Below are 72,089 nucleotides of genomic sequence, written 5' to 3' on the forward strand. Positions count from 1 at the left end.
AACTGAAATACTTTGGCCACATAATGAGAAGACAGGACACCCTGGAGAAGATGCTGATGCTAGGGAGAGTGGAGGGCAAAAGGAAGAGGGGCCGACCAAGGGCAAGGTGGATGGATGATATTCTAGAGGTGACGGACCCGTCCCTGGGGGAGCTAGGGGTGTTGACGACCGACAGGAAGCTCTGGCGTGGGCTGATCCATGAAGTCACGAAGAGTCAGAAGCGACTGAACGAATAAACAACAAACTAACTGAATTACTATGAACATGTTAGAAGATCATTTCTCAAGTATGAGAGAAGAGGTGCACACCTCTCTAAAAAATGATACACCCTTCCAAGTGTTCTGTGTTCTTGCCTTGTTTTTTCAGAATCTTCTCAATAGTTGTATCTGTTTAGCTGATGAAAGAGTTTGTTATCAATTAGTTTATTTCACACACACACACACAAACACACACACTTTGGTACACTCCCTTCATATATAGCTAGTCCTCACTTAACGACCACAGTGGGGACTGGAAAATTGGTTAAGTGGTTTGGTCATTAAGTGAGTCACCATATGACCAGACCTGATTTTACAACCATTTTAAGGACAGTTGTTAAGTGAATCATGGGTTGTTAAGCGAATCCAACTTCCCCAATGGACTTTTTTGCCAGAAACCAGCAAAAAAATGGTTGCAAATTGCGATCACGTGACTGCAGGACACTGCAACTGGTTGTAAATGTGAGCTGGCTGCCAAGTGCCCAGATTGCGATCTCATGACCACAGGGGTAGTGTGACAGTTTGCAATGGTCTTAAGGAGAGAAGCAAGAGATAACAAAGATGGACTATGAATACAAATATATTTTCTATCCTTACTTCACTACTCTGTTAAAATGCTGAGTCCCTTCTCACAGCAGCCTGTACATAAATACCCCTTTCCTTAACTATGGGATGCTGCTTCTCACCAGTCTGGCAGAATGTTGGGAGTGTCTGTGAGCTCTGGGCTTATATTTTTTTAGCTTCACTTCCATATTTAATTAGCACAGTTTTTAGGGGGGAAAAAGAATGGCTGCTTTAGAAATATGCAGCTAGACTGTCTGTAACTTTTTTTGTGGGGTGTGTGTGGGGGGTAGCATAGAAGATGCTAAAATACATACTGTAAGGCCAACACTGTTAATAGGTGGGATAGAATTATATATTCTGTAATGGTAGGGAAAAACAAGAAAGATAACTACACTGTTTTTTAGGGTTTTCGAAGATATACTGTATATGGCTCTCCAGTTCAAGCCAGGGGTTCATTTGGAGGTGGCAGTTTTGCAAAGGCAGCAGCTATAATATCTGTCATCCGGTGGCCGGATATGGGAGCAGGCCTAGTCCAATTAGCGGACAGCAAGCCCATCCGGTTGGCTTGGTTCACTGTCTTGTGTCCTACACATTCCTGAAAAGGAGTCTGAAAAACAGAAAACTCCTCGGGGCACCAAAAACGCCAGCAGCCAGCTTCCTTCAGTTACTTTGCTTAATTATACTTGGGTAGGTTGGGGTGTTCTTGAGCTTTTCCTTTTTTTTCCCTCTCTTTTCCTGTATGGCTTAGTTTGAACACACACTGTTGACAGTGGTTATGAGCTGCAGCCTTTGCCCTGAGAATATGAAACCTCCTTTAGGGACTCTATTGGCTCATGACTGTGGTTGGCCTCTCTTTCGCCAGAAAGTGTGATTGTAGTATGATGGAGAAAATGGCAGAGAGGATTACAGCCGTCTTTGTGTCTTCACCCTTGAGACATCTCCCCGTAAGCACTTACTGATCCAGGCCGTTGCCTTGCTCCATTCATTTCTGTTCTCGGCTGCGTTCAGGTTAAACAACATACCCTTCTGAGTTTTGACATTCCTTATTTACCCTGTCGGCCTCAAACTGTAGTTTCTTTCAACATGTCCTAAATCATGAGGCTGAATGGTTTGGATTCTTTAAAAAGAAATGGAAAAGATTAAATTTCAGCACAGGGAACTGGGAAGCACTCCTCTCCGCTCCAAGGTCTGTAGTAGGGTTTTTAAGCTGCCTTTTGAGATTCTAGAATACATGGACTAATAACAGCGAGAAGATGAGCAATGGTGGGCCAACTTCCCTTGCCCAATGGCATAAGTAATGCTCTAAAATATACTTTCTGAACTCCAGGTGTCCAGTGTGGACTACAGCTTCCATCCTGCCCAGATGACATAGCTAATGGTGAGGGAGGATAGGGATTGTAATCCCACTGAAAATAGGGTGCTTTTGAAAGTTGCACTCTCACAAATCTCTCTGGGATTCTAACAACTCTAAATGCTTCCTAGAATCCTCTGCTGCAATATAATTGTCAGCCCAGAAAGATAGACCAGACTAAGAAACCAATGCCATATAAGTCAGGACTACTTTTACTGTTAACAGCTGTAGGAACAGAATCTGGCAAATCTGAATGTGCTTCTCTCATCCCTCACTTTATCTTAGTGTGAACTAGAGAGAGGCTTGTCCGAGACATTTTCTCATGTTATTTCCTTGGCCCAGACTCAGGCCCCTCTTATCTAACGTTGTCTTGGTAGCAGCTCTTCCTCCTGTTCTTCCAGGCCATTCCCTCTTTCCTCTATAAAAATTCCTTTATAGTATGATCATGGAGTAAGAAATTATGACAGATGTGCAAAATATTCTTGTAGAACAGGGTTTCTTGACATTAGATAGTCTGAAACCACTAGTCTATAAAGTAAAGCTTGTAGTGTTTCCAGTGTTTACTAATAGATTTTGCATGAGATTAGAATGGTGAAGTGCACAACCATTTGGTGATCAACAAAAATATTTCATTAGTTTGGAAACAGACATTTGAGGATTGGAGGATATTGAAAGCATTTGGAAAACAACACAGTCATAATCAAAGTGATGAGCAGCAAAATGCTTTTTTAAATAAAAAAATAAAATTTTGCTTTAATATTCTGTGTATAGCAATAAATCCAAAATGTAATTGCTTATGGCTGGGGGAATGATCATTGGATAATGCAATAAAATGTACTTCCTTATCCAAATTAACTGGAAGACTAGTGCTTACATATGATCAGAGATACAGCTCAAGAAACATAATGCCCTATAAATATAAATAGAATATAGGAAACTGATAATAAGGAAACAGAGCAGCTCATTCAGTACTATGCTTATCTGCAACTAGTCTTTATCTATAAGGATAGATAATGAGCCAGTCTGGTCTAGTGGTTAAGGTGCTGGGCTAGAAACCAGGAGACTGAGAGTTCTAGTCCCCCCTTAGGCATGAAAGCTGGCTGGGTGACCTTGGGCTAGTCACTCTCTCTCAGCCCAACTCACTTCACAGGGTTGTTATTGTGAGGAAAATAGGAGGAGGAAAGGAGTGCTAGGTATGTTCACCACCTTGGGTTATTTATAAAAATAATAAAGGCGGGATAGTAAGTAGGAAAGTAAGTAAGTAAATAAATAAATAATGCCCATGCTATCAGCATAGTTGCAATGCTAAATTCCACTCAAGACAATGTTTGCTTAAAGTATAGATAAAAGATTTACTCTAAAAACTCATAACCAACAGGCAATGTTACCTGTGTTCCCACCACATAAAGCCATGCTTTGTTGAATAGGCTCTAGTGACATGGTTCACCTATTAGCCTAAATCCTAAAATACAGATTACAAACCACAGTGGCAAGATTCAAACAGCACGCTAAACCAAAATCTAACCATATCTAAGCTTAGTGTGAGATGTTTGAAAAATTGGTTTTTGAATTAACTACTTAAAAACATAACACAGAGTTGTATTATTTTACTGTTAGAAAAGAACAACAAAAGCATTTGTCTTCTGATTTGGAGTTTTCCTTATTTTCCTTTGGATTATAATGTTATTTTAATGGATAATTTTATTAATACATTATTATAGTTTATATTGTTTCTGGCCAATCCATTTTTCTCCCCTTAAGGGACAAACATATGCTAAAGTTACTGCCCGTGTACTAAAAGAAATGTGCATTTAGTTGTTTCTTATCCATATCCAACTCAACGTGTCTTCACCAGTGCCAAATCCATAATAATTTATTAGCCTTTGATGAACAAAGTAAAATGTCATACTTTCATTCATAGCGCCATCTCATGAAACTATTTTTTCCGGATTCTTGGGGAAGTTGAAATATTTCTGAAGAACATCAGGAACTGTTGTTTTAGCTTACTTGGTGAATAGATAATTGCTTTCCAACACTATTTTTTATTTCAGGAAATGATGTGAGTGTTGGATTGTTCCTAGATGGGGTCAGCAAAGTTTTTAAACAAGCACATGTATGTGATTTCAAAAGAAACAAGGACCATGAGGACATTTAGTCTAAGTCCCAGAAGCTAAATCAGACTTTATGTAGATAAGACTTTGGCTCAGACAAGTTGTTCACGTGACTAAAAGCATTCTTTAACGGGATGTAAGCAACACTGTTTTCAGGAAAAGAAAAAGGGAAGAAAAGGACTCCAAAACAAAACCTATTATGATATCCAATTGAAAAGTTATTTATATAAGGCAAGATTTTCTACAATCAGAAAATGCTGCTGGGACATAATAGATTATTTCTATGCAATCCCCACCAAACAATTCTGAAATTTAAGAACAACAATTTAGATAATTAAGAATAATTGAATGACAATTCAATACAAATTTAGAGTATTTTTGTTAACATTGGTAGTTCAAAGGAAACTATTTAGTAGCAATAGTAACACTGGAGTTGTTACAGTTCAACTACCCAGTTTTTGTTAGGTAACTTTGCTTAGCATGCCAGCCATTTATACTAAATAAATGGAACTAACCAACAGTTCTTTTTATTGTGGTTCTGTGTTGTATATCAAAAGTAGTACAAACTGCATTTCCAAACCTGTTTCTCTGTTGGTGAATAGTAGTGTTTTCCTCACTTCTGCAACAGCAGTGTTCTATATGGGTGACCCATGGCATATTGTTATGCTAAAAATGCAATTCACAAACACACTTTTCCAGCATAACCCAATTCTCCTACAATGAGGAGAATATGAATTACTGTGTGGCAATACAGCATGACAGATAATACACCTGTTAACGTGTGCCCCAAAGAACAGCCAGAGTATTTGGGGGGAAAAAAACCACCCATAGGTATCTCAGAAACATAAAAGGTCCTAGAATAGATTCTACCCAGCACTTTTACCCATGTAAAAACATTATTTTTTGAGAGATATCTGGTTCTTGGGCTGCTCAGTTAAAACAAAAATATTATTCAGTTCAGTATATATGTAATATATGTAATATGGGCAAGCGGTAAAAAAAAATGGAGAATTCTGGAAGAGTTCTGCCTAGTGATAGAAAATGATGCGCACTACCAGGCTAGAATTTTACTGTGCTTCTGCTGCCCTTCCTTCCTTCCTTCCTTCCTTCCTTCCTTCCTTCCTTCCTTCCTTCCTTCCTTCCTTCCTTCCTTCCTTCCTTCCTTCCTTCCTTCCTTCCTTCCTTCCTTCCTTCCTTCCTTCCTTCCTTCCTCTTGTAGGCTGTTTTAATCTTAGCCAATTTTAAGTGGTGAAAACTCCACTTTTGTAATACAGTTTAAAATAGTAGAAAAAGTCAAAATTATCAATCTGGATATTGATGTACCTGCAAAACACTGCAGGGTGGGGGCATCTGCATTTCACTCCCCAAAGTTCCCTTCCTGGATCAGCCAGGTTTTGATAGCTTTCCTGAATTCCATAATGGTAAGGGCCACTCTGATGGAGGCGGGGAAGGGAGAGCAACCAGAAAGGCCTGAGTTTGGGGACCCTGACAATGACATTCTCCTAGAATAGGGACCTCCTTCCCCAATCTCTGTGAAGGCAGATACCACTGGAGCAGGCAATCCCGCAGTTAACCAGGCAGGGCTTTAAAAATGATAACCAACACTTTGAATTGTACTTATTAAGTAGTACAGCTCTGAAAGTAGTGGCATTATGTGGTCAGAGTAACTACTTGATCTGCTGCGTTCTGCACCAGCATAGCTTCCAAATGATCTTCCAGGGCAGACACATGGAGAGCGTGTTGCATTTTTTCAGTCTAGAAGTTACCAAAGCGTATGTGATTATGCGAAGGTTGTAACTGGTGCATAAAATGGATGGGACACATTGTGGGGAGGCTGGGAAAGGAGTGGAAGAGAGAACAGACATAAGCAAGAGGCAGCAGGAAAGTCAGTTGACAACACCTTCATAAAAAAAAAAGTCCAGATGGCAAGAAACCCATGTTTCAGATCAAAGAGATTCCTCATTAATTAATTATAAATGAGAGACAGAAGTGTCTCATAGTTTCCAAGATTCTGCAATAACTATGACTAGCAATAAAGATACCTTATTGAAATCTGTAGTTTTTTCTTCCTTGAAAGATCCTTCCCAGTTGTGAGGGTCTTGACAAAGGAGTTGTACAAAGGCTATTTTCAGCCATAGCTGCTGTCTGTCCATTGAGTGGGAACTTTGAGTCCAGAAGGACCTTGAGATTGCAAATCTGTTTTAAATGATGGAGCACAAACCTGTCCAGAACCAATGATGGAATATCCCTGGACATAGTGATCATGCATCAGAAGCTGTAGCCTCTGAACCCACAGCTACTCCATCTTTGGGGGATTTAGTATATTTCTCTCTATCCAGATCCTAACAGTCTCCAGGTATCCTGTTCAACCCAGGGCTGAGATGTTCAACATCTGAACCTACTGTTGATATCTGAAGCCATAGCAAAGGATGAGTTCTCCCAGTGGCTATATGTAGATATTAAATAGTAGAGGAAAGAGAGTTGGACCCTTAGGGACCTCACAGTGAAAGGCTTTCTGACTTGACCTTTCCCCTCCCACCACCACTGACTCCCACAACCAGCCCCAAAGGAAGGTGTAGAACTACTGTAACAACATATCTTCCACTCCCAATCCCTGGAGATAGTCCAGAAGGATATGGTATTGAAGGCTTCTGATAGATCAGGGAGGACTAGGAGGTCACACTTCCCCCATTCTGGTCTCACTGCAGGTAATCAACAAGAGTGATCAGTGTGGTCATGGTATAACAGCTTAACTGAGAAAGTTGCAGACAATTCATTTCTTCTGGGGTCCTCCATAACCACTTTCTCAACAAGCTTAATTAAAAAGGAAAGCTTAGAGACTGGCTGATAGTTCTCCAAACTAGCTCGGTCAAGTGATGACTTCTTGAGCAGGGGTACATCGCCACCTCTTTCAAGGCTAGTGGTCTCCTCCCAGGATACATTTACCATTGCTCTCACCCAGCCTCTGTCACCTCCAAAAGAGGGCAGTGATGTAACCCACAAGAAGTAAAGCTGATATCACGAAGGCCTCTTTCCATTCCTCAGGAGCAAGAGACTTAAACTCGCCCTAAATAATCATGCCAGATAAAGTCTGGCTCATCTCAATTGGTTCTGCCCAGGTAGCAGATTTGATATCAGAGCAATTTTATCCTCCAGATGCACTGCAAACTCCTCACAGTAGCCCAACAAATGTTATTCTGGCCTGCTCTTCCCCAAAATGGACAGAAACCTGACATACAATTCCTTGGAAAGTGGATAATGGACTGCTATGCATATGGAATGTTTCCCTGGGTGAAGAAAATTAGCACATCAGGGAGAAGGATTGAATGTATCTCTCCCCTCGCTTACTATATAGAAAGTGGGTTCTATTTGGGAAATACTATTCTACTACCATAATCACAGCTATATCTTAAAAAGATGAAAATTAGAAGTCTTAGCACTTCAGTATGCCCATTCACTTTTGTATCATGAGTGGAACTGATCTCAGTGACTCTTCACTGCAGTCCATGCATTAAAAGAAAATTAATCTTATTACTGGTTTTATTGCTCAGAATCAATAGACAAATCTATTTGCCCTCTTATGATTTCTTTTTCTGGGCCTCTGCCATTCTCTTCAGTTTCTTGAGCATTATAAACAAACTTGGTTCTGCATTGGATTGTTGCAATAAAAAATGCATTGGTGCAAGAACATTTTTGAAAACATGGTGCAGGCAATCAGGTGTGTGTGTGTGTGTGTATAGTATTTGAATAGGGATGTTAAAAGCTGATGGCAATGAAATTCACTCTTATTTTGAAAGTATGTTAAATTCTTCTGCTGCTGCCTGCTGGTGAGAAACAAACTGCAGCAGTTCCATCAATGGTTTGCTTCCTCATAAAAGTCTTGAATCAAACACAATTCCTGGAGATTTCTTGGATGTGCCTTTGTAGGGTTTTTTGGCTTACAATATGGAAGTGTCTTTTCCATTGCCTTACTGCAGGATCTTTTTTTTTTTTAATTTTCCAGTCTACCCTACAGCCCTGGTATTTCCTGGTAGTTTTCCAAGAATTAATCAGGGCTGACCCAGCTTAGCTTCCTGAGATCAGCCAAGTCATCTCATACTTCTTTATTGTAAAGTGTCAAACAAACAATAATTGGCTAGGAATTTATTTTACATAACCAGTGAATACCATTTTGAAATCTCTGTACAAGCATTCATTTCCCTCTAATAATTGACTCAGCTGGTGAGTACCAGTGAGTTGGTAATCCGATCCGTTTTTGGAGAAACAAGAGAAAAGAACTGGAATGCTCAGAGAAACCCAAAGGTTTTAAGATGATAAAAAAGCTTTATTTGTTTATGTATTTATGATCTGTAGAGCTGCCCATCTCACAGCAGTGACTCTGGGCAGCATAGAAAGATTAAAACCACCACCACAACCCATGATGCTCTAGTTAAAACAGCAACCACCCAAACAAAAAAAACTATGCCACCAGCAGAGCGTGCCTGCCTCCTGGCTCAGATGAGGGTAAAATAAAACACCAAATCAATCAAATGGGGTTGAAATGTGCTCAATGGGCAGGCAACAAGCAACTAAAAGCTGCTGGTTCTCCCTTCCCCGCATATGCATTGTGGGAGCTGTTTGTTAACATTTCTTACAATAACAATGTTCCTTACAAACTAGAGTAACTCTCAAATATCAAACTGCCATCTAAATATTTACCCCCCCTTTTCCTCAGTAATCTGAGTAAGTCAAATAGTAACTACCATAGTTTTTATTCTGCCACTGACTACAACTTACGTTTTTGTGTCTTAATATAGTTTTTAATAATGGTTTTAGTGTGGTTTGTACGTTTGGTTTTTATTTGCATTTGTTTATTGTTGGTTTTTTAATTGTTATGAGCCACCCAGAGTCATATACAGTATATGAGATGGGTGGCTATACAAATTGAATGAACGAATAAGTAAGTAAGTAATGGGGGTGGTGGAGGAAAGAGTGAACAAATGTATTTGTTAAATACAGTTTTAAAACTAATGGTTGGGCATTTATTGGTGTTCAAATGGACTATATTAAAAGCCCAAGTGATTCTTCGAAGATTCTAGGAACCAATGAAGAACATCTAGAGCAGCCTTTCTCAACCTTTTGACCCTGGAGGAACCCTTGAAATATTTTTCAGGCCTCAGGGAACCTATGCGCATTCAGGCTCAAATACAGGCCAGAAGTTACAAAATTATTATATTCGTTTCATGTGTAGGCCTGTATATACGCATTAACAGTGTTCTTAAACTAAAAATAAAGAATGAAGCTTATCTCCTTAGTATGAAGTTGCCCAAATTTGAAATAATTTTTTTAAATAAACCGTGATCTCCCAGGGAACCCTTAGTGACCTCTTGCGGAACCCTAGGCTTCCACAGAACCTTGGTTGAGAAATCCTGATCTAGTGGATGATCCCAAACTCTAGGAGGAAAAACTCCAGAAATTGTCTCAGCAGTAAGGAACTATTTTGAAATTTTTAAAAAAGTAGTAGTTGTTAACTCAAGTACTCAAGTTGTTAGGAAGGATTTTGTCACAATCTCAAATTCTATGCTTGGGTAGCTCATGCCCATCAAAGTTTACAGGGCCACTGGTCTTTGGCAGAGATTAAAAAGATTTCTATGATAAATCCTGATGGGAGTGTGGTTATTCCACTGCAATGTAGACCCTGCTAATTATAAACCCATTAACCTACTTAGTATGATTAGAATGGCACACATAATGGAAACAGAGGGATGGGACTGAACAAGAAATTCTGGTAATTTTTCCTACAGATTAGTAATGAAAAAAATGGAACTAAAATTTACTAGATCACTGGAAGTAGGCAGTTGAAACTATCTGCTCTGGTCCATTCATTCCTAATCTTTTAAATATTCCCTTGGAGTTTTTGTTTGCTCTGTGTGAACAACTATTCAAACCTGGGATCTTGATAAATGTAAATGCTGTTTGATAATTAGGTTATATGTGTGGATTTTGAAGTTCCCCATAAAAAGCAGGGTTTTTCCCCCTATTGTCTGAAAATTTGGCAGATCTGTACCTTCAGGGGGGAGCAGAATGTCTGAAAAATGCTATGCCAACTGGATGGAGAACATAGAAATTACAACAGCAACAAGGAAGCTTTGTCTCTTGTTAAGAGCAATGGGAAACAAGAGATGGATGAAAAGAAAAGAGTAAATTAAGAACAAACAGAACCATAAATAAATCCAAATAGGCTATTAGATCATAGTGATGAATGGAATAATGTTTATTTTTTTATGTCCCTATTACTGAAAACCAAAATGATAGGTAGGTAAAAGAAAATGAAACTCCACAACGAGGCAGAGAGAAATAAGGAAAAGAGAAGAAGATGAAGATGGGGAAGAAGGTGAGTAAAAAATCTTTACAGAAACAAGATATAGAAAAGTATGTTCCTAGCTAGCAGGGAAGTCAGAATATGAAATGGGCCACGGAACTGAGTAAGTGGGTGAGAGATGAAGCTAAAGACTGAAGGGGTCAACAAGAAAATGCAACCAGGGAAACTCACAGGACAGGTACAGGTGAAACTGTGAGCTACTATTAAACAGAGAATGGATGGGGGGAAAAGTGACAACTCATAAAGTGGAAAGGCAAGAAGGCTTAACTCTGTCATGCCAAGCAAGTGAAAACTGGCTTTCTTGTCTTCCGACAAATGAAGATGTCATTGCTAGGTCTGAGAGGCACAATACAACCAAGCATTTGTCCACATCCTTTTTTCAGGGCTATAAACTTATGGAAGAGCTGCCCTAGGGGCCTCAGGTTTTTAATTTATTCTGTTGCAATATAAAAATCAAATTCAATATACAAGGCAAAATGCTATTGTAGCAAGAACATTGATATGTCCTTTGAGGATTAATGCACACTGAACTCTTAAAACCAAGAAAAAGGTCTTAAAGACATTTTTGTAATAAGCCATGTACTCTGTTAATTTACTCTTCTACTGAGCAATACAGAGCCACACAGATAAGAAAAACTGTTTTCCCCTGAACAGGGATTTCATTAGAAGTTCTTCTTTCCTTAGTGGAGAAATATTTTAAAGTCATCTATTGCCCCCTTCCCCCACCATTCACAAGAGAGTTAACAACATTCCAGCATACCTCAATGTTGGCAAGTGGAGTTTTAGTCTAGCTACCTGATGATGATTGATGAAGCTGTCAGCCATACAGGAGTGGACAGAGCAGCTTGGCAGAAGTTCAGTGTTATTGAAAGAAATCACAAATACTTATTCCATCTCCTCTGCTCACTTTAATCACATTATCAACAGACTGTCAAGATGGAGCCTTGACACTAAGCCATACCTTCACACAGGCAACCTATTGTTGGCTTATTGCAATTGCAACACAGATAATGGGTAATTTTGTATTACATATTTCTATTCTACATGCTGCCTGTTAAAATAACACTTGATTTTCCAGCCCATTGCCTAGACTGCCTCAACTTTTATCCTGTTATTGTTTTTTTTACAAGTTAAATGACAAAGAACTAAATCATGAACTTTGCCTATAGTGTGCAAATATTTAATACAGATTAAATCATGGAGTTCACTCATAAGAGTTAATTACGCTTCAGAATACCATTTACTTGTAAAACACAATTTAATCCGTAAGACTTGTTCATTTGCAGTGTTCACAAAAGGATCTCATCCCCCTAGAACATTAAACATTTTCAGAGCAGGGCTATGCAGGATTGAAAGCCAACATGGGCTTCAGAGTGCATATGGCCCCACAAGTAGCATCTGTGAGGAACATCTTAAAGCAGCAGTGACTTTTCTTAGGCTTATGTGACTGTCCTTTGCAGCTGCAGCGTGATCCTGGGAAAGATGTATCTAGTTTGAGATGATCCTGAAGGTATTTCGGGCGCATCCGTGCATACTATAAATTGCATTTTGCCTTTCAAATCCACACTGCTGCATGGCCCTATTCCAGAGATTTTGGCCACTAAGCATATGAGAGTATTTTTTGTATGACACACAGAAACACTACTAGGGCGAATACATACTACAAAGACAGCCAACCTAATACCCTCCCATTCTCTCTAGTCAGAACAAATTCAGTACAATAAGCACTTCTTTCTCAAGGTTTTTTAAAGTTATCCTGATAACCTCACAAACATAAAGAATTCATTCATAAACTTCAGACTATTATACTCCCAAGTTATGTGGCCTTTTGCAGTTAATATTGCTCTACATGTCAGGTCACTGCAGTATGTCTGCACATAATTACGACCCCTCCCTGCCTTCAGCAGAAGCTGGTTCTTTGGGAAAGTAACAGGAGAGCTCATTGAAAGGACCAAACAAATGTACAGTATGTAATCATTCATTTTGTAAATAGATTTTAACTGGGCACTGATCTGGTCTGTTGAAGTATAATACTGTTACTGCTGCTGCACAAACCTTTTGTGTGTGTGTGTGTGTGCTTAAATGAAAATGAAACAATTATTCAGTGCAAAGAACCAATTTCAGTTTTTGTTTAGATCCCTGCTATTTTTAACTAAATTCTAATACTGTGTGGGAAACCCTGAAACTTGAAAACTGCAGGAAAATGGCAGAAGAGCATTTCCTAGAGAGCCTGTGTTGTGAGGTCCTTCTCCATTACAGCATATTGCTCTTTAAGACGCTCCATAGCTTTTGTGTGCTCTTCATTCACTGTTGCTTTTAGGTGCTGCTGCTCCTCCATGAATGCCTCCCAGAGAGCCACACGTTGGGCTTCACCAGCCCTTAGTTTCTCCGTCTGAAGCTGAGAAGAAAAAGCAAGTTATAAATGTTGAATCTAGGCAATGAAGAGAAGATGGTTTACTGTGTTTTGCAGCAAGGGTGTCTATGGGAGGGGAGTTTAAAAAAAGTTATTTTTTCCTTATTCTTTGGAAATATGTAGCTCGTAAAAATAAATAAATAAATAAACTCGAAAAAAGAGGAGAAATCAATTAATCAATCAATCAAATCTTATTATGGCCTTTGGGCCAGAAAGCACAACAATAAAATACATAGATGTGTAATTATTATAAAAGTTGTAAAAATGCAATAAAATTGCATAAAGTACATTATTATAGTAACTGTAGTACAAATAGCAGTAGCAATCACCAAATTTGTGCTAAGCCTCAACTGATACAGCAAATGATAGCCGAAAATCAGGCAACCTGGAAAGATATGTTAGAGTCCTGGTCAAACAGAAGCAGTGGCAGATAGACATGGTTTTCTCTACCAGGGTTTAAAATGGGATAAATATAGATCTTCCAAGATTTGCCAGAGAGAGAGCAACAAAGGAGCATATGGCTTAGGGATTCCACAGAGCCATCTCCACGTGGACCTAAACACTGCTGAAAAGGGATGTTTTTATACTGACCCACAGAACTGCAGAGGGTGATGCATCCAACCTGGCCATGGTGAGAGCCCAATGACATTTCAGAATTAGAATTGAAGAAAAGAAACAAAACAGTGGTCTCTGAAATGTTTCCTTAAGACCTATGTTCACTTCCTATATTTGTTTGGATAGATCGCTGACCTATCTTTTACTGTTTGAAATTATATTTTGATCTACCTATTCATGAGATATTTTATTATTTTTAGATTTATATCCCACCTTTTCTTCAGGTGCTCAAGGCTGTGTACACTGTGCTCTCTCCATCCATTTTTTACCCTAAAACAATAACCTTGTGAAGTTGTTAACTCCACAAGGTTATTGTTTTAGGGAGAAAAATGGATGGAGGGAGCACAGTGTATACAGAATGTGATAGGGTCTGGACCATCTGATGAACTTTCATGACTGAGGGTGGACTTGATCGTGGGTCTTCCTGCCAGTCCATCACCTTCACTACTAGCCAGTTTTGTCTAGTGGTTAAGGCTCCAGGCTAGAAATCAGGAGACTGTGAGCTGTAGTTCCGCGTTAGGCGTGAAAACTGGCTGGGTGACTTTGGGCCAGTAACTCTTTCTCAGCCCAGCTCACCTCACAGGGTTGTTGTTGTGGGAAAATAGGAAGAGGAAGGAGTGTTAGGTATGTTTCCTGCCTTGAGTTAATTTGTAAAAATAAGAAAGGTGGGATAGAAAATAAAATAAATAAAATAAAAATAAACCCATGCTGGCTCTCAACATGATGTCTGAAAATGTTGCTGGGTGAGCCATTCAATGACATGGGGTGCAATATTATCAGTATCCTGTTGATACCCAGTTATACATCACCCTGGCCAGACAGGTGATGCTGTTTTGGTGGTGACTCAGTATCTGGAGGCTGTGAGGGTCTGTCTGGATGGGGAGGAACTGGCTCCAACTCAACCTTAGCAAGACAGAATGGCTTTGGGTTTTTGCCCTCCCCTGAATCTGGTGATGTGTTATCTCTGACTCTTGATGGGGTGCACAGTTTGGAGGTCCTCCTAGACTCACAGCTCCAAGGAGCAGGTGGCAGCCATGGCTAGAGGATCGTTTGCACAGCTACATCTTGTGTGCCAGTTGCACCCATTCCTAGACCAGGGGGCCTTGTTCACGGTTACTCTTGCCCTGGTCACTTCCTGGTTCGACTACTGCAATGCACACTACATAAGGCTGCCCTTGAAGACCACCCAGAAGTTACAACTGGTCCAGATTGCAGCAACAGGGCAATGGCAGCGCCTCTCCTCTCCCACCAACACTGACTGGAACCAGCCGGAGGAAGGAGAACCACTGCAAAACAAGGGTGGTATTCCAGAGGGCAGGTGCTGCCACAGAAAAGGCACATTTACCGTGCAAGATGGCATTGTGTGATTGACGGGATCCATAGCATGCCCCTTCAGCCTGACCTCACCAGATGGGTGGAAACATGTGGAGACAAGCAATCCCTAAAGTAGCCAGGCCTTATGTCATGAAGGGCTTTATAGGTGATAACCAGCACCTTGAATTGCACCTGAAAGCCAACTGGTAACCAGTGCAGCTCAGGAAGCAGTGGAGACATGTGAATATACTATCATACACCCATCACTACCCAGGTTGCCACATTCTGAGCCAGCTGCAGCTTTCAATGGGTCTTCAAAGGCAGCCCCACATAGAACACATTACAGAAATCTAATTGGGAGGTGACCAAGGCATGAGTTACTGTCTGATAGTCTAACAGTAGGCTAAAAGGAGATAAAATCATCTCAGCTGAGAGCAATCAATAATGGACTGGTTGTATGGAATACTATTTTTCCCCAAGATAGTTCTCAAAGCATTAGGAAACCTACTCTGGATGGATACTTGCCATAGGACTGACTGGCACTCTTTTAATCTGCGGCATGTGTCCTGCAGCAAAGAAGGCTGGGGACTATGCCTTATTGCTTTCTGAGTGAGTATCATAGGGAAGACCAAGGGTCTCCCAAGGCATCCTAATTTTCAGCATTGGTTAAAAAAGGCAACCAGCCTTTCCCAGGACATCTGTTTTCTCAAATATATGGAGGTAATTTATTTTAATGTTCACCTGTTGATGTACAACACAGCTGGTAGGTACCAGGCTGAACAAGGCTGTGTCATGTTTAGTTTCAAAATCAGAAGAGAGGGAAAATATATAGACTAGAGGGAGGAGGGAACCTGCAGTATGCCCTCTCTCTCTCAGCAAGTTTAGGAAATTAGGAATGTTATATTCACACTGCATCTGACAGCATTTTGCCCTTACCAATTACAGCCTTATAGAAATAAAAAATTTGAAATGTTGCTTCAGTCTGCTTACAGTGCTCCTCTATTAGGGCTGAAAAAGTTGAATGGGCTGCCTGCTCCTAATAAGTGAAGTACAGAAGAAAAATATAGAATTAACTTCTTGCACAGTTTTTCCAAATGCTGAGGTTTTAGCATACATGTATTACAAAACAGCAGTGTGCAGCCATGTGAGAGATTCCAACAAGTAGCATGTTCTTATAATATGGCCTTTCACGAAATAAGATCCACAGGTATGAAATGCTTCCATTTCAGAAAGCTGTACTCATAATATGTTCAGTGTTTTTGACTGACCAGGAAAGATTTACATTTCCATTCTGTTGGGTATTTTTTTGTTCCATGCAAAACAGGGATTTCCCTTTTTTCTGGCTGTGAACAAAATTCTTGGAAAAACCTTCCACCCATACAGAAGCTGAGAAGATCTAGTAACTTTGTTATTTTTATAGCAACTCTGAAAGACTAATTAAAACAGCATGTTTTCCTAAGTCTTTATTTATTTGATGTACTTATTCCAGAAGAAGGTATGCTTTTCACCTTCCTGAAGACTTGTTAATAACATATAGATTTGTTTCAGAGCAGTTTGTGAATCTCAAGATTATTTAATTCACATTCTTACATGCAATTTTAATCTGATGGTAATTAAATCTCCATTTTGCCAGTGAAACTTGTAAATCTTTTGACTGATATATTCCTAAGTAGCTCTGTCAAAAGCCAAACCAGGTTAAGAAGTGACCAGATCACAGATTGCTTCAGTGTAAAGCTTAACAATGTGCATCTGGACAGAAACTGGACATCAGCTGAAAGGCACACAGCCTTCGCACATTGAGCATAGCCTGAAGCATCTTTGACTAGTTTAGCGTTTACAATGACATGGTGGGCACACTACACTAAAGATTTAACAGCAGGGATTTAAGAAACAAAAACACTCAGTCCCATTTACAACAATATAACAACAAAGTAGAAAGCAAGTGGCACAAGACATATCCAGAGTGTCCTTGGTGTGAAGTAAAAATACCATATTAATACGGTAATCTGGATGGGGCAACTAGTTGTGACCATAAAACAATCCAATGCTCATTCAAGTAGCACTGCTGAAATTTCAAAATAAAATGGACAATTTTCATTTGCACAATTATTAGTTGAATATTATAGGTGGTACTCACTTAATGACCACTTATTCAGTGACTGTTCAAACTTACAGTGATGCTGAACAAGCGGTAGTTATGGCTGGTCCTTGTACTTATGGCCGCCCCAGCATCTCTGTGATCATGTGTAATCGTTATGTGATCGTGACCTCCCCTGCCAGCTTCTGACAAGCAAAGTCAATGGGGAAGCCAGCAGGAAGTCGCAAGTTACCATCACGTGAAGTCCTTGCTTAATAATGACAACCGGGACTGTTGGAACTGCCATCGCTAAACGGCGCAGTCATGTGGTTTTTCAACTTATGACTGCGTTGCTTAATGACAAAGTTCTGGTCCCAATTAGCATTGTTAAGCTAGGACTACCTGTACTCACAATGGACGTGGTAAGCTTAATATAATCATGTATAAATGCTGAACTAGTGTAATGGGAAGAAGGAATAACCTTGAGGAATGGGAAGAAGAGCCACAACCAAGACAATGGTGAGATAAAAGAAATCTGAGTCACAAAGTGCTTGCAAGATTCTGTTATTGTAACCTTATAATAAAAAAAAGTAGCATTAGCTTTCATGACTTGTCTGGCTTCCTAGCCTGGTCTATCTTGAAGGGCTGCCAACACTGGACACCCCCTTGTGGCTGAAATAATCCATTTAAAGCCCCTAGCACCCCCCACCATTACCTGCCCCTGCCTTTTAGGCTAGACTTTGCTAGTTTATGAATGTAGTAAAGGTAAAGGTAAAGGTTTCCCTTGACGTAAAGTCCAGTCGTGTCCGACTCTAGGGGGCGGTGCTCATCTCCGTTTCTAAGCCTTAGAGCCGGCGTTGTCCGTAGACACTTCCGGGTCATGTGGCCAGCATGACGACACGGAACACCGTTACCTTCCCGCCAAAGCGGTACCTATTGATCTACTCACATTTGCATGTTTTCGAACTGCTAGGTGAGCAGGAGCTGGGACTAGCAACGGGAGCTCACCCCGCCGCGCGGTTTCGAACCGCCGACCTTCCGATCGGCAGCTCAGCGGTTTAACCCGCAGCGCCACCGCATCCCCTCTTTATGAATGTAAAATATTAGTATTTACCTGCCTTTCTTCCTGCTCTCTCTGCTGGAATGTGTTGAACATCTGGTTGGCTACCTGCACTGAAATAAAGTTTACAGTTGTACAACTCTTCATTCTCAGTACTCATTCAGTATTCTTTAAATGCAAAAGGCACTGAAGAAAAATAACTCCAGCTTACATCTCCCTAATACTTCGTTCAGATTTCCACGCATTACTTCTTCACACTTGGGCAAAATCTTGTCATTTGCCTCAAACATCGTGTTCTTTAAGTTTTCAAGAACCCGCATTTCTCGGAGACCTCTTTTTTCCTGTTGGAAAAAATAAAAAGGGGTAATTCTAAATATTTTACAAAAAAGCTGACATTTAATAAATATCCAATCCAATTTCACTTAAAAAAGAACTAGACAGAAATTCTATATCCCCTTACCAGGAAGTAAAGTTCATTGAACTCAGTGAGACTTACAACTAATCAGACATGTATACATTTTGTTTGTTGAACAGACTATAATATCTAGATCTTTAATCAGATTCCAGGTGACTGCACAACTACTTTGAAATAACTCAGTTCTACTCAGTGGGACTTTTTAACTGATTAAATATGCTTATACAGTAACTGCACAATTAACGTTTCCAAACATCGTATGTTGACACATCCCCACCATTCTTCATTTAAACATCCTATGTTTAAACAAGTGTTTTTACAATTATTGATTTTGTTCATTTTATCACCCAGTCTTGAAAGAAAACCTGAGAGATTGAAAGCTATTAGAATTACATACATGTCTTATTCTTATTAAAGTTTTGCTGCCATCTTGTGGCAATTATATTCAATATTATGCTTGCATAAAAGGGCAGTTATTTAACATTTAAAAGTAATTTTCTGCATATTTATATCGCATACTTTTAAAAAAAAAAAATGAAAAGTCTGCCTCACCTATAATATCATTTCTATAAAATACTTTTGCAACCATGCTTTTTAATTCAAAACCACCTTCTTCCACATCTCCATCATACTTCATTTCAAAATAACTAATATCTAACGTACTTCAAATTCTTTGATGAAATAACGAATTTCTCCTTGAATAACTGGTCTGTGATCCAAAAGTCGGGAATATATTTCGCCAACATCTACAAGAAAAATAATGAATTATAATCTATTTATATATTACTAGAATAAAAATTTTGTAATCCACTTCCACCTTTGTAATCCACTTCCACTTTTCTCTTTTACTGCATTCTCCCTTCTGGTTTCCCAGCAGCTACAGGGAGGGAAATTCCTTCAAAATAGCAGAAAATTTTCTATGTTGCTTTATAGAAGAATCAGTATCCAAGTTTGTGCTGCCATTACAAAAGCCATTTTAATTTCATAAAGTTTAGGAGATGTCAAGTTAAACTCTCTTTTACCTACCAACAGGCACTCAAACGTTTTATTGACTACAAAAAGACTTGCCTGCAACCCAAATGCTTTATACCTTAAAGGAAGTATACAGAATTAGATCTATAGACAGAACATTTTACAGGATAATTTTGTCAAAGAGACTTCCTTGCTAGTATACTGAGAGCAGATACTTGTTTTATGTATGAAACCCATATATTTCACTGTCTTACTTGGGTTGAAGGATAAAACAGGTAAATAGAACATTTTAAAAATAAAAGAAATAATGCTAATTTTACTATTATTTGTCAGTTGTTTCGATGCCTCCAAAATGGGGGGGGGGTACGTCTGTGAGGTCCTCAGTGCTACTTAGCTTAACCAGCTCATTGAGATGCCATCTTTTGCTGTCTGAACCATCCACTGGAACTACGTCCATGAGCCCAAGTGGGAAAGATTAAGCAGGGACAGAACTTTTCAGTCCTCAGAGATACAGTTTTTAGACTGATCTTAATGGTCTTCTGGAAGGTTCCCATTTTAGATAATAATATGTCTTAGGGCTGTGCAATGCTTTAGATTTAAAGGCAAAAATATGCTTTGGAGTGCACAACAGTTGTTGACTCTTGGAAGATCTGATTCATTGATTGGTTATGTGCCACCAAGTCATTTTTTACTCCCAGCGACCACATAGATTTTCTCCATGATGATCTATCCCTAACCTGTTCTTTCAAGTCTCCCAACGGTGTACTCATTGCCACTGTAACTGAGCTTGATAGGATACAATCAGTAATTTGTAATAAAACATCCACAGGATAATCAATCAAGCAAAATCGTCCAAATCACAAATAACATCAAAAATAAAAATTCTAACAAGAACAGACAAAAACAGAGAGAAGGATGCTTTCAGACAATAAAAGCCCTCTTGAACTAGTCTTCCATAAATCTGCCCAAGCCAACTCTAACCAAGCTCAACCAAGTCAGCCTAACACTGCCGACTTCCATTTGCTTGACAGATCTGCAGAGCTGATTTTATGTCTCCCATGTCAGATTCCAGTGGCCATTCCAGTCTCTTAGCTAGGACGTAGGCATCATCATCACAATCATCATCATCACAATCATCATCATCATCATCAATTCTATTTCCTTTCAGAATCCATTGGTGCTTTATTCAGAAAGGGTTAGAAATAGCTTGCACTAATTTCGTCCAAATGCCATTGCTGCCTATGGACCTTCGCTACTTCTCCTTCCTTCCAAAATGACTCACTTATTGGGCAATAAGTCGTAAGGAAGGCGATGGACACCACACAGCATTACCTTGCACGCTCTGCTTCCAACTACTCCATCGCTACTCTCTGGACACTATGTAACGTGTTTGAAATTACCATATCAGCAAGCAAGAGAATGAAAACTTAACGGAGGAAAGCAAAAAGAACGACCAGCGCTTCCTACCTTTAAAAATAGGGCAGGAGGACGCGGACGCCAGTGAATCGCTCCGTTTATTACCGCTTCCAGAAACTGGTGACTCCGCAGTTTTACTGAACCTTAAGGTCCCGGGAGCCCCACTACTCATTTCACTCAGACTCCCCAGGAGGACCGCAGCGGGGTGACTTTGGAGTGCCTCCTTGCGAATGCGCATGCGCAACTGTCATAACGCTTTCTGGACGGGGCAAGATGTGAGTACTGCGCATGAGCAGGGAAGCTTTCACTTTGTGAAGCCGTTCCCAAAACAAACGCAGGGAGAGGTCGTTCTCTATGACGTCAGCAACTGAAATCTCATTGAAGGATTCCTTAATGCCTCGTTCAAAATACTCAGGGTCAACGTCAAAGTACAGAGATGGGCAGCTAAGAGGAAAGGCTTTTGCTCAGCATGCATTTTGAGTATGAATTGACCAGCAAGCTACATCTCCTTCTTTTTGAACAATTCTAAGAGGTCTAGATCTACAGGTATATGGTGGAGACTATTTCCATTTATTTCAAAATCTGCTTTCTAACTGCAATTTCAACATGGTGCGCAACAAATATTACACCAGGAACAACACACTTTAAACGAAGCAAATCAGCTCCATTCCAGCAAGATAGTATTTCATGCTTTTAACGACACGCTGTGGATGTCTTGCTCAGTCCTGTGGGATTTAGAACAGAGAAGTTCGACTGTTACGTTGTTTAACTTACAAGCAAATTTGAGTATTTGTGAAATCTTACTGATGTTTCTGAGAAACCTTCCTGAAGCTTTCTAACTCTTTCCTGGTTGTGAGATCCCAGAAGATATTCACAGAATCATAGCACGTAAGGGTCAAAGGATCTTAGAGATCATCTAGTCCAACCCCCTGCCCAGTGCAGAAATGCATTATAGTAACATCCCCGACAGATGGCCATTAGGCCTTTGCTTAAACACTTGGAGTGAAGGAGAGATCACCATGTCTTGAGGCAATCTGTTCTATTGTTAAACATCTCTTGCTGTTAGGAAGTTTTTCCTGATGTCAACCCAAATCTGCTTCTTTGTAATTTAAATCCATTGTTTCTTTGACCAGTCTTCAGGACAACTGTGAACAGTTCTGTCTACCTGGCGGCACTTCAGGTACTTTAGGTAGCTACCATGTCTCCCTGCAACGTTCTCCAGGCTAAATATACCCAACACCTCCAACCATTCCTCATATGATTTTCCTTCCCGGCCCCTTATTATCTTGATTGTTAACATCTGGAGACTTCCTAAAACGCAGTGTCAAAACCTGGATGCAATATTCTAGGTGTGGTCTGACTAACACAATGCAGAACAGAGAAGAACAATAATTGTGAACTATACTTCTTTTGAGCCAGATGATGATGATGATGATGATGATTATGGTTGATTGCACAGTCAGTCAGATGTTTAGACTGGATTTGGCAGTTTTGTCTACCTATTAAGTCCCTCCCAAGGATCTGGGATAGGCAGATGTTGTTTGGTAACATTAAAGATATTGTTGCAGGATGTAAGCTGTTCCAAGTAAAGCTGCCTTTTGCAATGGACTGGTAGTGATTTTGTCAGTGCCAATGGTGTTCAAATGGTCCTCCAGATGTTTTGGAATTGCACCCAAGGAACCTATTACTGTTGGTGCTATCTTTGCTTTCTTCTGCCACAGTTGTTCTACTTCTATTTGCAGGTCTTTATATTTTGTGATTTTCTTTGGTTCTTTCTCTTCTCTTCTGCTGTCTCCAGGTATTGCAATGTCCACTATCCAGACTTTTTGTCTTTCTTATCAACAATTGTTGGGGTGTTGTGTGGCAGATACTTGTCTGTTTGAATTCTAAAGTCCCAGAGCACTTTAGCTTCTTCATTTTCTATTGCTTTGTCTATTTTGTGTTCCCACCAGTTCTTATTTGCAGGCAAGTGGTATTTCTTGCAGACATGCAAATGCACCATTGTGGCTACTTTGTCATGCCATTGTTTGTAATCAGTCTGTGCAATCTTCTTGCAGCAGTTAACTAGACAGTCCACTGTTTCTTCAGCTTCTTTGCAGAGATGGCATTTGTTGTCTGTTGCAGTCTTCTCAATTCTGGCTTTATATGCATTATTATTATTATTATTATTATTATTATTATTATTATTATTATTATTAAACCTGCATCAAACCTTTGGCTTATATTCAGGTTGTAACCCACCAAGAGATGCAGATGTTTTCACAAGTACTGCTGTCCATCTTTTACTCAGGCTTTTGATTTTTGCTATCTTACTTGCCTTTATTGCTGAAATTCATCTATCTAGCTGGTTTCTGCTTACTGTTCTACTTTATCAAGATCCTTGTGAAGCTTGATACTGTCCTTCAAGGTGTTTGCTGCTACTCCTGTCTTTCTGTTGCCTGCAAATTTGATAATCATATTTTCCAACTCTGTACTGAAGTCATGTAGAAGTATGTTGAACAGCAGGGCCTAGAATGGAGGCTGGGTTGTGCCAGTTGACACTTCCTTTCAGCTTGACACTAGCTTGACGTGCATTCATTGGGTATTATTCTTCAATCAGCTCTGAATCCATCTAATGGTCCAGTCCATATTTTTCCATATTCTTTACTCGGATCTCATGGAGACCTTATCAGATGTGCTGCTGAAGTCAATGTACACCATGTCCACTGCATCCCTATGTGTCAAGGTACTGTACAGCCTCACTTTCTTCCTCTGCTTCTAATGCAGTGATATTTATTTATTTATTTATTTGCTTGCTTGCTTGTCGATTCATTCGTTCATTCATTCATATAGCTGCCCATCTCACATATTTTTTCACAATATCAGATGTTCCTTTGGGGTTTTCCAACTCTTCCAGAGAATTCTGATTCCCCCATTCCATTCCATCCCATAACATTTATGTTGTTATAGATATTCCGTAAATGGGTACATACATATGTTTTTATGTAGAAACAGTAAAATCAAAAGCAATGGTGTGCTCCACTTTAAAGGGCCATACAAGGCTAGAGCCTGTTGGATTTCCAAGGAAGTGTACCCTTATCCATGGAAGTCCATTGAGTGAGTCTTCTGGGTCAGCCACTATTTCTGAAAACAGCCTACCTCACAACTGCTGGTGGGGACTTGGTGGACTGCAGGCAGAACCGACAACACAGCAGTTTTTTCAGGCTCAGGCAGCTTTTTCCTGAAGCTCAGGAGCATTTTTCTGGAAAAAGGAAAACACCTGGAATCACCCCATCTGTCCCGACGGTTGCTTCCAGCCAGATGATCGCAAACAGTGCTCGCATTCGACTGGTAAGAGCTAGCCGGGAGGCTGGGATGTCACCGTTTTCCAAGCTGTGCTGTAGCCTTAAAGGGACACTAAGAGCGGCCACCCCATTTCTAACTCATCCAATTATATTTCTTTTAAGTATGCGTACCTCAAGAAAGGCTTTCTACAGCAAGGAGAAGCGGGGTCTTTTGGTGCTTATCGTTATTTTGGGGATTAATTTTTTAAAAAATTCTTTTAAGTTTTGGACTTTATTTTCCCTCCAAATATTAAGGAGGATTGAGAGTAAGTAATTGTCTCCCTGTTATTATTTTTGTACTAAATTTGAAGATATTAGCATTTTCCTACACGATGAATCGGCTGTTTTGAATTTTCAGTTTTCTGCTTCTACTTTCCCTGGGGAACTGTCTGCATATTTCACTTTCGTTTGTGTAAACACATTCTGGAATTCTTTCATATCTTTGACTTTTGCTGGTTAAGCCCCTAGGGGGCGCCATAATCTATTGCGTGAGACATGGAGGATTTTTACAGACTTTCTCTGACTCCCACCAAGATTTTAAACAGATTCTTTCTGATTCCTACCAAGTTTTATGTAAGGTATTCAGGACATTGTGGAAAATATAAGTTCTAAAATGTGTCATCTGGTTGGGGATGTCGTGGATGAAACTGAGGAATTTAACAGTGAGAGAAATGTCTCTTCTAAGAGTGAGATCGGGATTTCTATTGAAATGCTGGATGAAGATTGGATAGTTGAGTTGGAAAAATTTAAGGGAGACATTGAGTTGCAAGCCACAAGTGAAATTGATTTTCTGGTGGATTGCCAGGAAAAAGAAGGGGTTATTATGTATGGAAGGTTTTCTGAAGAGAAGTCAAGAGTTTTTGAGGGGGGCAGTTGGGCTGTTTGATCTTTTTAAGAAAAAAGCTCTGTGTTCATTGTGGGGATATGTAAAACCTCTGGTTTATTTTGAATTGGGATAAGAGTTAAAGAATATTTATCTGGATTGTTTTTAAGGCTTGTCTGATTTCATTTATCTTTAATGATCTGAATTAAGATTAATAAGGTATAAAAATGTCTACTTGGAGGGTTTTGGGTTTATTAAGATCAAGATAATTAAAATTGTTGTATTACTAAGTATAATTGCAGACAATTTATGTGCTTTTTAGTTTGACTTTTATCATAGTAGACAGAAATGTATAGAATAGTAGTAGGAAGGAAATAAATAAATGTTATCTTTGGGGGGGGAAGTTGAATAGGAGGTTTATATAGTTTTTTCTTTCTTTTAATATAAGGGGAGGGAATAACTGTATTTAGTGATTTTTACAATGTGCCAATGGAATGATTTATAGAAATAATGTGATTTTGGTTTAATATAGAGTAAGGGATTATGGAAATTTTTGTATATCCTTGCTGTTAAAAGTCAGAAGTCACCTCTTTTTGTAACTTCGAAAAATTTTTCTCTTGTGTTTCTACACTTCCTTAGTTTTTTCTCTTTCTTTCTTTGTAGTTTTTTGTTTTTCTCTAGCTTTTATCTTTGTTTGAAACTTAATAAAATTCTTATAAAAAAGAGAACCTCACAGGGTTGTTGTGGGGAAAAGTACGCTGTCTTGATTTTCTCAGATTAGATTAGTTTTACATGTTGAATTGTGCCATAGCTGAAATTTGGGCTTTCGGGTTTATATTTAAATTTAACATTTGGTCTATATGTTACTTAATTTTCTTAATGTATTGTTCACCATTTATAACTTCTTTTTCTTCCTCTTACTAATTCTAATGAAGTTAACCAAATATTTTAAAAGTTTAATAGACATGTTGTAACTACAAATTGGCCATGAAATGTTTCATAGTATTCTAAGTTTGTAATGGTTATCTGAGAATTATTGGCTGTCCACCCTTATTTTACTGTTTTTACTGGCTTTTTCAACTACTATGATCAATATTATCTTTGTCTGTTTTTCTATCTTCTTTAAACTTGTATTTGTATTAATATTACACGCCTTTACTTTCTTGAAAATTGTAATACCTAGTTTGTAAGAGTAAGTAAATGCCCCCTCAGACTAAAACAAATTAAAATGGGCTAGGGAAATGTTAAAAGTAAAAATGATTTTGTTTTGTAAGATAAAATAGCCAAGTCATAAAACTTGGGAATGGATTAGTTCTGAGTCTGAAAAATCAACGTATGTAGTCATCACGTAGAGTCTTGGGGAAGATTTACTAAATAAATTGTCACTTTTGCCTTGCGATAGAAGCTATGTTCTGTTTTAGGGATTATCTTGCCACTTGCCATTAGCGTTAGGGGCATTTTGCATTGCAGAAGCTTCAGATTAACATGCCGAGTCCTGCCGTTTCTCCCATGGGCTGTCTAGTGATGATACCCCACTAAAGGATTGTTTCATCCAAATGGCGGTGCGTGAGTTGAATGCTGACAACAGGCAGGGAAACCCAAACCTTTTGAGGCAGACCTTTCAGGAATCAGACACAATCAGAATGACATTCTTTAAGAGGGGAGTTGTGGGGGAGAGGAGATACTTTGCATGAGCATAATGCATCTGTGGGCAGCATCTGTGGAGGACTAAGACCATGGTCATGATTGTTAGAAGTTTGCAGGCTGTGATGCTGATCCTGGTTAAAACAAGCCTGGGGCTGAGTGGTTTCAGAGTAGTTGCCTTATCAGATTAATCATATGGGTATGGTATTTGATGTTCAACCTGGACAGACAGGCCTGCCAGGCAGGAACTGCTCAGACAGATGATGTTAAGCGAGGACAGAAATTACCCACTGCAAGACTAAGAAGACAAATGACACCCAGCAGGAACAGCAAGCCAAATCTGGGGAATCTGCAATCCAGCTCTGGCCCTAGGCTACCTGCCTCTTTGAAGTAGAATAGATGTAGCCCATGAGCTGTCACATTAGATCACGAGGCTGGAAAAAGCCGAGAGTGATTTAGTTCTTCCAATAAAAGGAAAAGTTTAATGATTCCAAATCTTTTTAAAGGGGGCCAAGGTAACATCAGAAGGGAAAAGGGGGAATCCTTAAGATGTAATGCTTATTAAAATATCATCTTCCCTCTTCTCTCAGCAGTGAAGCTTATGATCCAAATAGCAGCTGAAATTATTGCAGTTATTACCGTTACAGGAAACAGAAGTGTGTATCTGCAGGAATGTAACAAGTAATCACTACTGCAAAATCAAGCTTACCCTCCAAGTTTGATAGCCTTCTACATTACTCTAAATCCATGGGCTATATAGCATTATAAATTCATCACAATGAATGCAGAAATGGAAAACCAAAGCTTTGTAATGGCAGGAGAGGAGAACCAACATACTTGCATTTCACACAATCATATAACACAGTGAGTGGGTTTTCAGCATTGCATGATTTATTATTTTTTATTTAATGCTCTAAGGCCAAACAGTGCTGGTGTGAAATTCTGGAGGAGAGAGAGAGAGAGACCTAGAAATAAGGATCAGGATGCTTCCTAAGCTCATGCTAGTCCAAAATGTGGGACTTGGTTGTAGTGTTGAGCTCACAAAGAAGTTGATTCTAGTCCTTTTGTGTCCGTTATCCCTATGCAAAAGACATAATAATAAAGCTCTCAGTTCTCTTTACTACAATTACCTGCTCTAATAAAGGGAAAGAAAAAGCCCTTTGGATCTTGGGAATCAAAAATCCTTGCAGATGTACTGCAAATTGTCCAAAGCTCTGACAGTGGACCAGGATCTATATTCTGCTCAAAATGTAGAAAATATTGTTCTCCAGGAGGCAGAACAAATGTTTAAATGTGGTGAACATTTATCAAATAATTCAGACGTTTGTTGATCCCCAGGCCTCCTGCTTCTTTGCCGAGGAGTTATACTACTTGGAGGTAAGATACCTGTGCAAATTGCAAAATTTAAAGTCATTTATTTATTTAAATAATTTATTTGGACACCGACAGTATCTCACAACAATAACTCTGGGCGGTGTACAAAGATTAAAACCTAACAAAACAATAACCCATGGCACCCAGGTAAATGACATCTTCCAATCATAAAAACTGGAAAGTGTCAGTTGATGACAGATTAAAAAACTCTCTCTCCTTATGCACCTGGAAAGAAAGCAATTAAGAACTGAAATATTTCCCTCACCAGATATTAAAAAATGAATCAGGAATTTAAAAAATTCCTTTATTCTACCCAATACCCATGGGAAATGGAAAAGCAATCTCAAATGAGGATATACAGACACGGCCAAAAGTACCCCTCCGCTTTCTCCCAAAGGATCCCAATTTGCTGAGAAGTTGAAACTGACACAAGTAAACGGCATCCACCTTTTTTACGTCGTAGTTCAGAGAGCAGACACCTTGTTCCTAATGTATGACGTAACATATTCTTGTAAATAAAAAAGCAAATGAAAATGGCACGGAGATAATTATTTTCGTATATATCTTGGCACCACAATAATGGTGGTGTATGCACTCATATCATGCTGGAAAATTGTTTCTTTGCTGTATGGTCTGTCTCAAGTATGAAACTAGTCTATTTATGGGCCATATTGTATTCAAACTGAAGTACGGTTATGCATGTTAAAAATAAACACGAAGCCAAGGGAACAAATTTCAGCTGAGTTGTGCATCTTTTGCAGCATCATCTTGCTGTCCTGATAATGGTCAGGAAGGCTCGGTTAAAGCACTAAAAAAGCTAAGATCAGCAGGAATGACAACTGGCTGTTTCTCTGCACATGGATATATTTTATCCTACTCTGGAATACTTTTTTGTGTGCAGTCTAATCACACCATATGGCAGAGTGTCACTTCCCAGAGGCACATACTTGAGAAAATAACAGCAGGCTCTTCAGTGCATTTGAATGCAGCAGTTATGCAGAATATTAAATAAGCACCATTGTTCATTTCCAGGGCTAGGACAATATAGTTTCAGAGTTCATAGCAATGTCTATGTATTTGTGAAGAAACAAAGCACAATTAAAAGAACAAATTATACCTCCGAGGTATGCATCCTTAAAAGTGTACCATGAAAGCAAGATATCCAAAATATTTATTGAAATGTAAATCTTAAGCAGTAAGGAAAGGGCACAGAGCATTAACAGATAACAGAGATTTTTTTTTCAACTAACAGAAAAATCAATTTTGAAGATATTAAACAGTCTGTTGCAGTTCTTCACTTGTATTGCCAGTTCTCAAACAAGTGAATGTCTTTTTTACACTGGGAGGCATCCTGAAAGAAACACTTAAAATGGATGGTATATAAATTAAAATACTTAATTATGGATGCATGTATATTTGTTTTTAACAACTTAAACAGTAGTAGGACTGTGCATGCTTCAGAACTGATTAAAAATCAGGGTTGTGGACCCCACATGAACTCAGCATCTCTGTTATTCATTGAGCAGCCCATCCTTCCCCCCCCCCCCCGACTTCTGAGAGAGCCTGGAAAAACCTATGGAAGAATCAGCTGTTGGATCATAAAGCAGTAAATAAACAAAGCGCTAAATAGATAAATAAATATCAACTGCTTTTAAGGGTCATGCTAACTTCAATAAGTTGACTCCTGAAAGATTTCGTTTAATTTTATAACCAATTTAAAATATCTTGCTAAAGGATATCCAGTAAGTTGTTTGCATTTCAGTATTTTGTATTAAAAGTCAGGATTAAAATGGGATAGAATGTATGAGTCAACACTGAGAAGCAATGATGCAGGGGTTACAAGTTTGGACTAAGGAAGAATCAAGTCCCTGCTGGGATCAGGGAGCTCACTGGGTGACTTTGGGCCAGTTGTTCTCTCTCATCCCCCAAAGGGTTGTTGCTGTGAGGTTAAACTGGTGGTGGTGGTAGTGGTGGGGGTACAATGGACATTATCTTCAGATGCTGATCAAATGTTGGGATATTAGTATAATGAATAACTAAATTAGAAAATGAAGCTTAGGAGTGAATTTTGTCATTTGGCAACTGCAAAAATTATTTAATGCAGTACCTTAGTGATAGCTTTAAAAATCCCCACTACCCAGACTAAGTTTGAAATAGAACTATGTACAAATGAACATATTATTACTAAAATGTATAAACTGCTGTTGAAATATGGGACAGAAGAACAAGTGAAAGAATGTATGATAAAATGGCTATAATATACAAATGGACCAATGAGAAAATATGTGGTTTTTTGGCTATAATATACAAATGGACCAATGGGAAATTATGTGGTTGAAAGGACTTAAATTTACATTATGTTCTAGCCTTAAAAGAGAATTTTTATAAAATGATGAATCGTTGGTATTTGTCATCAGATAAATTATGTAGAATGTATAAAAGTACTTTGAATCATTGCTGGAAATGTGAAGCAACATGAAGGAACATTTATCATGTTTGGTGGACATGTAAAAAAGCCAAATTTTTTTTGACACAAATATACTAATTCAGAAGATTTTAAAGACTAATTTACAATTGAAACCAGAGGCTTTTCTTTTGGGATTAATGGACAGATAGCTAGAAAAAAGCCATGGAACTTTGTTTTTATACATGACAACTGCAGTGAGATTATTATACGCTTCAAAAGTGGAAAAGTTCAACCCACAATGGAAGAACTGTTGGGGAAGATGATGGAACTTGCAGAGATGGCTAAATTGACTTATTTGATTAAAGAAAAAAAAGTATCTACATTTGTGGCTGACGAAATGCCTTTGGACTTTTTTCATGAAATGGAAATAAACACACATTTATGACTTGTGGTTTTGATTAGAAAAAAAAATGGATAGTAGAAAAAAGTGAGCTTTTTTGTAATCATAGAGTTAGAGATAACTTTGTAATTTACTTATATTTGCTACAGAGAAAATTGGATGCTTCTTCCTATTTTTATCTTTTCTTTCTGTGCTTTTGTCTTTTTTCCCCTTTCTTTTCTTCATTCTCATTAGTTTGTGTTAGTTTTTATTTTGTCTTTAAAACTTTTAATAAAAAATTATATATGTAAAAAAAATCCCCACGACCACGCTACTGGAGAAGTAATTTTATTCATGTAAAATAATAAAACTGATATCCCCTAACCAAGCATTAAGAGTACATTTTTAGAAAAGTTTGTAAGTTGGACTTCCTCAGGAAGCTGCCTGACCTGGACAGAAGGTACCCAGAAACTCCACACAAGTGTTAGTTGATACATAGACTAATGAAATGTACAAAAATGAATGCAAGTAATTAAGCACATCATCCAGGAATTTTCCTAAATTGCCAATGGCTCTCATTTACATATCTGCATGGCTTGCAAATGATACCAGGCATAAAGTAAAAGAAAAAAAAAGCACCATAAAAAAAAAGAATAGAAGGACACTGAGAGCAGTAAAAAAGACAGATCATTTGGTCATTTGAGAGGCTGAGCATTTTATTTTTTAAACAAAACAACCATCTTTTTCATCCCATTTCAATAAATACTTTTTTTTTGCTATTCTGTAACAATTTGTACTTCCTACAAAGTAAGCCATAATCAAAGTATGAGATTTAACATAATTTATACACTAAATAGGATTTGCTTCTCATATATTTGACTGTTCTCTTTCAAAATACTTGGCACAATAAAATTTTCATAGTAACATTTACAAAACTAGTGTGAACACCCATAAGAGAAAAATACAACAACATACTATGCATGATACAATTCAGGCAAAGCACATCAGTGACATCATGGCAGTTAAGGTCTATGTCTTTCATACCATATAGGTAAAGCTATCTACTGTATGATTTAATGTTCTAATTGAAGCAGCTTGATTCACATGTTGTTCGGCTGAAATAGACCACACAATTGTTTTGATTACGTCTATATTTCTAAATAGCTACTTAATGCAACTTTATTACTTTAGGCACCAACTGTTCAGCTTCACATAAGGAAATGACAAAACTCCATGCTTGCAGATTAAAGGTTCCAAAAATGATTCTCATTTCTCAGGAGTTCCTAACATAGTGTTGAATGTGTATTGTAGAGCCTGTTTTTGATGAAGACTATGCTAGACAGATGCTGCCGGATACTCGGATAGTGCTGAATATGATTAAACCAACGAGACACATTAAGGTATTTCTCCTTCTCCTGCACTGTAAGGTTAGCCTAAAGAATGGAAGAAAAAGCTGTCTGTAAACATTTTAATCTAATAAACTAGTTCTCAAATCTGAAAATAATAATTTCTTCCTAAATAAGAAACTTATATGCCATTTTATCCCATGATCCTTTTACCTCCTCATACAATATTCATAAAATCAGGATTCATTGCTTTGCTCGCCCTCTTTTTTTGCAATTTAGAGTAACCCAAGATTTCTCTCCTACATTAAATGCATGCAGTAGATTCAAACACAGTGATCTATGCCATGTTCCTTGCATATTCTGATGTGATCACTGCAGACTATGAAAGCAGTAGCATTTTCAAAGCTTAATAAAACCTTTATTAGATAGATAACAATTACCTGCCTCCAATTCTTTGTTTCTATGCTTTTCCTTTCTGTCCTAAACTAAATACAAAATTTCATTCTTATTATGAAAAATTAGTTAGGAATATGACAATTTTCCTACTCTGTACTAGGTGTAACAAATTATTTATAAGTAGTCCTCACTGAATGACCACTCATTCAGCAACTGTTCAAAATTACTACAGTGCTGAATGAGGGGGACTTACAACTACTGTTTCTTATAGTTGTAGCCACTGCAGCAACCCCAAGGTCACATGATTGCAATCTGGGCTCTTGGCAACCAGCTTGCAGCGTCCTGCAGTCACGTGATCACCATTTGCAATCTTCGCTGCCGGCTTCTGACAAGCAAAGTCAATGGGGAAGCCAGCAGGAGGTTGCAAATGGTGATCATGTGACTGAGGGAGACTGCGACTGCAACTGCTGTTGTATTTCGGCATGGTCACATGACATTGTGCTTTACAACCGTGTCACTTAGCGACAGAGTTGCTAATTCCAAATACCATAGTTAAGCAACGACTACCTGTATTATGACCTTTCTTTTTTCAGATTACAGTTGCCATATACATGGAAAGGAGACCTTAAAAGGTATATATCTTACAGCTGTAGTAAGTTTTTACTCACTATGATGTGGTGCAGCCCGTAGTATAATAAAATATCAGCTAAAGTAAAATTGTTTCCTGTAATGTAAACTTTATCTTCGAGGTATGAATTGAGGTCCTAGAAGAAGCAGAAGAAATCAAACACACTTTCAATTTATAGTCTTCCTGTCAAATCAAAATACTTGCAGGCAACCCACCAGAGGAGTTCAGTATATCTCCCAAGCCTGTTTATTCAAGATATGCAAGCATCAGAGTTTACACAAGAGAAAGTGACTTGCAGATGAGTATTTGAGAGGCAGAAATGGGCTTTTTGTTTCCCACAATAGCTTCCTGGACAGCCTATGCAGTAACAAGTCTTCAATGCTGCCTATACCAGCAGCAGCTCTTTTAAGTAGCCATTCTTTGTCAAGGGGGAAATTACATTTTACTATAAGGCACATTAATCATCTATAACTTTTTAAAACACTTAATAATTCTTGTAACAATTATTAAAATAAAAATTTCAATTTGTGTACCAAATTTTTCATGATTCATTTCTGACATAAATGTACATGCTTTAAATGATTTAAAGAGTGTATGTTTATTCATCAAATTACATTCTAGAAACAGGTCTTTCGAAGCAACATTAAAGAAAAAACTATGAAATTTAATTAAGAAGAGTGGCATTCTTTATCTGAATTTATAAAGAGGCAACCTCAAAAAGACATTGCTATTACTTTTTTCTTAAAACTCTGAACCATTCTGAACCCATTTGGGGATGTGAATTCAGAAACTATCAGAGATAAAATGGATGCCTTAAACATCTGCAAGGTTGAAGGCATTCTATTGCTCCCTGAAAAATGCAACTTTGGTCACATACAACTCCGGCCCCCAAAATGGATACTGACATGCCAGATATTTCCCCTGGCTGGATTTCTACCCTCTGATTTAGACCATGTATATCTTCTTTAAAATAAAACGGTACTGAAATTGTTGTGTTACACATCTCATGTAAATTAGTCTATAGAAGGTATAATTGTACCAAACTACAGAAGACAGAAAGACTGAGATGTGCAACCCAAAACTTGTCTGCTCATACACAATCACTGAACTCAGTTTTATTTAATTACATGTAAAACAAGTATTTCATTTTCATATTGATATAAAACCTTCAATATGTTAGAGGCTTCCAAATATTAAGATTACACTGAAAGTTTTATGAAGTATTCAGGACATGAGACATTCAGAATTAAGCACAACTAAATTTAAATGCTTACAATGACACAAAGTGTCCATTGTTCTCTCTCTCAGTTCAGTAGACTCTTGTCTAAACAAAAACCTGATAATAATTCCAAAGCTCACACTGCCCAATGTCAGGACACTGAAGTAAACTAGCATATAAAATAATTTGGGCCTGGTTGTGAATAGGCCAAAGTTGTTCCTACCTCATCTTCCCTACTGGCAAGTGTACTGTTTGCTTGGCATTATGCATCCTAGCAGTTGAAAGTTAAAACTTCCTTAAGTAGGGCTCAGCCCATGGACATGCCTATGTAGTTTTCTTGGTAATAATACAGAAATGATTTGCCACTGCTTTCTTCAGGTTTTCTTTTTTAAACTTCCTGATCTGGTCCATGGCCTCAGGGTTTCCTGATGGCTTCCCATCTGAATAGTAACCAGATATGACACTGCTTAGCTTTTTTGAGATCAGCCCTAACTGGGCTCTCTAACAGGCCAGAATCAAAAGTCATTATATTTTTTTCCTGGTAGAAGCAGCCAAGCAGAAGCAACTCTGCTACTTTACAAATAAGCAAATTAATTCTGGTTTATTTTGATGCCCAAACGCAACGAATGTGGGCCCAAAATGGCATTAGTCCTGTAGAAAGTCATTTGTTAAACTCATTCCAGAATATATGCACATGGAAAGTTCATTTCTTTTTCAAACAAGACATTTTTTTCATCCATTAATGTCAGCAGGTTAAAGGTAAAACAGATCTTAAAAATAGAAAATGAATTTTTCCCCTTAAAATAGAAAACAGACACAAACTTTTCTAAGCAAGACAACCCATTAAGAACAGAGTAACTGATTTGTTTGATCAGGCCAGAAATCTGTTTACTTCCTATAAATCCTAATAGTGGCAATAAACAGATTTCATACAAACTATCAGGGGAAAAAGCCGAAATCATATCACTGAGCCAGCAATGACTGACAATTATAGTGTGATAATATCCCAAAATAAATTGTGTTAATTACTCTTACCTTCAGAATTGTTCTGGTATCTTCTTTAGTGGACTGTTTATCTACTTGCGTCACTCTGTACTCTAACCACTGCTGTACTACTGCTTTCTCTTCAGCTGTGCTCCCAAGCAGCTGTTCCTTCTTGGCTTGTTTGACTAGATGGATGGCTATACTGGTGAGGCCTGTCAGACTAGGGCCATTATTTGCCTGAAGTACAGGAGTCTAGAGAGAATTCAAAGTGATTTAATGAAACAAGATTTAAAGTTCTACTATACAACAATTTAGCAAGTTTCATTTTATTAAAAATGTTATTTTTTAAAAAATCTAATACTACTTAAAAAACAAATGACAGAATTCAAATTGCTCACAAACCTAGTATGACAACCTTGCTTCTCAATATATTAAATCCAAGTTGCCCCACCAAGGAATTTCAACTTTCAGTTTCGTTTCCTACTAAGTAAATCACAATTCTTTGATAGGTCTCAACAAAAACAGGTTCAATTTACTGTATATACATCCATTTAGCAGAACTAAGTTATGCTCCTAGAGTTGTTGTTCTTAGCATCTGTCCCACTTAGTTGCAGGGTCTGCTTGTTCCGCACTGTGCTTGCCTAGTTCTTATAGCAAATACATGATGTGACAAAGAGTTTTTTTCAGTCAGCTTGTTACAAACCCTGGTGTTGATTAGGGCTAAGAGGGAGTAACTATCCCAGATTACCCAGCTGGCTTTTGTGCCTAAGGAAGGACTAGAACCTGAATTTTCCAGCTCTTAGTCCAGCACCTTAACCAGTATACCGTGCTAGTTCTCACAAGTTAAGCTTCTCTGACTACAGTTCTGTATTTAAGTACTAGCCTAGCTTTCCATAGGTGACCAGAAATTACACAAAAGTAATTGAGCAGTCAGGTAGAAGAGGGATGGCACCCTCTACTCTGCATGCAAGGTAAGAAATGGAGCAGGTGGCTACGACAAGAAATCTTCTCTTCCCAGGAAGACAGTTTTTTCCCTTCAAGTTACTTTTTGTGTATATTTCTTTAGCAGGTTGCCCTATTGATATCACCTCACACTATCTGCAAGTTTGAAATGTCCCACTAGAAAAACATAAATTGACACACCTGAGAGAAGACAGATATTTTTCTTAAGATGCCAACAAAATATTGGGGCCATAGAAAGCATTGGAAGAGGGCAGTATTTCTGCTGGGGCTGTCATCGCTGTCAGGGACAGCTCTCAAAGCATGCTGAGCCTTGCAAAGGACAAGGCTACTTTAAAGCAGGGTCCTTCAACACACTTGAAGCGCCTCTTTGAAATACATTGCACAGCTGTACCCCCCCTGCTGCAACGGAAATATCTGAATTATTCTGAACCAGCAATATGCATATTGCAGGTGGGACCAGAGATTTATTCATCAAAACTTCTTAAAAGTTATCAATTGTTAAGTTACCATAAAAAGTTACCATAAAACATATAAACCTATTTCTAAAGGAAAAAAAAGAGGCTTTTTATCAGCAAAACCCTGATTCTTTGGCAAGAGTGTCTGGCAGAACTTAAAACGCCGATCCCTCTGGCTTGAGAGAAACGTTCCCCTATGAGTCTGTAGGATATATATCGAAAGTGTAAGCGCCACTCTTTGTATTACGTTGTGGAAAAGCTTGAAGATGTTATGAATGAATAGTATGCGTCACTGCGGCTGCTGGCGGGAAGAGGAGTACGGATGGCCAGTCAGGTTCATCAAAGAAAGGAAGCGCGCCCCAGAGGTCGTAAGACTTCCACCAAAATCCCTCAAAACCGTCAGCAACGAGGTCTAGGCGCAAGCCAACCCTTGCCTGCACCGCATCGGCTCCGCTGCCCGCCTCCCGCTGCCCGTCTCCAATGCCTTCACCTTCCGCTCGCCTTGACTGCTGTACTTGTTCCCCTTCTTCAAGCCCAGAGACTTCTCCAGCAGACTCAGCTCCTCCACGCCCAGCCCCGGGCCTACTGCACCCTCCATTTTCGGCGGCAAGGAAAGAGTCCCGGAAAACGGTTTTAAAACTCTCAACAAATCCCGCGGTGATTGGAGGATGACGACACACCGAAAGTCCCTCCCTCCGAAATTCTCTCCTCCCGAAGTTGGTAGGCGGGGCTGTCTTGGAAGAAGGGGCGGGACGAGTGAGACCGCCAATCGGAGGCGTTTTTCCCACGTTCGCCTTGGTGCGCGTTGTGGGTCGAGTGCGGGCCTTTGGGAATGAGTTTCTTCGTAGAGTTACCCGATTTATGTTTGCTTCGTTTGAACTGCGTGCAGACGTTAAGGGCTGTCGGCTGCAATACTGTACACGCTTCCCTCTTGGGCTGCATGCCCAGGAGGAAAATGCACAGGTGCACAAACATCAGCTTTCTCCAACCTGGGATCGTCCCGATGGGGTCGCTAGTGGGCTATGTTGGCCCGCCTGGCTGGGAACCATCGGAGTTGAAATTAGCGTGATTAATCTTGTAAAAATTATATCTTAATAAGGAAATTGACCAGGTGGCTTACTAGGTTGAGATCCTCAATAAATGTGCCTCGGAGGCTCCTGCGAAAAGGAATTGGCAAGAAGCACAACCAGGAGTACTAGCTCTATCTTTATTGTAGATAAAGATAGATACATTATGACAGTATTTCTCCCCTCCTTTCCTTTTACTCTCCGGAAAACGGGGTGGAGGGGTACCTCCTGAAACGTTTCCCATGCCCTCCCGCCTTCTGTGGTCTGAGACATCTGCTGTCCAGTCTGCGGCTCTCCCTCCTGTTTCCCAAGGTCATTCCTACACACCATTACAATCTGTATCAAATGTCCTTTCAAACTCCCCAAAGAACAGGCAATCTGGCCAATTTTCTTAAGCACCATTTGCAGCTTTTCCAATTCTATTTGTTTAATAAGGATGGAAGGAGAAGTATGCCCACCAGTCCTTTGAACAGTGCAAGCATGTATGTTTGTATCCAGAACTAAGCTGTTTCTCCCAATTAAATAGCTAAGAGATCTGACAGTGCAAAATATGTTATATTTAAGAAATGCTTTTATCCAGGTGAAATTGCCTTATATAAGTATTCTAATCTGTCCATGGTATATTTCCATCCCAACTGTTTAGTATATTATAAACAGGGATGTGTTGTGAAAATATATTTGTTCTGTACACACTCACACATGCTTCCATTCAAAAAGCCACGCGTCAGTGGCTGATCTTTGTTATTCCACAAAGAGAGATTGGTGTTGTGGTGAATGTGGTGTTGAGCCTCAATCCATTCGCAGCACCCTGTTTCTAAGGGAGGGCAGGCAGCCTTGTGCCACTCAAAAGCTGATAAATGGGCATCAATACAGTTACTTTCTTTTATTGTTGGTGCTGACCTTTGGCACTCAGCGTCAAGTCCTGTGAAGTTGGCAAGCTCAGGAAACCAGGAGCTCAGGAAATCCACTTGGCTTTGTGGAAAGATCTTCAAAGCCTACCAAAGTAATTCTGCACAACGTATACCTCAAGAATTTCTTTTGTAACAGCCCTGTTTCCTCCCTTAACTGTCTTGCTGCCTTCTCGATGTTCCCAAGATCTTTGGGGCATTCCAACATGCTCAGAGGCTTTGGGTTGGCAAGGCTGCACAGGTATCTATAGGATCAAAGGCTTTCATCAGCATAATGACAGCAGCATTTGTCATTACAACACAAGCTCTGCCCCTTCCTGAGGATGCCTCTCTCCAATGGTCTGTTTCATTTGAAGTGGGCTTCACCGGATTCTATGGCACTGAATGACACAAAGATTTCCCAGGAGGATCATAGTTCCTGAAAAATTACCTTATTTTAAAGAAGTTGGGACTCCCAACAACCACTATGGTTAGTTCTCAGGACCCAGGACCTTTGCTTCACATCAGGATAGTCCCTCATTGTTGGGACTGAGCTGTGGTTTGAAGGAGACATTTTCATATAAATGCCAGAAAGTGGTGAGGAGATTCATGGGAAAAAAGATGCAAACAGGGAAATAAGGATATTTGTGAAGTGACAAAAAGGGTTCAGTCTTAAGCTGAAACAATTTTGGTTCTTGTAAAGAATCCAAAGCAAAATACTGAGTGGTTTTGTCCCTAATCTGATGTATACCAGTTGTCCTGGACTACAACTCCCATCCTTCCCAATTTCCTGAATCATAATGAAATCATTGTAAAATATTAGTAGTTCTCTTTCATTTATTTTTCGTTTGGCCTTTTTCCAGAGTCCATTTTCCCCATTATTCCAGTAGGTGGAGCTTCATGCTTGGTCTAGCTATTCACCTTTCAAATACAGTATGAAACTGTTCAAAGTCAAGATGGCATGGATAAGGAGGCTGTACTTTGCTGAGAGGTATAAGCGTGCTTGAGACACAGACACACATATACAAAGTCCTTGTCAAGAACTGTCAGTGAAAAGAAGTTGAAAAATCTATTCTGTCAAAAGGCACCCAATTCTAATCTACTGTTATCATAGTCAAGTTTTAACTAGAAAATTCCTTAGGTTATAAGTTAAATGTCAGAAACAATTAATTTGGTGCTCGAAATATGAAGTGGACGACTGTCCTTTGGAGGAAGCCTGACAGCTTTATGGATGTCATTTTGGGATCACTTAAAATGAGCTTTGCATGCCAAGAATTTGAGTGTGTCATATTCCTCTTAGGAGCACCATAATTTTCTCTGTGCTGCTTTGGGTACTTCCAGAGAACGCTTTTATTGTACAGTTACTATGTTTTACTGATGGGATTTCTCGGGTGGATGTGATGGGAATGACATCTTCCATCTGTAACTTCCCATGTTTCCCCACTCCTTATTCCCTCTTTTTTGTTCTTTCCAGAAAAGGAGGCAATCATCAAATAGCCAATAATGCCTTTTAATTGGCAGCCCTAAGGCTCTCTATGTGAAAAGGCAGAGTTTTAAAATGGCAGAAGCCTTAGTTAGTTAAGGCCAAAGCTAAATAAAATACAATAATGAAAAAGGCTCTGCATGCCCTTTCTGTTTGGAATAGAGTTTTAATTATAAATAGAGGACACCAAGTCTGATTGCATGCAAAAAGAAAGTCTTGAAGGACAAATATGTTAGGATAAATCTTCGCTACTAATAAGATGCTTGAACTTTAGTTTTTGAAGAAGCTGAAGTCCTCTTCTCTTTCTGTTATGGCTATTTAATCTTTAAGATTTTATACTCCCCTCAGCACTGCAATATCCATAAAAAGATGTGCATAAACAGTGCCACCTACCTTCCCAATTAGAAATTCCTAAAAAGCATCTGAATAATAATTCTGTGGTTTTAGTATGTGGCAAATATAAGAAAAGCTGTTCAATATAATGTGGTAAAGCAACTGTACTTAGAAGTATTGTAGTGGCATGGTTGCTCCATTGGCTGAAAGATGAGAAGTTTGAAACCTCCTTTCTCAAAAGCCGACAGATACAAGTTCTGCCACTTGCTTTGATGTGGCAGCTTGGTAGTCAGTGCTGCCACCATCTATATTCCTGGGAGCTGCCTCTACATAATCCTGGCATGTGAGAGGTAGAACTCCCATAACGTGTATTGCCTTTCTGGCAAATGAAAAGGAAAAATGTGAAGAAAAAGTGAAATAAATTCTATACCACTTCCTGCCCCTGTAGCATTCCCTTTCCTCCTTTGGAAAATAGACCAATCTCACAAGAGATAAACAAAATAAAACTTTATGAAAAGAAAATAAATGGAAACAAATCAAATGTAAAACCTTTTATTTAATTTTAAAGAACAAAATGCAAATACTCAAGGTTAAAAGAGTGTCCAGGGTTACCCAACTGACAGGGAAACAACACCTGATAGAAAATATAAAATAGAGTGTAATGTTTCATTCATATCACAAGATGGTGGTGATTCACTACAAAGTGTTTGTTTTACTGTTCAGATTTTACAGAACTTCAGCTTATCAAAGAAAAACAATTTAAAGTCTAAAACTAGTTTCATGAACATGATCCAAAATATATTATAACTGTGGGAATTATACCCTATTCCCAATTTATACAGATACACATACACAAGAGATAATAAAGCATACCACAACAAAAGATCTAATTGCAGATTTTATGCTAAACACTTCCCTATTTCTTCAGAAATAAGACTGTTAAAAATGGTGTTCTCTCTGCTTTCCCTTTACTCAAATCTCTCTTTTTCCTGGAAGTTGCTCCACCTGAGGTCAGGTAACCACCTACCTATTGCATTGAGGAAAACCGCCAAGACCTGACTCTTCCAGAAAGCCTTTTGGTAAGGTCTGATATGGTATACTAGATCTCCTCCATATGATATACAATTGTTGCAGCAAAGACTGTTTTCCTTGATGTGCTGTATCAGTGGCTAAGAATTTGATTAGCACTGGGTTTTGGGGTTGTTTTTACTTTTCTTTCTATTTTATATCATCAGTAAACAGCTCAGAGCCTTTTACAATTGAGCAACATATTAATTGCAGTAATAAATGAATAACAATACATTCCAGTTAATTAATTCTGAGGATATTAAATCCCATGCTTTTCTGCCTTGGCTCAATAGCTGCTTCTTTATTTCAAAGGAAGCTCCATCTTCCTATTTAGCAAAAGAGGGCGGGGTTCAGGTAATCTGATCATGTACATGACCCAGAGCATGCAGCTCTCCTTTGTGTAGCCTCCATGTCTGCAATGAATAGGTGCTCAGAACTATCTACAGTCTGTCTGGCATGCAGGTGACAGTATTGTCAACACTGTACTATTTAAACGATTTTAATAATTTTAAATATGCAAATAACAGCATAAGTATTTTAATGTACACTTCTACCCATTTTATCCCCTTTTTTGGTGATGCATCAGTAGCCACGTAAGTTCTGTTCCATCTTCTCTTTTAACAATGTAATAGGTTACATGCAAAACAGCCCAGGTAGTCTGAGGGCCAGTATTACAGCTCAGCACCCCTGAGTACCTGTCGAGGCCAATACCTCAAAAAGATGTTTGCTAATGAACATCACGCCCTCTTGCTATTCTGTTTGTCTTTGACATATTCTCATCAGGACCATCTCTGTGGTCAAGAGGGAGATATCCAGCAGACTCTGGGAAGAAAAATGGGGGGAAAAGCTGCTGTCATTGTGTTCACCAGGGCTGGCCCTAATGTTAGACAAGGTGAGGAAATCATCTCAGGTGGCAGAGGCAGTGATATTACAGAGAACTCTCTGTTACATGGCTACCTTGCATCTCCTAAGCAAATCTTCCTATGGGTGGCTATCCGATAGCACTGAAGAAAGATCCAGCTGCAGGCCAGTTTTTGTACATGGAATAGCAAGGGGATGCTACCTTCTTGTAACTCAGGCAGCGAAAATGTCTTGAGGAAAGCACATGTGTCTGCCCTTTCTCAGTCATAGGGACTGTGCTCAAATGCAGAAGGAAAACAGCTGGATGACTGCAGGGAGGAAAAATCGAGTTACTGAAAGCATTTTGGTGAAAGGTTGCTCAAAATTTGAAGCCAGCCCTGTATAGCCTATTCTAGAACACAAATATATTAGTTGACATTTTATTTAGGAATTGATGCCACCTTTTTAGTCTGAATGTTACTAAAAAGTGACAGTGTATTTTGTAACATACTGTTGATGCTATTAAAACATGTATTGACTATTCTTAAGTCTGATTTTTATAATATGTGAATTGCCTTGAACCCGATTTCCACTCTTGAAAGTCAGTTTCTAATGAAATCTAATCTAATCTAAAAAGTTTAAAAGGAAAGATTTGTCAAATTATAATGAATCCTTTGTATTTTCTTTAAAAGTATCACTTAGGTCTTTTTGGATTGCATAGCAAATCACAGAGAAAACCAGGGGCTGTATAGCTTCTCAAGACTTCATTTTTGCCTTTTGGTGAGGAGAAAGTATCATTGTGTGTGTGACACACGCACACACGCACACAAAGTATCTATCTGATCAGTAGCAGCTTGATTGGTAGCAGCTGTTGTGAATAAGACTTGTGTTAGAAAAGTGAATGTGTTAAGGAAGTGTTGTCAGCACCTGAGGCTGGGTACCATTGGCACATTTTCAGCAGTAGGCTCTTGGGTTTGCCCCATGTGAGGTGATGGCAGCTTGTCATGAAATTTTTGTAACATCTTTCTGATATTCTGAATTTACTCCAGAAAGGGACATGGCTTTAATACTGCCCTTAAACTCAGGGATTTAGTTAGATTGCTGGAAGAGGCAATGCCAGACTCCATTTTTTCATTCTGTCAGTCTTTCTTCCTACCTACCTACCTACCCAGTAACCTATCTGTGTAAGTTCGCTTGATTTACGCACAATCTGAGTCATAAGGAATGGATTATGCTAAACCAAAAGGAAACCCATTATAATTAGTGTTACGACTCGGCGTTGTTTGTGATTTGTTGTGTTTTGAAATAGAAGCAGGCAGTTTTAGTGCATGGGATCAAGTTTTCAACTTGCATTAGTTTTCCCCTTGTTCATGTCATAATTAACAGGAAGCATTACTGCAAGAATATCTAGATTTCTAAGCCCAATTCAATGTGTTGGCCCGTCCCTTTATCCTGGTTGGGACTTTGGACTCATCTTGGAACCTGGGGACACCAGATTTGGGAGACCAGTCTGTGCGTCTCCAGATGTTGTCAGATTCCAACTCCCATTTTCTATAGCCAGTCTGGCAATGGACATTGATAGTGTTATTTTTAATCCAGCAACATATGGAGGAAGGTGACATATTGCCCACCCTTGACTTACTCCAACATGAATTTGTCAAAATGCTGGCTTCCCTGTCACCAGAGGTGAGGCAAGCAGTGACTTGGGGAGTTTTCTCAGTGCTGACACTAAAGCAATATTCAGGCCACAAAAAGAACCATTTAAACTAGAACTGATCTGCAAATTACCTAGTATTGGCTTATTAAACTGAAATGTTTTTATTATTTTTTCTTTCCCTCCCTTAATTAGTTTAACAAAGATAGGTGTCCTGCTCTGAATTTCAGCCTTGGTTTCCACATTGTTGGATTAAGAAAAACATCTTAAAGAATAAGTATGATCATCTAGAACAGAGACAGTATTTGTACTTTGCACAAGGAGACTTCTTTCTGATACATGTTTATGTGGGAGTAAGTCCAACCGATGGACACAGGTAGCTAACAACCATTCATTTAGTTATGGTTCAGACTTACAACAGTATTGAAAAAAATTACTTACAACTGGTTCTCACACTTATGACCGTTGCAGCATCCCTGCGGTCATGATTTGGGCACTTGGCAACCAGTTTGCATTTATGACCGTCACAGTGCCCCATGGTCATGTGATTGCCATCTTTGACCTTACTGGCCGGCTTCTGGTAAGCAAAATCAGTGGGGAACTGTGTGATTCGCTTAACAACCACGTGGTTCACTTAACACCTGCAGTGATTCCCTTAATGACCATTGCAAAAAAGGTCATAAATCAGGTTGGATTCACTTAATGACCACTTTGCTGTGCTTAGCAACCGAAATTCCAGTCCCAGTTGTGGTAATTAAGCAAGGACTACCTGTATGTATAAAACTGTACCATGAACTAAACCTTGTGGTACAACATTGTTTATGATCCACCCCCCCATTTAAAGCTTATCTTACATATGACATCATTCATAGATGTTATAATTTTAGCAGGTACAGTATTACATGAGAGCAATCATTTTTATATCATTATATATTTACTATGACATTGCTCTCCTACCTTTCCTGTAGCAGCTCATTTAGGGATAGATCTTAATTTTCTCCTCCTACAAAATGTGAAGTAGGTTGGAACAGAGATATATCAATTGGCCAAAAGTCATCCACTGAGCTTCAGGTTGGTCTCTCTGGCCCCAGCCCAATAACTTCAGTACTATGGTGTGAAAGATGCCATCAATATTTTCATTTTTTAGATGAGGTTCTATTCCTAAAAAAACTCTTAATTTTTCAGTTTGCATTAGGACACCCATATTTGTGTTTTTCAACTTTGGCAACTTTCAGATGCTGCCTGAGGAATTCTGGGAGTTGAAGTACACACATCTTAAAGTTGCCAAAGTTGAGAAACACTGCTCTAGATGAAGTGAAGTGTATGCTCATTTGTCAGGGTTCCTCTGCTGAGCTGACATTAATGTTGTTCAAGGAAAACCTTTCTACTGACATATGTATGCCATCTGAGAGATTTCTGGGACAGAATATGATAGTCTACAGAACTGAGGCTAAGAAAAATCCATTATTGCATAAATCATATGCAAGCCTTCCCCAAACCAGCATGCCCAGATATCTTGAAGCTACTTGTTCCACATTTCTGGGAATCGTAGTTCCTGTAAAGGTGGGGGGAGGGGAGAAGAGCTCACAGGGTTGGAAACATGGCCATAAATCTACACGGCATCATTTCACATTCAGTAGGTACAGCAGTTGGAAAGAAAAATTAGCTATCAACTCTTCTGTATTTTTGTTCCTCATTGTAACATATTTTCCTTACCCTAAAATAATGGCTTAGCAGCTCATAAAAATAGTATCTTAGGAACAAGGGAGGAAACTGTCTATGGTGATTAGGAATTCAGAGGTAAAAGATATAATTCCTAAAGAGCTGTAATCAAAAGCAAGCCCTTCAGGAAACAAGATGAAGTTTTCAAACATCCATCTTTTATCTTTACTATGCTTTATATGAAAGGAAATATGGCAACAGACTGGAACCAGTATAACTTTCAGCTTGATCCTATGTGGGCTTATTTATAATTAAATCTCATACTTCTGAGTCAGTGTTCATAGAATCACAGGAATATAATGGTGCTAATTCCCAAGTACTCATTAGCTCACTAACTAGCTCAACTAACTTGAGTTCATAAAAGCTAAGTAGAGTTAGAATTAGTTAGTACAAGGCGGGAGACCCTCGGGAAACCTCAGGCCTGGGACCAGACTGGGAAATTGAAAAAAAAACATCCTAAAATAGGGCAACTTCCATATTGTTGCAAGGAAAACAACATGGCCATGGCCATGCAGGCAAGGTTGATTTGCTGGAGAATTTACTTTTATTGGGAAGTGAGTGTGCTTTGAAAGATAGCATAATGATTTGCAACTCTATGCCTAATCTGGAATGTGCCTCTAATCACATACAGATTTAGCTGAGATTAATCCTACTTCGGACTCATGGGCCTAACTTCTGAATAGCTGTGTGTAAGGTTGCTTTATTATCATCTGTAGAAAGAAAAGGCTGTTGTGATAATAAGTATTATCATAAGTATGTTATCTGATGCACCAGATTCAGAAGGTATTAATTAATCGTTTAGAATCCAAATCCAGGTAATTTGAAGTTTGGATGGATTGGGTCTAGAAAATGAATCTGTCTCCAAATCCCTTTCACACAAGTCCATTTTCTGCCAGCAAGGAGCTTTAATTCACTTGACCCACCAAATCACCGAGAGTACATTACATTTATTCATTAAAGTAATCAATCAGTAGAAAATAGGATTCTCTCTGCATACATATATTAAATGGCAGAAATGATGAGTTCATAAAAATGTCAAGAAATTTTCATCTCTGTTATCTCTGTCTTAGGTCAGCTGTCTCTAAATAGATTATCTCATTTGTGGGAGGCCTCCTTATTCTAGCCTTTCCTAGAAAGTAGAATACCTACAATACGACACTGACATTGCAGTGAAGCAGAAACAGGAAGAATGATCAAAGACAGCATTGATCACAGTGATCTGCTCATTTGAATAGCTTGGTGCTAATAGCTGCTTGCTCAGAAACAAATATCCCTTGATCCTTTAAATACCAGTCATGTCAGTATTGGGGGGTAGGGAGAAAAATCCAAAGAAAAATTAGCCACCTTTGAATCCCATTGATTGCAAATGGAATGTACCTAGTTCTCCCACTGATATCAATTGATTTAACTACAAATAACAGTGTAATATAGTGTCCCCTGAAAATCAAGCCTTTTTGAGTCCAACTGTTCCTAGAAAACTGCACATAAGAATATAGATTAAGTCTTGCTGGAATTCACCCATGTCAATTTAGCCATGTGAAACGGGCAGTTTTTTCTTCAGTTTATTAGAAAGAATTAATGTGCAACACACTTACCTCCTTACCCTTCCTTTAAGGAGTTCAGCATGAGGTACAAATGGGTTTTCTCATTTTATTTCAGTAATAACCCTGAGAGGGAGATCAGGTTAAAAAGAAAGGATTGGCCTAAGATTCCCCAGTAAGCATCCTGGTTAGGCAGGGATTTAAACATTCTTTTGTCTTCTCTAAATCTATGACTCTGCCTATGACTTCATAGCAGGACTTAAGGATGGTTTTTACCAATCAGTTCTCTGCTCAAGGAGCTTCCAACTGAAAAGCAAGGTTTATATCTTTCAATAAATAAAATACTTCATATTCCCACTCTTTCAGCTCTCAGAAGCATGCATGGAAACACTGATGCTTTTATGCTAATGTACAAAAAGTCCAACCTGGTTATTCTGAATGAATGTATGGATGTAACAGGGCTGTGCATAGATCAGTACTGAAGCAGTGAAGAACAGCATTCAGGTGCTTTTGGGGGCAGCAGGCTTTGCTGCTTGGTTGGAGTAGAAAACTTACTATAAGTTAATAAATTTGCAGGCTCATTCCTAAGAAGGCTGGCCATTGGCTTCATATAAAGTTTGCAACACCTTTGTAATAATCCAGCTGCTGGAAATGTTTAGTGTTGTTCCAGTTACCAGATTTTTAACAAAAAGTCTGCCCACCTAAGATGTGCCAATAGAAAAGATTAAAAGAGGATTATGTATTTACCTGGATGTCTGTGGATACTGTTGGTGGTTGCTGTTGCTGCTGCTGAAATGGAATTGTTCATATTTAAATGTATTGTAATGGAATGGAAGCTGCTTAAGTTTGTTTTGATTGAAGCAGTATAGTAGCACTTGCAAATAAAACAGACAAATAAGGAAATGGTCATTGGATGGAGCTGATGAGATCTTTGAGAAGAGAGAGGTGAGAGGTTAGAAGTTTAAGAACTAAAGGCAGTGTATGACACAATATGTGGATGCAGTTGAAGCTATGATGGTTTGCAAAGATAGCAAAGTAAGGATTTATTTATTTATTTATTAATCCAATTTATATAGCTTATATACCCATCTATCCAAAGAAACTCTGGGAGAGCAAACAAGGTAAAACTAACATTCCATTAAAATTAAAAGAAACCAGATTGAGGCCATGCAAAATCTCAGTGATGCAGTCAGCCAAGATTGATGTTGGCCTCATACGGTAAACCAGACAGAAATCACAACCAGATGAGCTAATTCTACTTTATTGCAAAGCTACATTGACAGAATCTTGCAAGTCTTAAAGTACAATCCTCCCCCCCCCCCGGTCTCCTTTACAGCTCAAGAAACAATGGAGGGTCTCTGGTGAGCCTCTTGCCCCTCCCACTATCCATTTGCAGGCTATACTGTCTCTTATCTGACCATTCCCTTGGCAGTGTCTCTTGGCCCAGTCTCCCAAGGTCTTTCCCACATACCATTACATACTGTTTCACCAACAGTACCTGAACCATGCCCATTCTGCCAGCTGTGGTGGGACAGGCAGAAACCCCTGGGGAAACACAGTCCCACATTTACCTGGCCCCATGCCATATGCCAACCAGCACCTTGAATTGCACCCTGAAACCTATTGGGAACTAGTGCAGCTCAGACAGCAGTGGTGTTACCTGGATGTACCATGGTGTACTGGAAACTGCACATGGCACTGCATTCTGGACCAGCTGAAGCTTCTGAATGCTCTTCCATGTAGAACATGTTATACTAGTCCAATCAAGGCCTGACTAATACAGTGAAGACTATTGGTATAAACTCATTTTAATACTTCCTGTCTTGCTGTTTCTTGCTCATTCTCTGTGCTCTGCATAATGTTGCTTACTCCAGAGGTTTGATGGCTATGTATGAATGTATGTATGTAACCACTAGAAACCATACTGTCATTGCTTGGTTGCTAATGAAATTTGACAGTCCAATTTCTGAGCACAATGGAGGAGGGGAGGCATAAAAAAGAAGTCTGGGAGAGACACCTCTGGCTGGTGGGTTACAACTTGCCCATCCCTGCAATAGACCATGATTTCTTGAATAGAGGATGAATGAACGAACGAACGAATGAATATGCACGCACACACACACTTTAGAAATATAGGAAGATTGAAATCACTTGGATGGACTAAGTTGTACCATTCACTCTAGGTGTCAGCGGCCTGGATTGAAGGAGGAAGGTCAGCATGGGTAATGGTCATCTTTGTGAACGAGCTATCTGCACAGCGTGAAAACTAAACTAAAGGAAGCAACAACTACCCTGCTCTGGTAGTTTATGAATTGGGCTTATTGGTGATGAGACCTCCTCTAATGGATTTGTCCCTAACATCATCTAGAGGTGCCCCATTTCATGAGCATTTAGCTTTTATGCTTGAAAGATGAAGGGTTGGTCACAGAACAGAGAGAGAAGGAAAGATTTTTGCACCAGGAGGAGGATGAACTTACAAGAAATTGATGGTGATTTACAGCTGTTGAAGATCAGGCTTCCTTATGGTGGCCTTCTACCTGACAACCAACATTTTAGTTTTGCTGCTAGCACTGACGGCCCTCATTATATGGATTTACCAAGCTTGGGGTAATACTACCCAGTGGCTGGGATTCTGTACCACAAAGTAGGAGAGGAAAATGTGTTTCACTTAGCAATGAAAGAACAGCACTGTTATTTCTACTGTTTTTATTGTCAGTATCTTATTTCCAGTGCAGTGATTTAGATAGGCTTCCCTAACTAATAATCCCAACATCTATTTTTTGGGAAAAGACAGTATAGGAAGTGGGGGTGGTGGGGGCTGGCTTAGTCAAAAACAGATTGCAGTGCATGGAATGAAATTGACTTCAGGCTGTAAGGAGAATGAAAAATATCTGTTTTGCATAGGGCAGTGGGTGGGATTTACCTCTGAATTGTCTCCAGTTCTCTAGACAATGCAAATACAAGAATAGTAAAATAAAATTCAGCTTCTAAATGATTTTTTAAAGTGTGCACACATAAAATCATGCATATGACTTGCTCATCGTACTGTGAAATTAAATACTTCAGAGCAGGGTTTGGCAGACAGAAAATTTATGGCTACATGGCATCCGATGCTACAAAGCTGGTATAAGAAAATGTAAGTTGCAATTCAGGATGTCATTCTTGCCATGGAGCTTCAAGACAATGCTCTCTGAAGGAGGGTGAAAGCAGTACTGTGTCTGTTGTTTAATTCTAGGACTGGGGAACCTGTGGCTCTAGGGCCACTGGCTGTCTATGGCCTAATTTCATGTGGCACTTGGCCTACTTTCAAAAGCCCTGCATGAGCAAACAATTTAGACTCACCTCCCATAAACATCACACTCCATCATCCATCCAACTTCACCAACAAACAGAGGCCTGGTGAATAAAAGTTCTCTTCAGAAAGCTTGGATGAGATGTGATGCCACTGGTGTTGTTGAACATCTCAGGGTCCCATTCTTCCAGCAAATATCCAGATTACCTGAACCATCTCAGTAAGAATTGTTCTGATGCTGAAGTCTACCATGCAAAAGGAAAAAAAAACCCTCATATCTGTCTCTGGAGACACCTCCATTTTGTGACCCATCTTCCGGCAGTGGCACATTGGAATTTGCCTCAAATTTGGTTGCTCAGCAAATACTGGAAATCAGCTTCATTCCACCACTCCTGCCTCTGTTGTGTTGGGGACACCCATCTGTATGGGACTCTCCTGCCTTTCTTTGTTGATTGGAGAGGCTGACTTCCAGCTCCAAGATTGAAAATGCAACAGGTTGCATCATGGTATGACTCAAAAAAGAAGCAACTACTGTAAGGGACGGAGGGTTCCAAGGTAAAGATTCAGGAAACTGTTATGCAAGCACCCAGCTGCACGCTTCTCCATTATTGGTAAAAAAGAAAATTAAGTCATCTCTTCCCTAAAGTATATGGAGAGATAATGATTCTGAGAATTAATTCATTGGATGGAATTCTTGCAACTTCTCTATAGACCTTAGAAAGAGAACTCTCTGAGAATTGAGCCTGGAAATAATCACTTTTGGTTTAGGCCACTGCAAAGAGCCTGATAAACACCTTTTGTGTCCATGTGCCTTTGAGTCAGTGTTGACTCCTGGCTATTGCCTGGACAAGTCCCTGTGGTTTTCTTGGCATGGTTTTTCGGAAGTGGCTTGCCATGGCCTCCTTCCTAGGGCTGAGAGAATGTGACTGGCCCAAGGTCACCCAGCTGGCTTCGTGTCTAAGGCAGGACTAGAACTCACGGTCTCCTGGTTTCTAGCCTGCTCCCTTAACCACTACACCAAGCTGGCTCAGACGCCTTCTAGGGACTAAAATTCTTCTTCAAATGATCCCAGCCACATTGGTCTAGGGATAAGAGTTGCTCATAAAAGCTTGAAAGCAGAACTCCAGCCAGGGGAGAAGTTTTGCATGCTATTCTCTTTAAATGTTCGTGCGAGGAAATATGTAAGTGAAAGGGGGTATGGATGAACACACCTTGTAACAATAACACTGTTAAATAACAACTTTAAAAAGTCAAGGTCAAACACCATGCACTGACTTTGCTTTAAGGGACTAATTCAGGGGGAGGGGTGCCTGTTATTCGTAAGTCTCTGCTCAGGAGGAAAATACATCAACACATGTATTAGATTCATGTCATTATACAAATATCATTTTGTATCATTTGCATGGTGAGGTGATCATGCAAACAATGCACACTGTTGTCATGATAAGCAAATTATATCACCTGCATCATGATGTCATTACACAAATGATATCAGTCCAATGAGAGTCCACTGTTCGGTAAATTGAGGTTTGCTGTATTACCTTAGGGGCACGCAGTTCAGCTGTCCCTCTTCCTTTTCATCTGCACTAAAGAAGTGTAATGGGATGTAAGAATAACCTTGAGGAAGAGCCACAACCAAGGCAACAGTTGGATAAAAGAAATCTCAGTCCAAAGCAGGAATGTAATTTGAGAAAGCATCTCAGACTTGACCCTCCCTAGTTCTCACGAAGATAAAGGCAAGGAGGGGGGAGGCACATGCAGACTTGCAAGATTCTGTTACTGTAACCCTATAATAAAAGTAATAATAGCATTCATGACTTTGGTTTCCTAGTCTGGTCTACCTTCAGGTGTGACAAGAAGCATATAGATTTCAAAAGTGGATCAGGACCCCTTGACATAAATTGGGAGGCTTCCCATAGACAGCATGATTCAGAAATCTTCCTCCATCCCTGATATACTCGGGAGTTGAAAAAGAGAGAAAAATCTCCATTAGAATTTAGGGATTCTTCCCCTCATCCCCAGTGCTAGTTGTAAATGTGTGTGTGTGTGGGCTGGGGAAGAGAACTTTTAACATGAAATGCTTGGGGAGCTATTCAATTCCCCGTAAGTTTTTAAAAAGGATTCTGGGAGGAACGTCCCAGCCCCTAGAACAGTGTTTATCAACCTCAGCAACTTTAGGAAGTGTGGACTTCAACTCCCAGAATTCCCCAGCCAGCATAGCCAGAATTCTGGGAGTTGAAGTCCACACATCTTAAGGTTGCTGAGGTTGAGAAACACTGCCCTAGATTTCTTCACAGTCCTCCCAGCCTGATGCAGTGCTGGCTGGGATTATGTACATGGTAGTCCAACAGATCAGGAGGGCATTCAGTCAGGCAGGCTGCTCTTTTGCTTCATTCCTGCTTCTTTGCTGAATTTAGCACTTGTTTCAATATATTGCAGCTGTCAGTGCAACAAATGGTTCTCTCACCCCCTTGTTACTGGTTCTTTCTTTTGGCCAGCTGAGGTCACTGTGGTACCATCTCTCAGAAAGGTGTCTGTCTGATGATTTTTATTTCTAGTGTTTTGGGGTAAACAAGCACCTCTTTTGTGGAGGAAACCGTAACAGTAGTGTAATCTTTACCTCAGTTTATAAAAATGAGGTCTAACTGACGGTTGTAACTTTGATGGAGATTTACCTATCGGCTATGAAGCAATCAAATTCACACTGTTAAGGGAAAGCTGATTGAGTTAATGAATGCAATATAATTGTTCCACACTGCAAATTGAGGGTGAATTCACATATGTATTTGTTGGAAAAACAATCTGAATTAGGAGAATAAATGAGGATTTTATTTAAAACAAAAACAAAAACAAAATTGGGAAACAAATAAAAATTGGCATTTTCCTCCTGCCCCTGGCTATTTCTGTCAGTTCTGTATCCCACAAAAAATGTCCCTAGGTCTAATTTCCCCCAGAAAGCAACTATCTGAAATCCTGAACAGAAGCTGTTCCAATAGGCAATCTGTTCACATATAGCTCTATAAAAAAAGAAGATAAGGGGGGAGGGGGGTAGTGAAGTCAGCTAGTACTTAAGACAACCAACTCCAGTGAAGCCTCAATTAGCAGACTCAATAACATGGACTTCGCATGCAACGGACCACATTTCTGCAGTGATCTGTTCCATCTGCATAATAATATCACGCAAATGACATGTGTGTCATCTGCATTATGATGTCATTGTGCAAATGACATAAATTACTGCAACGATATATTCCCTTATTTACTTGAAATTTGTGGCTAGTGAACTCCCTCCTGCATTAAAATTTACTGTATTCTTACAGCTACTGTAACTATCACTCCTACATTGAACATTACCCTACTCTAGCCAACATAAAAAACCTTAATTACATTTCTTGTCAGCCTAGTCCCACTGAGCCTCCTATTGAACAATGAAACCAAAGCCACATTATCAACACCTGCAATCAACTTAATAATAAATAACGTAAGTTTTATCCTTGACACCCACTCATTAACTTTCATCCCAATTGCCCTATTCGTAACAGTTCTCAACGTGATACATATCAACCAACCCCTACATTAACAAATTTATTATATACCTCATCTTCCTAATTGCTGTGCTTCTATACTATACCCATTGTATTACTTTGACCATAGTAATCACAGGATCTAGCAGAATAATTACAGCATCTAGCAAAATAATGTAATTTTAAAATACAACCCAACTTGACATATAATTGAAACATTCTATAGAACTAAGGCAGTAATTCAACAGAGAGAAAGGGCACAAGAAGGTGATAGAGTGGGATTAAGACAGGGCTTTTCCCCACTGTTGAATTTAAGTGCTTTCCACCCATCCTTGAGTTGCCAGAAAGCCATACTGACATGGAATTTGCTGCTTATACTGCTGATTCCTGTCCTGCCTATTCTGACTCAGTACATAACCCAATTTCATGTGCACAGTATGTGATAAGTAAAATGATTACTTGATTCCTCCAGCTTAGTTGTCCTCCTTCTTCTGCACATCACCAGCCATTGGGGAAGACATCTGTCAATCATGGTATTGCAGCAACAGTGGGATGGGTCTTGCTGCAGGTGTCTGTCATCTCAAGGTGCCTCTCTTCCTAGGCCCCATTGTAATATAGTCAAACTGAGTAGTTTTTAAAAAATCTAAACATTTTAAGGGGGACTTTTTATTTCATTCTGCACCTGGATAATTTATGGGGCTGTATTTTAGCAAATATTTACTTGAAAGTTTAATTCCAATGGACTGCACAGTATTTGGGACTCTCAACATGGCACCAATGTGCTTGCCTCATTGACTTTTGTTTTGTTTTGGGACCAGTCACCCCACCATGACAACCATTTTGTGACCTGACAGGCTTAAACTCTCCACAATTAATGACCATTGACTGGTACCTCCAACATTATAGCTGTAGTTGTGCTTTTTTTAAAAAATAATAATCTCCAAACTCACTCTATAGAAAGACAAAAAAGAAAAGAACTTCCTAAGAACATTTGCCCTTCTCCCACCCCAAGCCATTTATTTGTGTACTGTGAATAAAACATTTTGGAAACCAGCTGGCTAGCTAAGTAATCACAGAAAAATGGAGTGCATGACCTCTGGGTAGAAAAGTGATGTGAAGCCTGGAGAGATGGGTGGAAAAACATCACAGAAGGAATGGTGAAGCACTGGGTAATATTCTGTTTTAATGACCAAGGGAATATGACAGACTTTTAAAGAAAAGGATATACTCTTTGCAGTGGAAAATAAAATTTGGAAACACTTTTAATGAGACTCACCCAATTATGATGTAGTGAGAATGGCCATGCCAGTTCCAAGAAAAATAATTACTTTGGGAGAAGATTAGGGCCCAACCACATTGCAATTTTCACTCCATTTCTGCCACCCAATTCCACTCAATTCCTCACAAACTAGTTTGAAAACATCCTTCTAGCATTTCCCCCTCTGCCAGCATCAGTGGGCTGCGAATACCATAAGCCAATCAGTTCTCCCTCTAGCTGATTAATCATGAATTCATAAAATGGGACTGCCACAAAGTCCTGCCCTCGGAGATGCTGTAGCTCCTGGAATAACAAAAATCCTCTCACCAGCATCAGCTTTGCTCTAGTTTCAGCTTTCAGATCCACAGCTGAGTAGATACCAGTGCAGAGTCCATCTGTGGAGGGTCCTTAGTCCCTCTCACGTGTGGTTCACCTACTTTAAGACTGGATGAAAAATGGTTCTGCATATGTAAGAATTATTCCCATCCAGAAAGGGCGATGGGTACACGCAGTTGATCCACAAAGAGCTAGTGATGTATACTTGGTTTCCACTGAATTGGATGCATGTGGCTGTTGAGTATCTGCATTCAAAGCATGTCATGCACAAATAATGCAACAAAGGCTGAAATCCAGGGCAGACTTAGTTGATGCAAACCTCACTGGACACAATGAGACTTATTCAGAGGAAACATGCATAGATTGGTAGTGACAATGTGAGTAGAGCTGGATTAGGTCCTGCATTTTTTCCACCACTCTGTAACTACAGCCCTCTGGAATTAAAGTTGTTTGTTTTCCTGTTTTTTTTTTTTTGCAAACTTGGCTGAAAACAAATTCTGGTTAAAAAAACATTGGGCATGGGCAAACCTCTTAATAAACATTCTTGAGTGTTTCACGAAATGAGTGAAACAAGAGGCATGTTATCTCAGTACAGTATCAAATATTGATGGCAATTAGTCATTCTTTTCTAGCAAACATATATAAATACTTTCTGTAGAGTTCTTCTTTATCCTTTGTTGGATGGTAATGAATTTCAATTGCTGTCTGAGGGTGGAGCACTATGTGTGTTTACTTGCAAATAAATCCTATGGTTGCCAATGAGATTTACGAAGAAATATATAGGACTGTGATGAAAAATTCTAAAAAAAATGGATTAAAAATTAAGTAATCCCTTTCATCTGCTACATTCCTACAAAACTGCTGCAATTCCTTTTTATGTGGTAATAGTACAACTAAGACAACAGCAAAACTGCTATATATCCTTATAACAAGAATCTGTGCTTACACGCTTACATTCTGCAATTTGAAAATGGATCCCTAATTTACTATAATTCATCAAAAATCAAAATATTACTTAGAGCAAGGGACAAGTTGAACATGAGGTCAGACAGGTTAATGTTTATATCAGGCATGGAAAACACATGTCTGAAAATAGTAAAGATGGATTTAAGCAGTTTTATCACCTTGTAGGCAATGAGCATGAACATGAGCATCTTGGATTCTTTGGAAATCTCAGAGGTTTGAAAGCACAACATACAAGCTCTCCGAAAGCCCTTTGCAGCTTATTGAGGAACCTTAGAAAGCAGTGAGGTGGATTTGGGGTGGATGACAACCTCCTTGCAGTCAAGAGGAAGGGCAGGTTATGAGTTTGTGCCTGGAGCTCTTCCAGTCCTGGAGACTACCCAACACCAGGTGGTATCTCTTCTGGCTATTTGTTTTGACCATTCCTAATATTTGCTAAATTAACAAAAAGGACAATGACTCCAGAGAGCCCTGCCCAATCTGGAGCCCTCCAATAGTGTGGGAACTACAATTTCTAGAATTCCTAGCAAGCACAGCCAAAGCCCAAGCTTACAGGAATTACAGGAATTAAAATCCCAATAACTTTACAGAGCACCAGGTGGGAAAGTCTAGCTTGTATATACATGCTGACTCACTGAAAAATCCATAAGTAAAAACCAAATCACGAGTTAAGCATTTCATATATTTCAAGTTTGTCCTAAAATGCCAAAGCTAGGATGTAGTTTTAGATGCCTTTGTATAATATAGGGATGACACTTGACTCTGCATAGTTCTTTGGCATTCAAGGGTGAGAAATCTTCTATAATACTTGATAATTATGCCTTTAAAATTATTATAGTGGTTCAGCATAAGACAAGCTGGTTAAGAGAAACATTTGCAGATCCCCTGGTGACCTAGCATTGCTAAACTGTTTCATAACCCTTATTGAACAGAACCTCCTCCTCCTCCTCTTTCATCATCATCATCATCATCATCATCATCATCATCATCATCATCATCATGCTGGCTTTTTTTTTTCCTTTGAGCAAAAGGTTGCTAAAATGTTCTTGTTTTTCTAGAGGCACCAAGTGGTATTACTTTGGGGGCTGAGGGCTAAAAGGCCTTGAGGCGAACAAAAAAGAAGAAACTCCATGTGCTGAGGAGAAAATGCAGTTACCCAAGTCAAGTTTATGTTTTTTAACCTATTTTTCTTGAGATAACTTTGTCAGATTGCCAAACAAACTCTCCAATGGGATTTGAGCTGCAGCCACATTAAACTAGAATCGAATCTTGTTATGCTGGTCGCAGCTAGCAGAGAGCCCCTCTGAGCAGAAGTGCTCTGTATTACTCTGCCTTCTGTTCCTTCTACCCAAACTGTGAATGCATAATCATATTTCTTTTGGAAAATGACTTGTTTTCCTTCATTATGGAAGTAAGATTGATTTTTCCTGCCGAGTGATAACACTTGTAGGAGCAGCACAAATCAGATTCAAGCATGGCATTTCTTGGCAGGTAAATCCCCACAATTAAAACTGTAACTGATTTGTAGGCAGATCAGGCTGGGCTCTTAGCATGATTCAGCATCAGTGGGTGTATAGACAAACATCAGATTTATGCGCCTGATATTCAGTTGTCATAAATAATAGTCAATATGGCCTAAGAACTGGAATCCTGCAGCCAAAGAACTGGCTCGTTATATCAAATCAGAGAAACTCATCCTTTCCACATCTTTCCTCATCCTTTTCCCCCTTAGAATTCTGAGGAGATGCTAAGACTGGCAGAATTTTTTTTTAAGAATAATTTTTAATTAAAGATTTTTCTCAGATATAAAAGATAAATGTAAAGTAAAATTAAAGAAAAGAAAGAAGAAAAAGTAAAGTGAAAGAGTGAGAAAATGTAAGAAAAAAAAGCAAACAGAAACAGGAAAAGAATGTAAAGAAGCAATTTTCAATCTCCTTTACAGCAATTACAAGCAAATGATGCTTCACACCTCCCTCTTTAAAATTACCTATTTCCCTTCTTCCCGTTATTCAACTTTTTAATTAACAAATCCACAGATCAGCAAATCATCTTTTTTCTATTTTCAGCAAAAAAACCATAAAGGGTTTCCAGTCTTTTATAAAAGTACTTGTTGTCTTGTGAATGAGCAGCCCTAAAAAGGGCACAGCAGGCCCCTCCGCCACAAAGCTGAAAGTCTACAGAGCTGTGGTTATCCCTTCTGTTTTACATGGATGTGAGTCCTGGACGCCATACTGATGGCACATCAAACCTTTGGAGAAATTTCACATGCATGCTCTCTGCTCCATCCTTGGCATTCGTTGGCAAGACCATGTCTCCAACCTGGAGGTCTTGGATTGCACAAAGTCCACCAGCATTGAGTCCCTGATTATCAGAGCCCAGATGTGGTGGGTGGGACGCATCATCCAAATGGACCACAGTATGCCTTGCCAGTTGCTCTATGGTGTACTGGAGACTGGGAAGAGATCTCAAGGTTGTCCATGCAAGTGCTACAAAGACACTGTGAAGGAGACCCTATGCCACTGTGACATCCAGCCAAGGGAACTAGAAGCTGTGGCTGCTGAGAGAACCCACTGGTGAGCCCTGTGCTATGAAGCCCCCACCAGCTTTGAAGACAGGTGTTGCCAAAAATTGATACAAAACCATGAGTGATGTCACAGAATAACACCCACAGTTATTACAACAATGGATTTTCCAGTGCCCCCATTGTGCTAGACTCTGTGCTTCCAGGCTGGAAGTGCAGAGCCACCTTCGTGTCCACAGATGAACTGTACAACAGCATGTCTTCTTTGAACCTGAAGGACTACATACATACATATATACATATATACATACATACATAGTCTTGTCCCTGATCAAACAGGTCAATTTTGCCATGTCTGCTAATTCCATCATCTTCACAATCCATTCCTCCATTGTGGGTATTTCAGTACTTTTCCTTCTTTGTGCATATAATAATCTCGTTGCAGACTGGCAGATTTTTTGTTATTTGGGTTTAGGTTTAAGGTCTATCAATACTATTTGTCTGTGGCTCTAAACTCCATGGTTACTAACTCTCTAAATCTCTAGTCCTGCCTACTACATTTCTACCAATATTGCAAAATTCTCCTTTTTGGGGGGAAGGGCTGAGTAAATTTGTTTAGATCTAAGGACCATACTGTCCTCAGTAGCGTGCTAAGGCTGTATTCCAAAAACAAGTAGGTGGGGTTTCAGAACAAAGACTGACCTTCATTTCATTTACTTTTAAATTCAATTAGAATTCCATAGAATTAATGTTATTCTCCAGCCACGAACTGTATTAAATAATTTCCCTTTGGTCACATAAAAACTATACTTTGAAACAATTTTAGGATGTCTTTAGGGCTGCACTGAAATTTTTGGGGAAGTTGCATACAAACGGAGAACTTTAGATCGTGTACTTCTGCTTTAGGATCATCCCCAATCTGATGCTCTTTGTATTATAATCATGGAGTTGCAGTCCAAAACTTCTGGAGGATAACGAATTAGGGAAGGCTACAAGTTTAGGGCCTGAGATGTGATTTTTACCCCAGTTGTAATTTCTCTTTGGTTGTCTTCATTCTTCATCTCCATATCTCTTCCACATGTAGTTTCTCAGATTCTTGAGAAATCTGTGTCTTTCGGCAGTTGTCTACATTGTTCTACTTTTTTAGCCTCCTCATTTCCTCTTTCCATAGCCTACAGTCCTTAAACTATCTGCACAGAGCCAAACATTATTGGGAACTGTTTCTCATATGTACCACAACCCTGAAAAGCAGTCCTACAAAGCTTGCTGATTATTTTGTAGCCATTTACTTGGCCGTGATAAATATTTGTCTCTGTTCTATTTTTTGATCTAACAAAATAATGATCCTTTTGATATTGGATTAAGATAACAATCACATTGCTTATTTCAATTGAAAATCATGAGTTTTCCCCCAAACACAACTATTCAGATTTGATAGACAGAATAGCTAGATGGATTTACTTTTCTTGTTCTGTAGCACTGAAGCACTTTTCATTAGCTAGCATGCAATTTTTTTTTTGCTTCTACTACATATGTGCAAATATCTATATTTATTTTGATTTGCCACAATCACAACAATGATACTAATGATAATAATAATGGTACCACAATAATGATCATCTTGATATCAAGAAATAATAACAAATATATAAGTTAAATAAGTTAAAATTAAGATTTATGAACAACTAAATAGGTAAATAAAAGCTGTTTTTTCAATCTCAATTTTCTGAATGACAGTTTTAGTCAATCAGTTGTCACTGTCACTAGCAAGAAATCTGGTGTTTTAAAAGGTGGTGGTAAGGGGAGTGCAATTACATTCAGCATGATAGGATGTGGGGAACAGAAACAATCCAGATGGGTGGTGCCATTCCAGGTTGACTTATAGTTCTTGGATCTTAGATAATGATCTAAGTCCATCTACAGCAGATTCATCAACTCTTGTCAAAACAGTTGAAGACTATAATTATATAAGCATACCATTATTGAAACAGGTTGTTAGGCCTTCCAAATCTCTGAACAACTTCCTAAGCCAATTCAAACAGCAGCATTTCTAAGAAGAGTAAAACTATTCCCAAATCTCATCTTTTGAGCATGGTCCAGGAGAAGAAAGGAAAAGATAACTGCCTTCTCTTCTGTTGTTAACTGTATTCACACTGGATTTTATCTCCTTAAGGTTCTGGTCACAATAACGCTTTGAACTGACTCCAGTAATTCAGTCTCCCTGGATTGGGACAATAGAGGCAGGTAATACAAAATATTTTAAAAATATCAATGCATAGTCTAAAGTATGGTCCAATATTTAGTTTTAATTAATTAATTATATTTATTTTACACTATTTGTATAATTGTATTCATTGTAGTGTGGATTGTATCTACTGATGTTCAGTCTTAGTATTTTCTACTTCTGCCATCCCTAGCTTCAAGCAAGTTTTTGTGCTGCTGGACTGGCTTTTGGTCAGGAGTATAACCTTGCAGATGAGATTAAAACAATTTGCATAATTCTGGGCAGAAGTAATGTGAGAGGTGAGGCCTTGTGTCTGAATGAGCAGCATTCTCCTCACATAAACTTGAAGTAACTGGACTGTCTAATAGAATCTAGGCTTCCCATTTTGGGATTTTGGTGGATTAGAGTTTGGGTACTTCTATACAATTGCCACAATTTCTAATCCCTCAAAAGTAATGTAAAGACACCCACAGTTGCCTTCATTCCTATTGATCTCTGAACACAGAGAACAAAGTACAAAGACCCTTATTCAAGATTATGTGCAATCCTTTGGATTCAAAGGGACAAAAGTACTTTGAAGTTCACTGGTCATGCACATAACACCTGGCGGCAACTTCCTAAACTAAATCTGCCTTTTCTGGGATTGCACTGCAGCTGCAGAGCAAAGCTGCATGGACCCAGCAAAGGAGAGCCAGTCTGGCCTAGTAGTTAAGGTGCTGGGCTAGAAAGCAGGAGACGGTGAGTTCTAGTCCCGCCTTAGGCATGAAAGCCGGCTGGGTGACCTTGGGCCAGTCCCTCTCTCTCAGCCCAACTCACCTCACAGGGTTGTTGCTGTGGGGAAAATAGGAGGGGGCAAGAGTATTAGGTATGTTCCCCACCTTGAGTTATTTATAAAAATAATAAAGGTTAGTATAATGAATAAATGCTGAACCATAATGTAGCTGGTTTGTTTTTATGCTCAATGTTACGTTGTTCGTAACTTACTGAATAGGGGTATATATTGAGTGAAATATGGTGCCCATCTATATTTGTTGTGGCTTAGTCAGTACAGTATATGAGGCAACCTATGGTTTCCATGCTATGGGTGAATCCAGCCAGTGGCATCCATTCATTCGTGGGCTTTCAGCATTAGGAAGGATGCTTCAAGGCTGCCCTGGCTGCTTATCAGTGGCTCAGCCGCCCCACCCAGAGCCACTGCCTGGGAGCAGCTGTGTCCCAGCAGCTCCTTTGCACAGATAAGAGAAGGAGCCTCTCCCCCTCTCTTGGCTGCTGCTTGAATTGGGCATCTTCATCCCCCCAATGAGCACAGCCCCCAAATGGGTGGGTGGGTAGGGATTCTTTACTTTGAGAAAGCACTCCAGAAGGGGATTCTCTTTTGCATCAATAATAGAAGGAACCAGACTCAGTCTTCAGTGTTTCAGTAATTCCAGCTCTGCAACGGCTTATTGGAGAGGGCTTGGAGGTAGGTGGGTGGGTGGGTGAGAAACAGGTTGACTTGTCTCCAAACTAGACTTCTTCCACACCTCCAATCTGGGTTTCCCTTGATCTGAACTCACTTCAACCTGCCCTTCCTTTGCCAGAAAGACAAACCTCCTCTCTCCTTCCTCCTCCACCCCACCCCCCAATTTTCTCAAACTTCGTCCAACAGGGATTCCCCATCGCTCTCGCAGGGCTTCCAGATCAGGCTTCCCCCTTGGAGAACCGCGCGATTTCCAGACAGCGGGCACGGGTGGATGGCTGAGGACAGACGGAGGGGGGTGGGGAGACAAAGCGGTCCCCTCTGGAGAGAGGTCGCCAGCGGCTTTACTCCCCACACCCACGAGGAGGGGCGTGGTGCCTTGGGCGGGAGGGGGAAGGCGTGCTCTGCTCGGCCTCCCCCGGCCTGATAAAAGGGCAGCCGGGTGCCGAGGGCTCGAACCTGCCAAGATGGTGCTCAGCGACGAGGACAAGACCAGGGTGCGGAACCTCTGGAGCACTGTGAGCAAGAATCCCGAAACTTACGGGGCTGAGGCCCTTTGCAGGTAAGCCCGCCCCCACCCCCGCGAAACTCTGGTTGCGGCTTGCGCGAAGCTCGCCTCCGTGACGCCCGCTGGCCGCCCGCGCTTCCCTTCTTTTTCCCCCTTTTTCCCCTCTTCCTGAAGGATGTTCTCAGCGCACCCCACCACCAAGACCTACTTCCCCCACTTCGACCACAGCCCCGGCTCCAGCGACCTCAAGGCGCAGGGCAGGAAGGTGACGTCAAGCCGTCAACAACCTGGACAACATCGCGGGTGCCCTTTTCAAGCTCAGCGACCTGCAAGCCCAGAAACTGCTCGTGGATCCCGTCAACTTTAAGGTGAGTCGCCTTCTCCGAGCAGAATTGGGGGGAGAAGGGCGCACGCCCCGGGCTGCTTCGCAGGGCCGGAACTTGGCGGGGGGGGGCGGGGGGGCAAGCGGGGCATGTGCCCCGGGCGCCGCGCTGGGGGGACGCCAAAATGAGCTCTGGGTGGCGCCAAATGGGCACAGAATCCTAGTTTGCCCCGGGTGACACAGACCCTAGTTGCGGGCCTGCTATTTCGCCTTCCCTTTGGTGGCCGGGGAAACCCTGGGGGCATCTCTGCAGCCATAGGGTCGGTGGCTTGGGGGGGGGCATGCTCTGCCTCTCTTAATGCCACCACTCTCCTCTCTGCAGATGCTGGGCGAGTGCATCAAGACAACCATCGCTGCTCACAATGGGCCCTTCAACCCCGAAGTGCTTCTCTCCTTTGACAAGTTCCCGAGCAAAGTCGCCAAGGTGCTGGCCTCCAAGTACCGCTAGAGATGGGGAGTGCTGCCCTGCCTGTGCTCCGCAGGGCTCCGAAACAAAGACCCTCCTCCTCTCCGGCATCTCTCCTCCCTCCGCGTGAGAACCCTGTCAGCATCTCTTGCCTGCACCTCTCCTGCTCCATGGGGCTCACTTGCGGAACCCTAGTTTGGGTGTCTCCCGGAGCCTGAATTCCTAGTTGCCCTCTTGCCCGGAGCCAGGTCCAGGCTGTTTGCAGTGGGACTGAGCAGCTAAAGGTCTTTGGGGGCGCTCCTAAGGACATAATCCTTGACCACCCTAATGGCAGCTACCACCGTTAATTTCTGAGCTGGTTCTACTCCCACCATTGTGCAAATTATTATTTCATTGCTTTTAACGCTGTTGCCCGCTACACACATCAGCTTGTGGCGACTTGGCGTTATATATAATATTTCAACCTACCTACATGTGTTCTGTGATGACAGGCATTTATTGTTACTATTATTAAGTAAACTTGTAAGTTTTCTTATTTGATTATTAAACTTTGCTTTGTTTATCTGCCTACCTAACAATTTACGATGGGCTTGTGTTATTTCTTAAAAAATATATTTATTCCTAAATAAATTTATTCCAGCATGACTTCAACAGAAAACATAACCCAAAAAAGAAAAGAAAAAAAAGAAAAATCACAGATGATGGAAGAGTATTCAACAAAAAATGGACAGATGAGTACTTTTTTGCTGAGACAAATACTAAGGCATTATGCTTAATTTGTAGGGGAAATGTGTCAGTTTTCAAAGACTACAATTTGAAAAGGCATTTATACGGGAAAAACATGCTGCCAAATTCGAAGCATATCAAGGAATTTGTCGTAAAGACAAATTAGCAGAACTGAAAAAAAAGCTGTCATCTCAACAATTTTTTTTAAAAAGTCACTACTCAAAAGGACTCAATTATAAAAGCTAGTTATTTGGTAGCAAATCTGATTGCAAAAAAATCAAAACCATTTACCAATGGTGAGTTTATTAAGTAATGTATGGAAAGTGTGGCAGATATAATTTGTCCTGATTAAAAAAAGCGATTTTTCTAAAATTGGTTTGTCTCACCAGACTATAGCCAGGTGAATTGAAGAAATAGGGAAACGTAGAAAGAGGCTTGAAGAGTAAAGCTGCTAATTTCAAATTTTATGCTTTGGTGATGGATGAAAGTACTGATGCTACAGATACGGCTCAACTTGCCATTTTTATTAGAGGTATTGATAACGAATATAATGTCACTGAAGAAATGGCTTCTTTAGTGCCATTAAAAGACACAACTAAATCTCTTGATTTGTACGAAGCAGTAAAAATGACATTAAAGTGATTTTCTTTAACCATTGTCAACATATTTGGTATATCTACTGATGGCGCCCTGGCGATGGTTGGTAAAAGTGAGGGACTTACAAAATTGATAGAAGACGATGCAAGTGCCACTGGCAACTCAGTTTGATGAAGTATCACTGTGTTCTACATCAAGAAAATTTATGCGCAAAAGCTTTAAAAATGGATAATGTCATGCAAATTGTCAGCAAAGCAGTGAATTTCATAAGGGCCAAGGGACTAAATCATCACCAATTCCAGGAGTTCCTTAAAAGTATGGGTGCTGATTCTGGGGACATCTTTTACTTTTCTGAGGTACGGTGGCTAAGTCAGGGTAAAATGCTGAAAAGATTTTATGATTTGCGAAATGAAATCAAGTCGTTTATGGAATCAGAAAATTTGTGCCAGAACTTGAAGATGAAAACTGACTCACAGATTTGGCATTTTTGGTGGATGTGACCGCTCATTTAAATGAGTTAAACATGTGTCTTCAAGATGAAAACACCTTAGCACTGCAGTGTTTCAAACCATAACAGCATTTGAAATGAAACTTAAAGTATGGCAAGCTCAAGTTATGGAAAATAATTTTATACATTTTAATACGTTGGCTAAACACAGTCTTGCGAAGATCAAGAAATATGCAGCCTTGCTTTTCAGTTTGATACAGGAATTTGAGAACAGGTTTCAAGATTTCCGGAAAAATCATCAATATTTTGGTATATTTTCGACTCCATTTTCAGTCTACATAACTACATTACCTCCGAATTTTCAAATGGAATGCAGAGTTGCAATCAGACATTCAAAGAAAAATTTGATTATGTCTCTCTACTGGACTTTTATAAGTCCTATCTTCCCAGAGAAAAATATCCCTTGCTTCACAATCACGCCTTATTCATGACATCTCTTTTTGGCAGCACGTACATTTGTGAGCAACTTTTCAAGGATGAAGCACACGAAGAGTAAAATTAGAATTAAAATTTCTGATGAGCACCTTGAGAACTCACTGAGAATTGCAACTACTTTCATCAAACCAGACACTGATGCATTAGTTCATGAAAACAAGGTCAAATATCCCACTAGTTTTATGTTGCCCTCTTTTTTTTAATTTTATAATAAATATAAAAAAATAAATGAAGTTTTATTACTTATATACATTAACTATATTATATATTTTATGTGTGGCCCAAGACAATTCCTCTTCACTCAATGTGGCCCAGGGGCCAAAAGGTTGGACACCCATGCTGTAAAGCTTAAACTCAGGTTAACCAAATTAAATAGCTGAGTTCAAATAACAGCCAATACTGAAACAAAGAAAACATGCCATGGCTAAAGATGATGGTCTGGTTCACACACATGGTAAGATGATGACTGAGTTCCTACAACACCCTGAATCACAAATTACCAAAATGTAGGTTTTAGTTAACTTTGCATGTTATGCTAGCCCAACAACAGCACGTTCATCTCAGACATTGGAGCCTTGTTATTTCTAACAGCAGTTTTCTGGGGTATCCAGGCAAACTTATTTAGGCAAAGGGCTGTAGGGACTTTTAACTGCCAACTTTTGCAGGTACAGTCAAAGTAACAGGCATCCCCATAGGCAGGGCTTAAAATGGTCCTATACTGGTGAATTCTGATGATTGGGAAGGAGCCCATATTGTAAGGCAGATGTTCAAAAAAGAATTTCTGAAGAAGAAAAGATGTGGCAGTTAGAAGTGTTCCTGTCCATTGTATAACATTACACCTGGAAGCAGGATGTCCTGCTGCAAAGAGTTTTAGTGTGGATCAGCTGGGAGTGCCCAATATCAGAGGCTTGGCACGCTCTAGAATGGGATGGATTCAAAATGGGCAGAAAACTCAGAGCTCCAGCAACATCTGGACATTCCTGAAGATTATTTTTAAAAATTGTGTAGAATTATATCTGACCTTTCCTCCAGGAGCTCAAGACTGTTTACATGGGGATTGCTCTTCATTTTATCCCACCACAGTGATGCTGTGAGATAGCCTGGCTGAAAGAGACTGGCTGACCGAAAGTCACATAGAGTTTCTGTGGCTATGTGGGGACTTGAACCTGGGGAAAATGATGAAATAGTAGAATTCTGGGCTACTTATTATTTAAAAAAGCAGAAGAGAGTGACCTACTTTTTGAAGATTGTGATTTAAAAAAAATCAAAATATTTCTGCCAGGTTTCAAGCTGGTGCCCTTCATTCTGCTAAGCAAAGATTTTAAGTACCACACAATTTCCTTAGCGTTGGTAAGGGGAAGTGTAGGACCTATACTGATCAGCATTGGTTCAATTAAAGGGCACTGGTTTCTCTGCAAAAAATCCAAGAACTGCTGAGGTTAGCCTGCAGCAAACTGAAGCATTCTAGCTCAAGTGGACAGGAGCACTTGAGCCAACACAGGGTGGAAAAGTGTACTTTTGGAGTACAGGAAAAAAACATGGGTGGAGGTTGCCTTAAGGGTAAGTGGGGGGTTGCTGGAGGATGGTGTTGTTTCTGTCTTCCAGAAACAACTGCCAGCCACTTCTGATGAGAGGACAAGACCTAAGTCCAGATCAGACCTTCATGACAAACCCTTCCCATTTAGGTGAAGCCCTATCAAGCTTATAGCAAGAAACTTCCTTGGTGAAAAAACCAGGATAAAGAAAAGGACATCTCAACCAGAGTATCTTGCATGGATTTTAATGTCAATTCATTCTCTCTCTCTCTCTCTCTCTCTCTCTGTCTTGGTAGGGTCACCTATGGCGGTAAGGTCCAGGGGGAGGAACCAGACAAAGATGATCCAAGAAAGTCCTCAATGGCAGAACAGGTGGAAGATAGCAAGATTTATTGTTACAATGGCTGCAAAGGTGTATGAAGGCTGCAGCAGATAAAAGGTCACCAATCATCATGGTACCCATGCCATTGGATTAGTGCCTTTTTCTGTGAAGATTGTGTGCTGATCATTGTGCACCGATCTCCACACATAAAACAAATTCATGCACAGGTGTCTTCCAACTACACTAAATCCAACCCAACTAATTAAAAGTCCCATGGTGACTGGCAAACAGCAACAGGGGTAGGACTGAAATCTGGAAGCCCCTAGTCACGAACCAGCACATGGACAGTGGATTATGGATTCAGTCGTCCTGACTCAAGGTCTGAGGCAGTTGAGTGGTTCAGCAGCCGTATCCATGACTGAGCAGTCCTATTTAGGATCCACTCTGCTCACCCCATATGGAGAAGGGGCTAGAAAAGGTGCTCTAAACATAGTCTGCCTCATTTTTCTCCATGATTGTAAAGATTGCCTATTCTATCTTTACATCAGACTCATGAGCAGGATCACAAAGATATCTGATTTATTAAAGAATAGTATGCAGGATCACAAAGAAAGCTGAGAATGAAAAAAGCGTGCCAAACTAAAAACCCTCGGTACGAATGAGATCCCTCCCCCTGTAGAATCTTCCCAGGCTCACAATCCCAGGTGCTCCTAACCGCTTCTGATGGTCTGTGGGAAAAGTCCTTGAACAGAGCACATAAGCCAAACACATTCCATTGAAATGAACATAGATATAGAGCTTGGCACAAGGTTTCACAGCAGCTCCCTCCCAACAGAAACACACGTCGTCACCATGGCATGTGAAACGTTACATTGTACAGTGCACATTGAAACAGTGAACATGACATACTGCCCCCCAAAAGAAAGAAAACACTAAGCGGCAGGCTTTAAAGGGTAAGCCAAGTGGAAACGGTTAACTAAATCAGGAGCATTAACGTGGCGAGCAGGCACCCATTCAGGATGAGGAAAGTGTTTCCAGTGAATCAGATACTGAAGGGTGCCACGAAGCTTGCGAGAATCAATGACCTCCTTGACTTCAAAGTGCTGTTGGCCGTCAATCATGATCGGAGCAGGAGGAGGAGGTTGGGGATGCCAGTGGGAGGAGTGGTGGACAAGCTTGAGCAGGCTGCAATGGAAAACAGGGTGCAAGCATTTCAAATTGTGAGGCAGGTCCAACTTAACAGTAACTGGATTGATAAGACCAACAATAGGGAAAGGACCAATGAACTTGGGAGCAAGTTTTTTAGAGGGGACTTGATGAATTTGGTAGATAGACATACTTGATCCCCAATTTTGAAATCGTGTTGCAAAGAACGATGTTTATCGGCTTGAAACTTGTAAGCAGCCTGGGCATCAGCCAAAGCCTGTTGAATCACTGGCCAGGAATCAGCAAGCTTAACAGCCCAGTCAGAGGCAGAACAGGATTGGGGAGGGGGTTGTGGCAGCTCAGGGATGGGAACAAAGTCGTGACCAGAAACCACACGAAAAGGGGTTTGCCCGGTACTCTGATGGACAGCATTGTCGTAAGCCACTTCAACAAAAGGCAGCAAGTCCACCCAATTGTTCTGATGGTAGTTAATGTATGCTCTAAGGAATTGGTCAAGGGCGGAGTTCAAAATCTCAGTAGATATGTCTGTCTCAGGATGGGACAACGTGGACAGCGCCTGTTTGGTGCCAATCAATTTTAAAAATGAATTCCAAAACTGGGAAGTAAACTGTGTCCCGCGGTCACTGACCAAACAGGAGGGGCTACCGTGGAGGCGGTAGATGTGGATGAGAAATAGGCGGGCCAATTGCGGGGCCGACGGGATGGATGCACATAGAATGAAATGGGCTTGTTTGGAGAAAAAATCTTTTACAACCCAAATGACAGTTTTCTTCTGACTGGGAGGTAGGTCCACAATAAAATCCATAGAAATCTCATCCCAGGGACGGGATGGGCTGGCCACTGGCTGTAGAAGCCCCTGTGGTTTTCCTCCTTTTTGATTTGACATGGCACAAACAGGACAGGAAGCAACATTGTTTTCAATCAACTCTTAAGGAACACCTGCCTTCAGAACTTCCTGAAAATGTTGAGGAACACTGAATTAAATTGAAGACCTCTGTTATTTCAGCCTGTGGACAGACTATAGGATATCAAACCAAGAGACATCAGGACTGGTTTGACGAGAATGATAGTGAAATTAAATACATTATTGACAAGAAAAGAAAAGCCTTCCAGATATGACAAAAAGATATTAACTGTGCTGTTAAGAAAAAAATCTATGCCAGTGCAAAGGCAGAAGTCCAAAGAAGAACTAGAGGACTTAAGAACACATGGTGGATAAAAAAAGCCCAAGAAATCCAACAATTTGCAGATGTTCATGATGCACAGGTTTTTTTAATGCCACAAAGGCCATCTATGGACCAACGAATTATGGTACAAATCCCTTACATTCAACAGATGGTGTCAAACTTTTAAAGAACAAAGAGTCTATTGCACTGCACTGGAAAGAGCATTACTACAGTCTCCTAAATTGTCACTCTACTGTGGCTGATGAAGTCTTCTTGCAAATCCCGCAAAAACAAATAAAAGACGAGCTTGCAGTACCCCCTAGTTTGGAGGAAGTTAGAAAAACCACTAATCAAATGAAAAATAGTAAAGCTAGTGGACCTGATGGGATTCCTGCTGAGGTTTTTAAAGAAGGCGGGCTTGAACTTACACAAAAACTTCACAAGCTCATCGATAAAATCTGGATGAGGGAGGAGATTCCAGCAGATTTTAAGGATGCCATAATTATCGCTCTTTTTAAAAAAGGTGATAGGACAGACTGCGGAAACTATCGAGGCATCTCCCTTCTAGCTACAGCAGGTAAAATCCTTGCAAGGATTCTTGCAAATTGTCTCCTATCTATATCAGAAGACATCCTCCCTGAAACTCAAAATGGCTTCCGCCCTTCCAGGGGGACAGTGGATATGATTTGCACTGTGCAACAGCTCCAAGAAAAGTGCAAGGAGCAAAACTGCCCTCTGTACATGGCATTTATTGATCTGACTAAGGCTTTTGATACTTTAAATCATACTGCTCTCTGGACCATCCTTTTGAAAATCGGATGTCCTGATAAATTTGTGAAAATCTTGCGGCTACTCCATGATGATATGATGACAACAATCCTGAATAATGATGGCTCTCAGAGCGATCCATTTAAAGTGGGATCCAACGTTAAACAGGGATGTGTTATTGCTCCAACCTTATTCACTATCTTCATTGCTATGATTCTACACCTTGTTGAAAGGAAACTTCCTACTGGTGCAGAAGTTACATATCGAACAGATGGAAAGCTTTTTAATCTTAGTAGGCTGAAGGCAAAAAATAAGGTAACTACAACCTCTGTTATGGAACTCTAATATGCTGATGATAATGTAGTCTGTGCACACTCAGAAGATCTCCAAACTATTCTAAACATCTTTGCAGAAGCATATGATAAGCTTGGCCTCTTGCTTAACATTAAGAAAACCAAAATGCTTTACCAGCAAGTTTGAACTAATTCCTCTGCAGCACCATCAATTCAGCTTGAAGGTGTGTCACTGGA

At 39.8% G+C, this 72,089-nt stretch overlaps 2 protein-coding genes and 1 pseudogene across 2 annotated transcripts; 1 reads left to right on the plus strand and 2 right to left on the minus strand.

Annotated features, from left to right (window-relative positions):
- Nucleotides 1-11,529: 11,529 nt before the first annotated feature.
- BLOC1S5 (biogenesis of lysosomal organelles complex 1 subunit 5) lies at nucleotides 11,530-21,179 on the minus strand. The gene is made up of 5 exons (XM_063298875.1): nucleotides 20,978-21,179; nucleotides 19,202-19,284; nucleotides 18,335-18,464; nucleotides 18,178-18,236; nucleotides 11,530-13,042 (listed from the first exon to the last, which is right to left on the minus strand). The coding sequence occupies exons 1-5, from the start codon at nucleotides 21,162-21,164 to the stop codon at nucleotides 12,866-12,868; spliced, it is 636 nt and encodes a 211-aa protein (XP_063154945.1). The 5' UTR covers nucleotides 21,165-21,179; the 3' UTR covers nucleotides 11,530-12,865.
- Nucleotides 21,180-31,649: 10,470 nt separating this feature from the next.
- EEF1E1 (eukaryotic translation elongation factor 1 epsilon 1) lies at nucleotides 31,650-37,508 on the minus strand. Its single transcript, XM_063298876.1, has 4 exons — nucleotides 37,358-37,508; nucleotides 35,501-35,701; nucleotides 33,287-33,382; nucleotides 31,650-32,309 (listed from the first exon to the last, which is right to left on the minus strand). Exons 1-4 carry the CDS (start codon nucleotides 37,463-37,465, stop codon nucleotides 32,160-32,162), a joined length of 555 nt encoding a protein of 184 aa, XP_063154946.1. The 5' UTR covers nucleotides 37,466-37,508; the 3' UTR covers nucleotides 31,650-32,159.
- Nucleotides 37,509-62,927: 25,419 nt separating this feature from the next.
- On the plus strand, nucleotides 62,928-64,730 carry LOC134494007 (hemoglobin subunit alpha-like; annotated as a pseudogene).
- The last annotated feature ends 7,359 nt before the right edge of the window (nucleotides 64,731-72,089 follow it).

This window comes from Candoia aspera, chromosome 3 (genome assembly GCF_035149785.1).
Source record: "Candoia aspera isolate rCanAsp1 chromosome 3, rCanAsp1.hap2, whole genome shotgun sequence".
Taxonomy (NCBI): domain Eukaryota; kingdom Metazoa; phylum Chordata; class Lepidosauria; order Squamata; family Boidae; genus Candoia; species Candoia aspera.

Bases quoted from the DNA above. Each gene is read 5' to 3' on its own strand.
- BLOC1S5 (XM_063298875.1), bottom strand. From the start codon at position 21,164: ATGCGCATTCGCAAGGAGGCACTCCAAAGTCACCCCGCTGCGGTCCTC. The intron at 19,285-20,977 runs GTAGGAAGCGCT...TTTTTCTTGTAG, and splicing joins CTCCTGCCCTATTTTTAAAG to ATGTTGGCGAAATATATTCC. The intron at 13,043-18,177 runs GTAAATACTAAT...TTTTCTTCTCAG, and splicing joins GAGAGCAGGAAGAAAGGCAG to CTTCAGACGGAGAAACTAAG.
- EEF1E1 (XM_063298876.1), bottom strand. From the start codon at position 37,465: ATGGAGGGTGCAGTAGGCCCGGGGCTGGGCGTGGAGGAGCTGAGTCTG. The intron at 33,383-35,500 runs GTAAGAGTAATT...TGCTTCTTCTAG, and splicing joins ATACCAGAACAATTCTGAAG to GACCTCAATTCATACCTCGA. The intron at 32,310-33,286 runs GTGAGTAAAAAC...TCCATTCTTTAG, and splicing joins ACGGGCTGCACCACATCATA to GCTAACCTTACAGTGCAGGA.